Source organism: Ixodes scapularis, unplaced genomic scaffold (assembly GCF_016920785.2).
Source record: "Ixodes scapularis isolate PalLabHiFi unplaced genomic scaffold, ASM1692078v2 PGA_scaffold4__175_contigs__length_147842914, whole genome shotgun sequence".
In the NCBI taxonomy this organism is placed as follows: Eukaryota; Metazoa; Arthropoda; class Arachnida; order Ixodida; family Ixodidae; genus Ixodes; species Ixodes scapularis.
Genome location: NW_024609879.1, coordinates 84,657,521 through 84,723,316, shown reverse-complemented (window position 1 = coordinate 84,723,316; position 65,796 = coordinate 84,657,521). Strand labels below are relative to the sequence as shown.

The 65,796-nt window shown below is 47.5% G+C and overlaps 1 protein-coding gene and 2 pseudogenes across 1 annotated transcript; 2 read left to right on the top strand and 1 right to left on the bottom strand.

The window, feature by feature from the left end:
• Positions 1-20,716: 20,716 nt before the first annotated feature.
• Positions 20,717-22,225, top strand: LOC120844508 (annotated as a pseudogene).
• Positions 22,226-25,411: 3,186 nt separating this feature from the next.
• LOC120844509 lies at positions 25,412-26,370 on the bottom strand (annotated as a pseudogene).
• A 20,832-nt stretch (positions 26,371-47,202) lies between these two features.
• On the top strand, positions 47,203-48,169 carry LOC120844510 (sulfotransferase ssu-1-like). The gene has a single exon (XM_040216313.3). It carries the CDS (start codon positions 47,203-47,205, stop codon positions 48,166-48,168), a length of 966 nt encoding a protein of 321 aa, XP_040072247.1. The 3' UTR covers position 48,169.
• Positions 48,170-65,796: the final 17,627 nt, after the last annotated feature.

Below are 65,796 nucleotides of genomic sequence, written 5' to 3'. Positions count from 1 at the left end.
TTTAACAATAACGATCATATAGGAACAGAGGGCGACTTGAACATCGACGCCTTGAATCAAGGCAAGTAGGGAGTCTCGGAGTACCTGAACATATACTGTCCAGCTACGGGCTAGAAAATGTGATCCATAGTTACACTAGAGAAGAGCTCCTTGCAGATAAAATTACAAAAAGTAGCATTCATCATATAATAGTTCGAACACGCAATTTATTGTTTATAGGCGGTCTAATTAAACAAAAAGTAGCGGATAATTACTTCGTTACTCTAACGATACGGGCAGAAAAATATCGGCAGTGACACTTAAGACTGCTTACGTGTAGGAATGCGAAAGCATTCGTACACGCAGCGCATTCCTACAACCATCGCGCCCCGCTGTCCTCCGCTTCCCGCTCCGGCCTTGCGTAGGGCCGCGCGCGCGTCACCCGCTCCCTTTTACTGGCACGCGGGCCGCAGCGCCAGAAAGAGGGCTTCTCTGTGGGGTGGAGTTCCTTCCCACAGATTCCCAGTCAATGGGAATTTATTGCTTGTTTCGCTCAGCCGGAATTTAGGTGCCGTTTTTCGCGGTTACAGACAACGCCGTCTGTGCTCCATGGGACCGTCAACGCTTTCGCATTAAAATTGACTACAGAATTAAAAAGTTTAGGTGGAACTCACGATTACATCCTGAGCATACTTTATGAAGTGGTTGTCGAGAAACTTGGGACAATATACGAAGGTTCAAAAATATTATCAAATTAAAAATGAGGAATCATAATAACAAATGGATTGATACTGAAATAGTTTAGTTGAGCTTTGAAAAACAATATATTATGGAACAGATGTAAGCAAAGCTGGCAAAATACATCACTGAAGGGAGAATATAAATGACTAAGGAACAGGATAACATCAAAAATGAGGCTATTAAAAAAAATATTCGTACAACGCAGCTTGAACAGTGCGTGAAGAACGCCAGGGAAACGTGGAATACTGTAAAATTAAATCATAACCCCCCCCCCCCCCCCTCCAAAAAAAGGAAGGCCAAGGCATTGTAGTCTCGCGAGAGAAATGTTTTCGAGTAATGTTTGTACACGTGTTAAAGTTTAGGACGACGTATATAGGACGATGTCGATGACGTCTTCTTAGAGATCAACGCCAAGTACGGCGTCTAGGACGATCTTCACGATGACGTCAAGAACGACCTTAAGGACGACCTCTAGGACGACGTGAAGATTCACTTCTAGGACCACCTCTTGGACGACGTCAAGAAGGGCGTTTAGGACGACGTCGAGAACGACGCCTAGAGGACGACCTCTAGGGCGACGTCGAGAATGACGCTTAGAGGAGGACACTTAAGGAGGCCGTGGCGTATATTTGCGTGGGCGACCACGTTTGCCTGCTGAAGACGCCGTAGATGTAGACGCGGTCGCCTCACAGCCTTTCGCACGAAGCACACAACGAGCACAGTTGAAGTTCGAAGCCCACCTTTTGCACACGGCGCTCCTGCAGTGACATCACGCTGATGACGTATTTTTATGGCCTTCTTTCGGGCACAACGACGCCGACGCTGCTTGTTCTTCACGTAATGTGACAAGTGAGGTCGCGTCCTAGAGGTCCAGGACGACTGCAAGGACGACCTGTCAAGAGAAAGAGAGGTGACGTGAGAGAAGTAGGGGAGGTTGTTCTAGCGGGAATGCTGAACTGGTTCCAAATGATAGAAAGTAGAGAGAAAGCAAAGAAAGGGGAAAGAAGAAAGGGGGAAGGAAAATAGAGAAAAATAAAATAAAGATGTGAACCCGCTGAGAGTTAATGTCGAGTTATTTCACATGGGATTTGCGACACCGGATTCGTCGAGAAAGTCCAGTAGCAGGTGTTGGATTATTTGGCGGCGACGGGCTGAACCACTTGGATAAATGATGACCTCGTTGTCTGGATCACGAAGTTCAATTCTGGCGAGCTCAGTGACAAACCGGTCGGTGACGGGGATCGCTATCTTCTTCGCAGTTGAAGAGGATGTGGCAAATGTTTTCTTCATCGTTGCAGTTCGGACACTGGGAGCGCTTTGTTGAAGATATTTTAAAAAGAAATGCATTTTTAAAGGCACTTCTGCTGCGTATAATAATGAAGAAAGTGCTCGTCCTTATTGTGAGACCCTTTGTGACGAATGGCTGATGTTCGGAGTATGTGGTCGGTGCAAGTTCAGTTATGTAGTTCTTGATGAACTTTCGTGTCGCGTTGAAGTCTGTTGGACAGGGAATAGTGCGCTTCAGTCCATGTGCCGCTCCTGCGAGTTTATCGGCTTCGGAATTACCAAACAATCCTACATGTGAAGGCACCCATTGAAACGCAACGTTGAATCCAGAATTGCGTAACTGCTTTAACGTAAGTTGTATGGTGGACGTCGTTTCGTCCATGGAGTCAAAATTAGCTAGGCTCTGAAGGCCCGCTTTTGAATCGGTGACCAGCACTGTGGGGTATGCGAGGTCATGTAGTTAAGTGCATTCTCAATGGACTTAAGCTCTGCCGTGGTGGAGCTGACTACCGCTTGAAAACGGCCGCTTTCTGTCATGTTCTCCTTTGGTATAACAAGGGCCGCGGTAGCGCTGCACGTTCCAAAGTGGACGGAGCCATCGGTATCTGTAGAACTCCTGGGTATTTTGAGGAAAGGACCTCCTCAGTAATTTGCCACAGTACAATTCCTTGAGATGTAGATCGCACATTACTGATGGTTCGCGCCATGGCGGTTCTTCAACGCAGGTTAAAGGACGAGATTTCTGGAGCGATGATTCAACGTTGTGTAGCTCTTGTAAATCGTCAGGATAATGGGACGAGTAGGGTCGCTCACTGAGCAGCGGGTGCCGCTCAATCGTATTTTTATCGGCTGACACGACGCTTTTTCTCTGAATGGGACGAGTAAGGCTTCCGAATTAATCACGTGGACGAATCTTTAAGGAAAAACGTTGCTACAACGAATTTCGTTATTTTAAACAATAACTACAATAACACTTTTGTTGAGCAGGGGCAAAACTTGTGGCAAGCGAACAAAACTATACCGGAAAAATTAACCTATGGGGCAGTACACAAAACTGCGTATCTGCCACAAATAACAGAGGTACATCTACTGCGTATTATAGTCACAACTGAACAGGCAGGATATGACCGAATAAGGCCCAGAGATCTGCAGGTCTATTTCAACAGCTTAAAACACGTCCTTTTGGCAATATTAAATGGGATTTTCGAAACAGGAAATATACCTAATAAAATGAAAGTTTCGATCGTGCGGCCAATTTATATTTTTAAAAAAAGAAAGAAACAATTGACTGTTCCAACTATAGGCCCATTGCGTTGTTGCTAACCATTCATCAGATGATGGAAAAATGTATCTTAAGAATTATTACGTTGTTCTGGGACAGGTTCTCGTTAATAAATAACTGTCAGTATGGCTTCCGAAAACCAAACAAATATACGTTGCTATTACTCGTAGATGTAACGGATTTCCAGAAAATACACAACAGCCAAATTGTACTTGCCTTGTTTTCACAACTAACTAAAACTTTAGATGCAATATCATTATATGCTACTATAGATTACCTGGAAAGCCTAGGATTTAAAGGACCGTTCCTCACTTTTTTTTTTTAATACTTCACCAGCCGAACACAAAATGTTCTAATCGGCAAGAGTATAAGTGATGCCGCCAACCTCACCTGCGGTGTAACCCAAGGATCGATATTCGGCCTTATATGCTATTTAATATACACGGTGCTTTCCTTTGTAAGCTTAACAAATTTGTTTAAAAAATAAAAAAAAAACGTGAAAGCTACATTTATACGGTTTGCGCAGGTGAGTTATACGGCCAGGGGGACATCGCATAGAAGGCTAATCGTAATGATCAGTATGTTAATTAAGTAAAATCAGTAAATCAACATTTTAATTGATGAAAATATACACATGGTTCCAATTAGAAACTTGGAAAGCGTTATTTAAAACCACTAAATATGTATTTTTTACAAATAGTTTGAGCGCGTGGGAAGCGTAGTAGTGCGCTAAAGGTGCCACCCGTGCTACAGGTATACAAGGCTGGGGCTATAATAAGAGACGGAAAAATCGCGCGGGTACGTTAGCGCACCGGTACCCTGCTTACGGAAGTGATCGCTTAGACGTCACTATGGCCCCGGTCTAATGAAAGTTCTAACGAAACCAGCTGCGCCGACAGTGGAGCTCAAAGAAATCCGTGTGGCAGGGCCTTTTAAAAACCAGTCCTCTATACCGAACATACTAAAAGGCCAGAAACCATGGATAGATTTTGTGACTTAGCTAATCATATTGCCAGCTTTATTATTACTGGAGATTTCAGTGATATATCCAAGTATGGACGATACAGTGTCGGAAATCAGTTTCGCTTCAGTATCTTGTATCGGTATCGGAAAATTTTGAAAGTCATCGGGTATTGGTATCGAAGGTGCTTTCTTTCAAAGACCGACGACCAGTTCGCGCTTTCCACTTGTCCCCCGCTTCCTCCTCTCCCCCCTTCTACCCTGTTCACCGTTGCCTGTTTCCTCCCCCCCATGGTGAGGAGGATTTTCTGCCTTGCAGAATCTCGGAACTGGTCGCCGGTCTTTAAGTACCGTGCCCAGCACTGTAACAGCGGTGCTGATTTTTTATTATCGAAAATTTAATTATACTCACCAGCTAAGAATGGGGAGTTTTCGTAGATGGTTTTCGACGTCCCGCAACGCCCTCCGCAACCCCCTACGATACCCGGGACTCTACAGTCAAGGCCATCGGCGCGCAGGCGCAGTAGCGGCTTCTTCCTTGCCGAGGGCTTAGCGGAGGGGAAAACGCGGTCTACGAAAACACCCTAATTATCCGAAATACCGTTTACTGATTATACTTGGCGTCAACTCGTGTTACATTATAGAGGGAGGGGGGGGGGGGGTGTTATACCATTTTCCGTTTTTTGCCATGACCTCCGCAACGCAGTCGCCTCTACTGCGCACGCCCACTGGTAGCCTTGCCTGCAGGGTTCCGATTCAGGTTGTGGAAAGGTCACGGCAAAGGCTAATTAAACTTTAGGCTTTCTAAGACGTCACTTGCACCTGGCAACACGGGAAACAAAACTGGTTGCATACACATCTCTTCTTCGTCCCAAGCTGGAATACGCATCTCTCATCTGGAACCCGCATCAGTCATATCTCATTGACATGTTCCGTTCAAAATCGAGCCCCCCGCTTCGTTCTCCGAAATTATACCCGTACAAGTATAACAACTCTAAAACAACAAACTAATATATCCCTTCTTGCGGACCGACGTAAAATAACTCGACTAACTGCCCTTCATCACCTGTACTATCATTCACCCTCAAAGAAAAAAAATATATTGCTCAGCTGCAACCACGTCTCGGCACGCACAGACAACTCACAGAAACTTCAGGTCGCCCCTCCTAGAACTAACACCTTCAAATTTTCTCCGTTAGAGTTATTTATATCAGACTGGAATTCCCACTCCAACGACATCGTAACAGTAAAGGAGTCCATTATATTTCGCTCCCCAATCGCCACTCTTTACAATACGTAAAAAAAAGCGGAAAGAGGAAAGGATTCCGAACTATTGTTGATTTGTATGTGTATTGTTGTTTTTGCCCCCCCCCCCCCCCCCCTCTTATGTAAAGCCCCTACCGGGCTCTATAAGGGTATATTAAATGAAATGAAATGAGATTACGAAAGTTGCGCAGAGCCGTTGCGGGACGGACAAAACGATCTACGAAAACTCCCTGCTGTCAAGGCCAGCCTAGCATCCGCAGTACTCCAGCGCTGCCAAAGCTACTTGCGCGAGCGAGTGCAAATGAGGCGCAAGTCGTATAGCCTTGGCAACGGAGCGCGAGGCAGTGCGATGCGTAGTTTCAGCAGGAAAACGTTGTAGGGCTGGCGTACGGTAAACATCTGGTATTTGCTAAAACTGCACTGCGCAGCTTGATAAAACCCAGAACCGCCGAAAGACATACTGCGTTGGTATATATTGCACGAGAACGTGAAACAGCTGATAACACGTGATGAATTCCCGGAGAGCAATTTAGACAAAACCCTAACTCCACTGGCAATCTTCTTTTTTTTTTTCTTTTTTTAACGCGGAAAGTTGAGTTCTTGTTTGCGTTTCCAGCAGAGCAACTACATCCCAGCGGGCACTTAATGCCTTTCGAAACGGCGGCCATGAGAAAAGTAGTGGAGTTGCCACGTTGTACTAAAAAAAAAAAAAAAAAATGTAATTACCTTAAGCCTACGCAAAAAAAAAAAAAGAAAAAAAGCGCAGAATACGTTTTTTTGTTTTTTTCTTCCTCAGTTTGTGCGCGTGCGTGCATGTTTCTTGTTTTACCTAGAGCCACTAAATGAGCTGCGCTTAGAGTATCGGCACTCCGTTCCCCGACATTGTTGTGGGCGCCGCCATTTTTGTGCCTGTGCAGAGCAGACGCGACTGCCGATTCACATGATTCGAAAGTGCGACTTTTTCAGCATTAGATTCGGTGTTATACCCGTGCCACACGGGCAACTCGAATGCAATTTACAACGAATGACATTTGAGCGGACGGCCAATCAGCGCACGACACTCCGGGTGTAGCGCATTCCACGCGCGGCAGATTGCGAGCTGATTCGCCGATCACACAAATGTGATTCGTTGTAAATGGCATTCGAGTTGCCCGTGTGGCACGGGTACTAGGAAGGTCATGTAATACTGCTTTGCTCTGTCGCGAACTGCTCAAACATTTATGGAGGGCGGAAAAGCGTTTCCTGTGATTTCAGATAGAGCTTCAGATAACTGGCAACCATGATTTTAAGACACAATGTGGACAAGTGTCGTCACTCTGAAGCGTAGCTTATTTAGTGGCACTAGTTTTACTTTGGGTTGTTTGCACGCATATACACAGCGGGTTCAATTTTATTTCGAACGAATTTCTTTTTTTTTTTTTTTAGTCCGTGCAGGATAAAATAATGCGACCTGCGCAGCTGGGTTATACGACCAGGGTGGCATAATATGATAAAATGATCCTCACGATATTCAGTAAATTTTAGTCAGATTTTAAGCACGTAATAAGGGACCGGCTTGGGGGGGGGGGGGGGGGGGGGGCTAAAATTTCTATGTTCCAGGGTCACCGCATAGATGGCGCCAGAGTGTTCCCTCGTCCTAAGAAATTTGAAAAGGTTCCAACTGGTCTCGTCTCTCTCGGTCGTACTCGGTTGCAAGTGTGTGAACGGGCCTTAGAGGTCATGGAAGTCTCGTTGAACTCGTGATGGATTGACTGGAACCAAGGCAACAACCTACTTTGGTGAGGGCATGCACAATATTGTGTCACGTCCTCCTAACTACCTCTACCTCCGCGGTGATTATCTGGACAACAATATAGACAATGTACTACATTCTGTGTATATTAAAAAAGATAAAAAAAATAAATTCATCGCCCTTATTTTAGTTTTTAACCCAGTTCACCGAAAGCTGAAAAACAAAATAAAACAATAGACGTCGTATGCAGTCTTGGGTAGTAACGCGTTACTCTAACTTCGTTACTTTGTTGGTAACTTGTAACTGTAACGAGTTACTTTCTTAAAATGTAACTTGTAACTGTAGTTCTATTACTTTTTTCTGAAGTAGCGTTGAAAGTAACGACGATACTTTTGTCGTCACTTTCCAGTGTTTTATGAATAATATATCACTGATCGAGTACAATTTAGATTTTGCTTGCACCTTTCAGATCGTCCATTCCGACTTTTCGAGTGTGAAGTTGGCCTTGCACAAACTTGTGCATACGTTCTTTCTCACGAGTCACGACCCGAATATAGCCACGTGTAGATATCATGAAACAAATCTAGTTATCTTTACGCACACGCTTGTACTTTGTGACTGAACACTTACATCTTAGTGTCTTGAAACAATTTCTATTTTGTGGTTTTTATTTTTTCTGCGAAAACGCTTTTTAATCGGGTGAATCAACCATGAAACAACAATACATGCGGAGGGCACTGCGCATGTTTCGTATTTTGATTTGCGCCACTACTCTTGGCGTGGAAATTTTCAAACACTAATTCCGAGAAGCAACTTCTGCTAACTTACAATATGAAGTAAAAAGCGTACTGTTTAATTTTGTGCAATAAAACTTGGTGAGAGGCGTTTTATAGATTTTCTATTTTTTGTGTTATAGAAAAGTAACTGAAAAGTAACGTTGCTACTTTTTAAAAGTATCTGTAACTGTAACGAGTTACTCTTTTGTTGCGGTAACTGTAACGGTAACTTCGCTACTTTTTTTCTGAAAGTAACTGTAACTGTAACGAATTAGTTTTTAAAAGTAACTTACCCAAGACTGGTCGTATGCGGTTTGAGCATATATATTTTCTCGATAAATTTAGCGGAAAAAGCTTCCCGCCAAATTTAGTGATTTGTGTTTTTTGTCTGTAAGATATAGTGTTGTAGACGTAATTAAAAAAAGTAACAAAGTACGTTACTCGATACTTGCAAAAAAAATATTGACCCGTTACCGACCTACGTTACCTCAAAAGAATAGGAGCGAGTTACCGTTACCGATAAAAAGTAACGCACGTTACTCTGGCAATTTTTTTTTTAATTATGAATTAACACGTATTACTCTTCTCACGGTGCAGGTATGTAGAAGCGCCACATTTCAGGAAACATTATGTTCATGCAGAATCTGAACATAATTACTTTCTCTATATTATGGTGTCACCTAATAAATACTCGTGAGAAAAAACGCAAGAAACCCATAAATGTATGATATTGTAGTGAGTGCGCAGGCGAGCTGGTGGAAATTAACCATTCTGATGTTAGCCTGAGACTGAGGCAGGAAAAGAGGAAGTTTCGAAGTAGTAGTAGTAGTAAAGTAGTAAACAATATTTATTTGCCCAAGCATGTGTTAAAGGGGCACTCAAGTGGATTTTGAGATCGTCTATTTATTATCATAACTCAATCTGCGGGCTCTAAGCATCCTAGAAATCCCAAAATTACATTCAAGGGCGGCCGATTTCCCTATTAAAAATCCAATCAAAGATCGCTGTTCTGCGCCTAGGCGCACGCCGTCAGGGGCGCTGTCGGACGGGAAGGCAGCAGGGAAGGGCGTGCGCCATCCAATCACGAGTGACGGCTTCCCGGCGGATTGATCCTTCGAACCGGCGGAGTGATCTTCCGAATGTGCGCGTATTTGATGGATTCTCGTTGGGACTCATTTTGTTTACCTCGGGTTCTTGCATCGTGCGGAGATGGACCTGCCAAATCTAACACCGTTGGAGGTGGAAATTCTTCGGCGGATGGCAGATATCAGCTCAATCTCCTACGACGCCACTCCTACGCGCGACGCCGATGCCTTGAACGCGACGGACTCGGACGACAGTTCGCGATGCTCAATGTCGACACCGGAGGAAGACGACGAAACCGACGACGCAACCCAGCGGCTTGGGAACACCAACTGGTAGGTGATGAGCTGTTTATTATACCTCTCATATGTATAGCTGATGCTGGTTTTCTGTTTTAAGGTGCCTATATGCAGTTGCTGCGTGCCGATGGAAACCGTCGCAGAGTGTGTCTGCCGCCGTGACTACCCGGCCGCCGTTCGCAAGCAGCAGGGCCGGCAGAGCTGCGTGACAAGCCACCCGGATTTCGAGGGGCTGTGCCTCGATCCGGGTGTGCTACAGCTGGCCTGTAGCACACCCGGGAGTGATGTGCGTGGGCACATCACTCCCGCGTAACAAGGCGAGGAGAAAACGTAGTTCGCTCTTTTTCAAACAATAATAGCTGTATTACGTCCTCTACAGCCAAAGATTTGGCGTTGTTGTCAAAATATAATGTGCATGTGCCTAAAAAGAGCAATAATAATAACTTTAGCAATCTTTTCGGAGTTCGCTATTTCTATTGGTCGAATTCTATGGAGGTGGTGGAGACACGGGATGGACCCCGCAAGAGGATATAGTGCCTGTGTATTTCTATTGCTGTGAGTTTACTAGGGCGCCTTGCCATTTAGAACTGGTCATTTTTATTGACTGAAGCCCAACAAACAATATGCTTCGAAAAACAAGCTTCTCCAAAAAGCACTTGAGTGCCCCTTTAATGACTGAACGGGAGACCCCTAGGGTCGCTCCGCCAGCCACCCCTCAGACGGCGGCCTCAACCCTCTGGGTTTTGGCGGCGTCTTCGGCCAGCTGGACTAGTTGGTTCTGCACCGAGGGGTCGGAGCAGAGGAGTAGGGTTTCCCAGCTCTCCTGGTTGTCGATCTTCTCCAGTAGGGGGTGGGACTTACGGCCGATCTTGCTGCACTCCCACACCATGTGTCGGAGGTTGGCGTGGCCGCCGCAGAGCTTGCAGTTTGGCTTGTACTTGTCGGGGTACCATTTATTGAGTAGGGAGGGGCTCGGGAAGGAGCCCGTCTGGAGGCGGCGCCATGCCACCGACGTCCTCTTGTCCAGCGAGGGGTGCGCGGGTGGATAGCGTAACCTCTCGCCAGTGTAGTGATGGAGAATGTCCCTGAATGTGACCAGCCTGTCACCCCCCGAAAAAAAAGCCAGAGAAGGGTCCAGCGGTTCTCCGGCCCGGTGAGCGAGTTCTCGGGCCGCGCCGTGTGCCTTCTCGTTGCCGAGAGCGACGAGTGCGCCGGTGTCCAGATGAGCTGTACTTTTGTTGACGTCTTCTCGGGGTCGCCCAGGACCTTGAGCGCGGCTGTAGAGATTCTTCCTTTGGCGAACTGCCGGATGGCTTGCTGCGAGTCGCTGACGACGATGCGTGCCCCCCGGACTCGGATCGCGAGGGCAATGGCCACCTCCTCCGCGACTTCCGGTTCCGACGTCTTGATACTGCAGCTCGAGATCACTTCTCCTTGTTGGTTGACCGCTGTTGCGACCATGGCGCCCCCGCCAGCTCTAACAGCGTCCGTATAGAGGACGCCCTCCGCGATGCTTAGCCGTTTCTGCAGCGCCTTGACTCGCGCCGCTCTGCGTTCCGCGTGATGCGTCGGGTGCATGTGCTTTGGGATGTTTGGTATGACGAGGGCTTCCCTGACCCGCCTAGGAACGTCGGCCTTCTCCCCGTTTGCCTCTCGTAGCGGATTCCAAGGCTGGCCAAGATGTGGCGGCCCGTGGCACTCTTCGTCAGCCTCTCCAGCTGCGAAACACGCTGAGCTTCTATGATCTCCTCTACCGTGTTGTGCAGACCTAAAGCCGCGAGCTTCTCGTTCGAGGTGGTGTCCGGGATGCCGAGTGCTCTCTTGTAGGACTTTCTGATGAGTCAGTTGAGCTTGTTCGTTTCCGCTAGGCCGAGTTTTAGGAAAGGGAGGACGTACGCCAGCCTACTGACGACGAAAGCGCGTACCAGACGCACGAGGTTCTTCTCCTTCATGCCATAGTTTCTACCGGCGATTCTGGAGATGAGGCGCGTAATTTGGTACGCAGTTGCTTTTAGCGACGCTATCGTTTCGGAGTTGTTTCCGTCGGCTTGTATCCTAAGGCCTAGGACTCGTATGCTCCTGACTGTGGGGATTCTGTTACCCTGGGCGTACAGCTCGATGTCCGACGGTAGGTGGCGGGCACGGACCGGCTTGAGGAGGAGGAGTTCGGACTTCTGCGGGGAGCAGGCAAGGCCCCTTGGCTCGACGTAACTTTCCACCGCCCGAATCGCTTCTCGCAGCGTGTCTTGTATAAGACCGTCGCTGCCGCCGGTCACCCAGAGCGTGATATCGTCAGCGTAAATGCTGTGTTGTAATCCGCCGATCGCTTCTAGCTTCTTTGGAAGTCCGATCATGGCGATGTTGAAGAGGTACGGTGAAAGGACCGAGCCTTGGGGCGTCCCTCTTCCTCCTAGCATGATGTCGTCTGACGCGGCGCCTCCGATCGAGATTTGCGCCGTTCTGTCGTTGAGAAAATCCTGAATGTAGTCGTGCGTGCGAGCGCCGACTCCGAGCATTTCCAGGTTCTCGAGAACGGCGCCGTGCTTGACGTCATCAAAGGCCTTGGTTATGTCGAGCCCGAGTATCGCTCTCGTGTCTAGGCCCGAGCTTTGCTGGCCGTCTATGATCTCATGCTTGAGCCGGAGCATGATGTCTTGCGTTGATAGATGTGGTCGAAATCCGATCATGGTGTGTGGGAAGAGCTGTTTTCGTTCCGTGTAGTTGTTCAGTCTGTTTAGGATAACGTGCTCCATTAGTTTTCCCACACACGAGGTGAGGGAGATGGGGCGCAGCGCTTCGAGCTCGGGCCTCTTCCCCGGCTTGGGAATCATGACCACTTTCGCCGCTTTCCACTGCCTGGGTATTTTCCCTTTCTGCCAGCACTTGTTCAGAAATCGCGTTATTGCTGCGACCGCCTCCGTGTCCAGGTTTTGAAGCATCTTGTTCGTGACGCCATCGGGACCGGGGGCCGACTTGGTCTTGAGGCCGCGTATGACGTCCGCGACTTCATACTCTGTGATGTCTTCGTCGAGGAGGGCGTTCGACTCTCCACGATAGGTTGTTAGCTGTCTTCTCGGGTAGTTGCCGATGTATCGCTTACGGACGTCTTCTACCAAATCCACCTCTCCCCTTCGTGTCTCCTGATGATTTCGCACAACTTGTCTCTCTGCGCGCTCTTGTTACCCTCCGGGTCGAGCCTTTCAAAGTAGAAGAAAAGGGAACAGTCGAGGATACATCTCTAAATTTACATGGCGTAGCGCTTAAAAACACAAAAAAATTTTTTTTTTTTAAGTTTTGGGAAGTAACGTAACTTAGTAACCCGTTACTCGAAAGAAGTAACGTAAGTATGTTACTCGTTACCATTTTGAAAAAAAGTAACGAATACGTTGCTACGTCCGTGAAAAAAGTAAGGCGTTCCTTATAACGCTGTTACTTGGAACGCGTTACCGATAACACTGGCTAAGATAACGCTCAGATGCCAAAATCCGCGCCGAGAAAGTGAGAGAGAGGAGGAGGCAAGAGTGGACGTCAGAACGCCGAGCTCTGATTGGACCGAATAGTGGGTAGACGCAAAGCTATGGCTGCCATTGTCTCCACAGCACTCGTCGAACGCGCTCGTATGCGAAAGCCGGACGCCGGCTTTCCGCGTTCTAACGCTTTCGGCCAGTGGAGTGGAGACGATGGCAGCCATAGCTTTGCGTCTACCCCCTAATCCTTCCAATCAGAGCCTCCTCCTCTCTCTCACTTTCTCGGCGCATTTCCCCTATTGAATAAGTGGAACGTTTTGTAAACCATGCTGCCTTAGGAAAGGCTATACCAAACAAAGAAAACACAGTAGTTTATTAAAAAAAAACGTTTCTGTACTTTTTGGTGCTCTGTCAGTATAGCAAAGAATCAAAGGTAATGCAAGGGTTATCATGTTCGGACACCTTCATCCACGTAAAATATCAGCAAAAAAAAAATAAAACATAATAACCTGCGGATGTCTGAAATCATTCATTTAGATAGAAGACTAAAATAATCGCTTGCTAGTGAAAAGCGAGTGATTTTGTGTCACATATGAATTGCGAAATCTAATTTATGTGAGCTTTAAAAAAAAGCATACGGAGAGGCCGTGGTACGAGCTTTCGAGGTTCACCACTGTAACTATAATTACACTTGGTTAACTTCGAAAGCCCGTGTACGCGTACTCACCTTATTTTCTGAGTCAAATGGAAAAGGTTTTAGCTTTGTGATGGGGGGTATGCCATCTGACTCCTTTTATTTTATTTTGTTCGCTACATCCAACTAAAGATAAAACAATGAACCTAGGGGAAAAAATATGTTTTCTACCAGGTGAGGACAGGCAGGCTTCAAAATGAATGATCATCGAGAAGAATTTTTTTTGTTCAATGTTTATGTTACAATAGGAAATTTTCGATTTGCGGACGAAACCGAAACTGTACCCCTGTGGGATGATGATGATGGCGTTTGCACCCACCTATGCGGAGGGCAAGTTCGTCTGCTTCCTTTGCGGAGGTTGTGGTGACGTCAGAACACCAAGCTCTGATTGGTTCTGATTGCATAATGGGTAGAATTCAAAGCAAGCTGCCCTAGAGGTCTACCCACCATTCTTCGATAAGAGCCAATCGGAGCTCGGGCTTTCCGACGCCATTACAACCCCTGCAAAAGAAGCAGACGAACTTGCCCTCCGCACACTCCTCAGCTGAGACTGCGGTGGAGGCTACGTCCTCGTTAGACCAGCCATGCGCCTGCTTTTCTCCTCGTCATCACACTCTTACCCATACCCACGCGCAGAGAGTCTGGTCACGTGATAAGAGAGAGGTGGGTGATTGGTCCGGCGGGTACGCAGTTCCCTCTGCAGTCTCAGCTTAGGGATGCAATTTCACTTTCACCCGCAAGTAAAAAACAAAAATCGTGTTGTAGCATTAATATTGCGCTTTTTTTTTTTTTTTTGACGAACATTTATTTTGAGGCATGACTAGCCTAATCAGGTAGAAACGTTTTGTTTGTTTTCTTAAGTTCAGTGTCCCTTTAAAGGGACACTCACTGACAGGATATTTATGCTCGCCAAGGTTTTTATTTGTACATGACATATGAGAGCCCAAATACCCAGAACACAGTTTGCGGCTTGAAATTCGTCTTCTTTCCGCCCGAAAACCGCCGATAAAGAACTGGCCGGCTTGAGTCGCGCTCACTTTCTTCTCCATTGTCACGTGCCATTCTTTATGGTTTAGGCAGAACCATCGAGCATAGACGTAGACCACGGGGGGGCATCGAGGCTCGTGCAACCCCCCCCCCCCCCCCCCCCCCCCCCCGGGCCATGATCCTTACCGAGACGCTGTTTACGTGCCATGTAACGAGCCTCTAGTAGTGACATGTAAACAAAATAACGCACACAACGACGGACACATGGCGATATACATACGCTGCAAAATGTACCCCCTAAAATAAACTACTATTAATTGCCGGTGTAAAAAAAAAATTGCACGGAAAAGCACCCCCCTCCCCACCCCCGGACAACTTCTCAACCTGCCCCCCCTCCCTCCCCCCGGGAAAACGGAAAGTCTACGCCGCTGCCACCGAGTATAATCAAAGTCGTGGGTCATAAAAGGCACACACTTTATATTAAAAATAGAAGACAAATATGATAACCATCTTTGGTGGCTTTAAGGCCACGGTCCCACTGAATGTGGCAGTTTAGGTACTTTTTGGCAGGTCATTACTCAACCCCTTTTAAATACTGTTATGAGGGATTAATGTCATTCGAAAGGCAATGCAATCCTCTTTCATTTGATATTATGCATGTGTTGGTTTTTACTGTTCATGCGCGTTTGTAGCGTTGCGAATATGACGGCGCGGACCCTCACTTGCTCCGCTAGTTCATGTTTTATGAACGATCCATTAAAGATAACATGGTTCCAATGTAGCAGTTTTGTTAAGATGATGTCGGAGCAGAATGTAACGACACACTTTTTTGGTATTTGCACTACTTTGTTTTTTTTCATCCCTCCAAATATTGCCCTAAAATTGACATTTTTCAGCACAAATATGTTTTTAGTGATAAGCGCTAAAACAATGAAATTAACTACAGATGTAGTGCTTATAATTTGTAATATGCAAAAAAAAAATTTGAATGTTGCGTAAAATTTTTTTGTTTAGATATTTTATATCAAACGTAGCACTTTTTTGTGCTTCGAGTCATGGTACTTCGAATGCCGCTGAGGAAATAATTAAACTATGATAAAATCTTTTATAACATTTAGAGCTACAATGGTTGCCCAAGAGGTGGACGATGGCTTTTTTTCATTTTCAAAGTCATAACGCTCCAGGAGCCCTTCAAACTTACCTGTTTTTGATGCATATCTTTTTTGGACATCAAACAAATTTATTGGCATCCAATAGCAGTATTGTTAGGAATAGATATACACTGCGATGTATTAAATTTTCACAATGATCTTGCGTTGGTTTCTTAATAGGTGTAGAGCTTAGATAATTTTAAAAACAATTAAAAACTGTTTGGGTGTTTTGTTGTGCTACCTGGCGGATGGCAGACAAACTGCTGATATCTAGTGTTCAAAAAATTTCCGAGGGCGGCGTTGGCGTCTGTATCATCATCAATCTCCGTGTCTTTTTACCTTCGCATTTAAAAAATATATTGGAAGATTTACTATCGATAAATGAATGGTTTAAGTACTGGGTCCGATTAATAAATCTAAGACAAATAATTACACACGTGTAGCGTGATATAATGCGTTCATTATTCGATATGATTGAAATCAATAAACAATAAAGACGAAGAGGAAAATAATACACCCAAGTTCACTTTATGCCTAGAGTCACTAAATGAGCTTTAAAGTATCGGCACTCCGTTCCCCAAAATTGTTTTGGGCGCCGCCATTTTGGGTCTTGTTCAGAGCAAACGCAACTGCCGATCGTCATGATCCAAAAGTACGACTTCCTCAGCATTAGATGCGGTGCTAGGAAGCTGATGCAATATTGCAATGCTCTGTGGGGGGTTGTTTAAACATTTGTGGGGTACGGAAAAGCGTTTCCTGTGATTTTAGATAAAGCTTCAGGTAACTGGCAACCATGATTTTAAGCCACAATGTGGCCAAGTGTCGTTACTCTGAACCGTAGCTAATTTATACCCCTGTTACACGAGCACCCTTAACCGTGGTTAACTCAGCTTTAACTGCTGTTACGTGGCACCACAGTTACCGCACTATACTCTCGGACAGCTATTTCAGAAGAAGTGGAGAGCGCTCGTGCACTGCTTCGATGTGTGCTCAAGATGCTCTAGCGCACGTTCGCCCATAGCTTTGACTGCATAGTCGGAGAATGTTGTCGGCCAGTATTGTGCGCTAACTGTGGCTTAGCGTAACTGCAGTTAAATGCACCCGTGTAACAAGGGTATTACTGGCACAAGTGGGAACAATGAGGAAGAAGCCGGTGTCAAAAGGTAGTGGCTTGTGGAATCCACGGGGCTTACGTCATGGCCCCTCCAGGTGTTACAAGCCTCTTGAACAAGAGCATGAATAGTGTCATTAAATAAGCTACGCGTAAGAGTAGCGACACTTGGCCATATTGTGGCTTAAAATCATGGTTGCCAGTTATTTGAAGCTTTCATCTGAAATCACAAGAAACGCTTTTCCGTCCTCACATTTAAACAGTGTGCGACAAAGCAAAGCAACATTACATGAGCTTCCTAATGCTGAAAATGTCTCACTTTTAAATCATGACGATCGGCAGTTACGCCTGCTCTGCACAATCACCAGAATGGCGGCGTTCACAACACTGAGGGGGAAGAGAGTGCCGATACTCCAAGCGCAGCTCATTTATTTGCTCTAGTTCCCGCAAAACTCCTTCTCCCTGACTGAAACTGAAAGTAAATATGAATAATACACTATTATTATAGCTTATTTAGTTACAACCAACTACACATAATGAGAGGAGGAAGCGGCCGGGTAGGAGAAACGCGGGTTTTATATGCGACCGTTCTAACCGTCTCAAAAGAGAGAACGCGCGAGCTTGCGCTGGTTTAAAAAGAGGCATCCAAAAAAAAAAAAAGAGGCGGCACGCTCTGCTCTTTGTTATTATGCGTCTAATTGAACTCAGGGATCCTGGGTTCGAGCCCCACCCCTGCCTGTATCGATCTGGATGAGCATCGTACCGGCGTGCGGTCGTGTATCACTACTGCGTGATGCACGTTAAAGACCCCAGGCTAGCGGCTGTACCGCACTGGCTAAATTTCTCATCTACAGCTGGGAGACTCGTCGCCCCTGTGAGGCAGACCAAGTTCTAGGCTGTATAAAAACACACACAACCCAATTTTTTATGCGTCTAATTGCAAATTGTTTTGTGTATGTTTATACAGCCGGAAGTTAGTCCGCCTTAGTGGGCGTCTGACTCTCAGCTGTAGATGAGCAATTTAGCCAGTGCGGTACAACCGTAAACCTGGGGTCTTTAACGTGCATCACGCAGTAGTGATTCACACGACCGCAAGCCGGTACGCTGCTCTTCCAGATGGAAACGGGCAGGGGCGGGGTGGCTTCTGCAGCGCGAGCTTTTGCTCCAAGTGCTCGGAGCTGGTGTTAATCAACATAGAGCCTTTTCTACTCAAGTTTTACATGGAAGGCCCGACTTCCGCTGAAATTCCTTCCTTAGACGAGTTGTCCGACCGAATAAACTGCAATTACTCCCGATCTGGGAATCTCTCGATCTTTCTTTCGTAAGCCATGGTATCATGAGATCAAGGGGTGTGGCTCTTCGTCCGCTGAATATTGCTTCGGCGGGTGTTTTTACCGTTAAGATGAGACCGTCGCGTGCTGCTGGAAGAACAACCTGGCGATACTTCACTGAACTGCTTCTTTCGTAAGCTTCAAAACGGCTTTTTATTTTATTTCGCACACCATCTGTTCTGCATGCCCGTTAGTTGCAGGATGGTAAGGTACACTAATGTGATGCCTGATGCCGTTTTTTTTTTTCTTCAAAAACTTGTTTATTTTGTTTGAAGCAAAATTTGGCGGGTTATCAGAGAAAAGTATTTTCGGTAGTGCAAAAGTAGGTACAAGAGACCGTAGAACATCAATGACGTGTTTGGACGTCGTGGCAGGCATCGTGTAAACTTCCAGCCACTTAGAGTACGCATCGTCCATGACTCCGCAGATGCGGATACGTTTCGCCGCCCACCGATTGAATAGTGGATCGTTTTCAGTTACTGTTCATGATGGCGTTGGACTCAAGGAAGACTTCGAGTCTTTCCAGAAAGTTAGCCCAGGTGCCAGGACTTTTGTCGAAAGCGGTAAGTGTTCGAAACGTCGACAACGTCGGTAGCCACGTGTTGTGCTTGACACTGGACACTTACCATTCGCTGAGAAAAAACTTGCTTGATCGTCTGCCACGAGTCGTCCGATATCAGGTCATCACCGCGACACCACCTCCCGAGAAAAACGCATGTCCATAGTTAGCAATCACGTGAACCTATAAATTCCCGAACGCTCATAACTTGCCGTCGCTAAACGCCGTTCATTCATAGCGTCATCATTGCAAATAAACGTCTTCCTATTTCTTCTGAAGGTTTTTATCATATTCCTCCTAAGCTGTACTTACAACATTATGTGTGTCGGTACTTCCGAAAATATTGAAACGGCGTTTGTTTTCTGGGAACCTATAATGTAACAACCTTTACGACATCTTCCGGACCCCGTGAAACACAATATTTCGTGAGGTTATTTTAGTCGTCGTTAAAATGGTGAGGTAAGCACCGTAAATCGCGACTTCCCGTCCGCTTCCACTGGTGTCTTGGAACATTGAGTCTACTGAGCGTGCATTCCTGCAGAGGAAATTTTCATTGATAGAATATTGACACGTCAATCAACATTTGATTCCTTCTTGGTAAGATTTGTTGCGAAAGCCCGTTACAACCGCCCAACCGCATCTCCGCAAACATCCGTTTGCTGGGCCACGCTACTTGAGCTAGCTGAGCACAGCTGGCAGCGGCGCGAGCAAGGCCACGAGGGGAACGTGATGGTGCTCGAGCCATTCCACTGTGAACCAATGTTTCGGCCACCCCACGGGTGCGTGTCGCCATCTATTGGTTGAACTAACGCCTTGTTCAAGATGGCTGCCGTGGGACCGCAGCCTTAAACACTGCAAAAACGTTGATTAAAAAAAAAAAAGTTGCACAACCACGTGATTTTAAGTAACTCTCTTTCTCTTCTTCCTCTTCCTCCTCCCCAGTTCAGTTACGGTTTCGAGGAGTTGCGTCTTTTAACTTTATTAAAAACTTAAATGACGCTGTAGAAAAGTATTGATGGGTAGCCTTCTGACACCTTAATGCAAATTTCCAGTTTGCCATATTAACTAAGCAACGAAATTCTGATGAATCATTTGAATAAAGGTGAATTTTGACGCCAAAAATGCGAATAACAAACGCCGTAAAGGAGGGGTCGATATGCATGTGCACTCTGAAAAAAGTGTGTGCGTCTACTTTCCCGCACAGCACTCGGAGAGCAAATCAGCGCAACTTACGGGGGAAGTTTAGCGAATGACACTGCCGAAACATATGTTTAGACCAAAAAACGCAGTCTGGGTTGTGCCATTAAGCAATGCAAAACGTCACGCTTGCATTGCTTAATGTCACAACTCCGACTGCGGTTTTTGGTCTAAACATATGTTTCGGCATCGTCATTCGCTGAGTTGCCTCCGTAAGTTGCGGTGATTGGCTCTCCGAGTGTTGTGCGGGAAAGCAAACTCACCGTCTTTTTTTTTTTTGAGTGTATGTTTTTTACAAAACCGCCAATGTCGTAAATAAACAAAACCGCCAATGTCGTAAATAACTGCACGATTTTCGTTTAATTTTTGTTTTTGTTTCTACCCCGGTTGGTTGTGGCGAAAAAAAAATATCCTGTACACCACGACGGATACTTTTTTTTTTCTTGTTTTGCGCGCGCGGATCTGCATGTTAACGTTTTTTAGTTTTTGTGTTTTTTCTCTCCTAACAAGGGGAGGGTGTAATGATACCATGAAGTCTCGAACATTTGTTGGAAAACACTTGTTGTTTAAAACACTTGTTGGAAATCGTGCGCGCTTTAACGAAAAACTTGGGGGCGAGGGGAGTCTAGGTGTTTTCAGTGCTATTCCCTTAAAAAAAATAACCGAGCGTTTATATTTCTCTAGCTTGAGCGTGACGCAAACATGAGTCGTCACGCATGATATGACATCACGGACAATACACGCTCCGTGGTGACATTGACTTTACCATGTGCTCCACCTGCTCCCCCATACTGCGTCGCATTTCGCGTCTATCATGCAGGCGAAGCAGGTGCTAAAGTACCACCGCGTAGGAAGCTACCGCACGGGGAGTCATTTCCCCGCCGAAATCCTCCGATCGGCTCTTTCCTACAAACACAAACCGGGCGACCTGTTCATCGTTACATACCCGAAATCCGGCACCACCTGGATGCAGTGCATCCTCTACCAGATCTACACCAATGCTGCGCCCATAACCTCCATCAAGGACTTCGCAGAGCAGCTGCCTTTTCTGGAACGAACAGGTGCAGAGGGCCTACCCGATTTGCCGCGGCCAGGCAGCGCAATCAAGACCCATATGTTATACGACCAGGACCGCGTCTCCCAGAAGGCCAAATACATCTACATCGCCCGAAACCCGTACGACGTTTGCGTGTCCTTCTTCAACCACTACAAGCACCTTCCCGTGTACCAGTTCGAAGACGGTACGTTTGAGCAGTTCTTCGAGATGTTCATGCGAGGCGACGTCGACTTCGGGGACTACTTTGACCACCTGCTCTCCTGAGGCTGGTACGAACATCGCGACGACCCTAACGTCTTCTTTGTGACCTACGAAGACCTGAAGCAGGACACTCGCTTCTGGGTGCAGAAGGTTGCCGACTTTGTCGGGCATCAGTTCGGCGATAAGCTGCGGCGGAATCCGCATGTCATGGACAGGATTCTGGATGCGACCAGCCTCGCTAACGTCCGGGAGTTGGTCCGGCTCGAGAAGGACTACCAGCGCAAGGTCATCATGGAGACACCCAAGGATCGCATGCCAAGATGGGCAGCTCTTTACCTGGACATGGGCGGAGGTCTGCTGAAAAAGCCAGCGGCTGGGCAATTCGTGCGGAAAGGCATCGTCGGTGACTGGAAGAACTATTTCACGGACGCGCAGTTTCAAAGGTTGAAGCAAAAGTTCAGGGAGAGATGCTACGGGACGGACGCCATGAAGCTCTGGAAGAACTTAGATCTGTGCTGAAATTGACATGTCCTCTTTCTCTCATTTTTTTCTTTGACTTTTACTTATTGAATTACCTACTCGCGAGGTTTTTGCACGCTCTAATACGGTGTACAAGCTGCCGGTCAAAAACACCAATATCAATATTTTCTCGTTCTCGCAGATATGGCGTTAATGATAGAAACAACATAAAAGACGCCGATGACTGTCTAAAGTTTTCTTCTCTTCTTTTTCTTTTTCTTTGTATGATGCGTTGAAAGTTGTTTTACTCTGCTGGTTTTAGAAGCCAGAGTAGACGGAGGCGGGATCTGTCCAGCAAGCAACACAGGGATAAAATTATTTCAGTTGTCTGGCTTCTTGGGATATTGTGAGGTGAGCGACGGCCGTGGGTTGGCTGAGCTGAATCAGTCGGCAGGTTCTGTGACTTTCAAAGGTGTGAACGGGGAAGAGTTGTCCTTGAGTGCGGGCATTTTTAATGGTTGATGCAACGACGACTACCTTCATACGTCTGATGGTCGGGAGTGAATTGTCTTCGTAAACAAAGGGAAATAAACGACACAGCTGCTTGACACCTATGTGTGTGTCGTCCCCCTTCTTGTTCATGGGCCTCGGGTTTTCATTATGACGATTGTTCACATTATCTTCTTTTTTTTTTTAATCGCACTCATCCAATGTGCTGCGAAGTCCTTCGTAAATATGCTATACGCAGCGATTTTAACAAAGAGCTTGATGGTCAGCAAACGCGTGCAGTGTGTATCTGAGTGAACTTGCTGTTCCATAAGCCAACCATTAGACTTCACTCGAATGACCTCCTTATAGCTCATCTTTGCTACTTAAATATCGTGAAAGATAATAAATCAATCAATTCTATTAACGTCTAGAAATCACAAGGACACATGCCTGAAGCCCAACACATTCCCAGAAGTAAAAAGTAAACTGGTACATATGTAGCTCGATACAAGGAATGGACTACAATAACTAATGACCACGTGCCTTCGATCGAGCAGCCGGAGACACTCTGTAACACGGGCTCTCTAGTGAGAACATACTCGTTCGTAAGCCAACGCAAGTGTGTGAACGGGTCTTTGCGTTTTCGGCGTTACTTGATGACGACACGCGCTTCTGGCGCCCACTGCGCCCTGAGAGCATAAGCATTCCTCCTCCCTCCTCACCCGTGCACACACTTTCCACTATTTTTTTTTGTGCTGTTTTGAATTTGTGCATTGACGGTATAGCGCCACCTGGATCGCTTCAAGATACCTGGGGGCATTCTTTTGAAGATGGTCATGATGATAGAAACGTCCACTCTCCACAAGTGTCAATCGTCCGTACTAAGAGCAATAAGCAACGGAACGTCGTCGTCGTCTTCGTGGGCTCCCATAGGGCAGGACTTCACGGAATCTGCAGATTACGGCTATCGGATGCACCTGCCGCTGCTTCCTCGTGGAATGCGACTAAACGCCACAGACTTTCTACACGGAGACCCACGAGGTAACCCGTGCGAGGTTACCTCGTGGGTTACCTCGAGGTTACCCGTACCGAAACAAGGATTTCGCCGAGGAGCTGGAGGAGTCCATAGGAATGAAGCACGTGGTTGGGCTGAAAACACCGATAAGCATCCGTGGCATCGGAAATACAAAATTGGTTCGAACAAAAAACAACAACACTGATTTTCTGAAATATTTCTTTCAGCTCTTGTTGTCAGAGCTCTTCCGCCTTAGACTAGAATTGTTAGATTTTCATTGGCTATTCGTTTTAACCGATAATCACAGTTTTTATTGTCCGTCCGAAGAAGATAAGGGAAAAACAACCGCCGAATGCACATATAAATCCCGGAAAATTCACGATTTACGCATAAACGTTTAAACTGTTCAAACAAGGTTCACGCAGCAGCAAAATCGGTCTAAACTTGCGTGAGATAAGCTATGAAATATTATAAATTGCGGGTGGGGGAAACAAATATAGCACTCATCAGCTTTGTTCAGCAGCAGTCGTGTGCATTTGTCAATTCGCGGAACATCCTGTACTTTGTCGGAGACAGTTGAGGTTTCCTACTAGAAGCGCAAGTTCGTCTGCTTCATTTGCAGGGGTGGCAGTGACGTCAGAACGACGCAGAGTTTTGATTGGCTCTGAATGGAAGGATAGTTGGTAGACATCAAGGCAAGTTGCCTCGAGGTTTACCCACTATCTTTCAAGCAGAGCCCTTCAGAGCTCGGCGCCTTTCTGACGTCACCACAGCCCCTGCAAAAGAAGCAGACGAACTTGCACTCCGCATAAGCACCGACAACTTAAAAAACGCAGAACGTGGCGAGTCCCGCACGACTCATTATATCGTTCCGCAGCCAATCAGATTGAGGCGTTGACCGGTAAGACCGCCCAAGAACCAATCACAAAGCAAGGAGCATCAACACAATAAGCCACTCGCCTCGCGCTGTCGGTGACTGCAGTACCCATACCTTACACTCTGCTTCGTTCTTCGGCGGTTTTCCGCATAGCTCGTTAATGAGGTCACCAAACTACTACTACTACACTTCCCTTTATAACACTAATTACCTGAAGGCTATGTAAATATTTAAAAAAATAAGCGCGCAAGCGGTGGCGATTCTATTCTTTTCTCTATACTGCTAATTGCCTCGAGGGGGAGGCGCCCATTCGTCACATGCCCATTCGTCATAGGGCAACTGGAAACAGGCCCGTTCGTCGCAGCGGAACATTCGTCATAGGGCGATTCGTCACCCTGATGACCTGTCACACAATAGTTACAGGATAAACTTTTTGTCCGAACCGTTCCGACCGAACGGATTAGTTTATGACGAGTGGTAAAATTTCGATGAAGTATTTTATGACGAAGATACGAACGAGAGATTGCTTTAGCAGTGAATTAGTAACGGCCGTCCTAAAGTATTTTTCATGCTGGTAACGCTGGCAGTGCGATAATAGTTTGTCAATATAAAACGATCTGAGCGGTTTTGAATGGATGTAATAAGACCAATTAGCGATGAGTGAGCTGGGTCCCACACAGCAGCAGCATGTTCTAATTCTCTTGCCCTCCTTTCCTTCCTTCACCGCCCTCCCCCACCTGTTTACCGCCCTCCCCCGAGGGGACAACATGGAGAATGGATTAGGAGACGCCTCCGAGATGCTCTTCGGGACAATTTTTTTTATAATATTGAAGATAGGAGATTGCAATTTGCACAGTTAGTGCATGTTGAGGTCCTCTGGCCATATATGCAATCAGTTTTCTGATAACTACCTTGGTGCAATGGCTATGCTTTTATCATCCACATAAAATGCCTTTTTTGTGCACACAATTTTTTCTATACCATATATAAGACCTCATCTCGGAATAGCCTGCTTGGTTCCTTGTGAACTGTAGAATGTGCAACTCTAGATAAAAAAAAGAAAAAGCTTGTGCTTCGAGAAAAAAGAAATTAAAAAAATTTTGAGTCATTGCATTTCACGTTTCACTTTTCGTTTTATATTTTTTATACAAATTCTAAGATACAAATCGGACAACTAGCAAGATTTGCCCACTCTATAACCCATCAGGAGCATCTGTGCAAAATTTCGTTGTAATACAGTGCCTGCAAGTGGCAAAAATTGTGTGCACAAACTATGAAAACAGACAAAAATACCAATTAGAGAAAAACTGATTTGAAAGTTTAGTTTTATGTGATATACCTAAATTCTCACTCAAATATCACAAAACTTGGTGGCAATGTAGTTCCAAATGTCATTGTCTGGACCTCCAAACTAGAACTCCCCAGCTGCGTAGGTAGCACCCTCGCGTCCCTTGCGGCTGGAGTCCTCACCACGGGCACGCTTCGCCTGGCTGCGTCGGTGTGACCTAGCCTCAGCGGTTAGCTTGCTGGTCATCTTTCTGACCCTCCTCTGGTCGCACGTGTCACTCAGCCTGACTAGCTGCTTTGAAGGGAGAACTCCCAACTCCTCCAGCACTTGCTCTAAGCTGGAGTGGCCCCGGTTGTACCACAACACTGCGATGGCGGTGGCTGTCTCCACTGCAGTCCGGGACGCAAACCGAGTCTTTGGGCACAGCATCCATATCTTACTGTTCAATGACTCTGCAGCGTTCTGGGTCTTTCCCCGCAGGCAGCGAGCGAGGAGCTTGGCGTCTGCAAGGCGTTTGTAAATAGCCAGCACTGCTTTTCCTTGAGCCTTAGTCATGAGCGGGGTGTGGTTTGGTGCTGGCTCTTGCAAAGCCTGCGCTCTCTTGTGTTTACACCACGACTCTTCCCCGTCGGGGCAGAACTTGTGACTGCTAGCATCATTGGTTGAGCATGAATGCAGGTAGGAAGCCCATATTGCGCAGTACATTCCACGGATTCTCCCTCTGTTGTTGGTTATTGCCACCTGATAATAGGTCTGCAGCTTCTGAATGATCTTGTCATTCAGCTTTTCCCCACGTGGTAGTGGCACCTTGAGCTTCCTCAGCGCAGTACCAAGTCGTTTTGCGACGTGATTGGTGCAGTCCTCCTTCGTCACCATTGTGGAGCCATACACCTCTGCTTCAGACACTGCTGTGTACGCTTTACTGTCGCCGTCACTAAGGAATGTGGTGTAGTGCAGCTGCCTGTCACACGATTGCGTCCTTTTCCAGATCCGGAGTGCTGCCTCAGTTTCCATTGCATGAGACGAGCAGTTCACATTCTTTTCACACACTGGACCATGGAATGCTTGCCACACTTCCTCATCTTGTTCATCCAGAATCTGATGTCTGCTACAGCCGTGACAGTAGTTGGACAACACCTCAAAGTCCAGACAGAGGCCTGTGTCGATAGAAATGGCAGTGCCCACTCCGTTGTGGCTCTTGTGTCCACGCTTTTGCCAAGTGCCGTCGAACATCACAGCGACGTCGGTCTGACCCGCCTCAAGCGCAGTTACCCGCCTTGCTTCTACAAGGTTGTCTGAAACTGCTTTAGTGGCCGCGATATGCACTTTCTTTGATATGCCGTGGAAGGTCTTGTGATGAAGTGCTTTGGGCAATCCAAGAATGGCACAAAACCTTGAGAGTTGGTCATGTCCGACGCCTATCGTGCGCGCAGCAAGCACAGCTATGATGTTGATAGCGAAACTGTCGCGGGCACTTCCCTTGTGTTGTTCCGGGCCACGATTGTCGCGGCTGGCGGCGGAGGCGGCACGATGTGACGAGTATGCAGCAGAAACAACGTCCGCAGGGCATCCATCGTTCATGCACTTCAGCTCAAGAAGGGAAGCGAGACCCTTGCGCTGGTCCACGGCCTCCACAACAGCGAGTTCGGAAGTCCCACACGCCCCGCACACCGCGCCGCTTACGAGTTGCGTAAGAATTCCAACTTGGCAGATTACAGCGCTTGCGCCGCGTCCACTCCTCGCTGTATCATCTTGAAACGTTTGCAGCTTCTTTTCCGACGCACTAACAAAGTTAGAAGCGTCAGTGACGAAATCAGACGAGCTTGACTGGCCGGTGCTTGCGATGCTCGAAAGCGCGTCGCCATTCTGCTGGCGCAATGGGGCGGCCGTGCTTTTTGCGTTCTTTCGCTTCTGTTTGCGTTTCCCCTTGAATGCACGCATAGTCGTACTCTTGCGGCGACGAAAGTCGCGCTTTGCAACACCACTCATAATGGGAACCCTCGAATAGCGAACGGAAGAGATGGTTCTTGTTCGAGAAAATGGCGACGCGACGCGGCACCAAGCGATGTGCGGGCTTCACTGCACGACAGGTCCGGGCGGCGGCGAATGGCCGCTCCGCATTCACATCACGTGGCTTTTTAAAAGTCAACTGGAAGTGTCATAAGCAGGTGGAAATTGCTTTTTTTTATTATTTCTAGCTTGATTACGAAACTAAGGGAGGAGTCACCAGAAAGAAGAAGACTCGATTATCTTTATCGAAGCACCTGCAAAGGCGGCCGTTGCCGATGTTCGAAGGGGCGCGGGTTTGAAAACGGCTAGCATGCGCCAACATGTGCAATTTGTTTTGACGCGGCAGGGCGTTCAAATACATTTTTTTATAACTTCTAGACCGAATTTCTGAATAATTTTTTTTCTTTATGAAACTAAAAGGTACGCGGATTTATAAAACTAATGAAATAGAAAAATGAAAATTTCGGCAGAAACAACATATTTTCGACCCGCATCTCCCCTTAACCCGCCGAAAAGGGGGCCTGCTGCGTGACTAAAAATTATTTCGCTGCTAAAAAAAAAAAAAAAAACGCCGCGGGCAGCGATCGTATGCGCTTTGCCGGATGCGCAACGCTCCGTCCGCCTTGAACAAGCTTGTATGCATTGGACTAACATTTTTTGAAGTGCGGCAGGTTTAGTGTAGGTCCTATCATATGGTCCTGCAAGACTTCCCTGTCCGCCACAAGCTAGCCAATAATTCAAGAACATAACGACGGCAGCGTAGTCAAACAGTGTAAAATAAAATGTATATAATATTTCTTAGAACACCGTTGTCTTCACTGCTTGGCTTTCAAATTCTTAGCGCTGCCAATAATCGTAATCAAACTATTTTTATGATTGAAGACAACTCGTCGTGCATCGACCCCAAGATTACGCTTACGTGAAACATGATTCGGCGCGGGAGCGGCTCGAGTCACCGTAAACATTTTTTTTTTTTTTTTAACGTGGATTTTGCTTTTTTTAATTTAGCTGAGGCACCACTGGCAGAACACGAATCGCATACTTGGAAGGTATATACCGTCTGAAAACTCATATAGCTGGTTTAGTGAATGCAATACTATCGCATTCGTTGAAGCTTGATATGTTGATTCGAACTTCAACAAATCACACGCACCCATTCTCCCTATTCCTGTTTAGCCAGTCGTAGTCGTTCCCTCGCGATGCAATATGAGTACAAGTAACTGCAGTTTATGCATTGTTGACGTTAACTGGACAGCCGTGAGTGATCACACGGTTTTTAGAAGCGCTATAGAACGAGCACAAGCGTCGAATTCCGGTACACTGATTCATTTCTGTCTCACCGCCGTGACGCCACACGAGAAAAGCGATTTCGTTCTGTCTGTGAAATTAGGAACACAGAAATCAAGCTATAATCCCGGTAATAAAACAAAGCGAAATGGATCTCTGCAGCCAATACCCAACCGTTTGCGAGGTGACAGGCGAAAGCATATATTACCTCCATGCCTTTACCCTCTGCATACTGCCAGAGAGAGTCATACAAACTCCTTGGAGCTATTGTCAACACGATTGCGTTTGCAAGCCTCTAGTTTGACTCGGCTGGGATTCGTCCCTTTCATAGCTCTCTATGAAACGAGAAAGGTAGATACTTTTGGAGGCCCCGGGTGGGTTTGCCCGGGGCCTCCAGTTATTTACGGCCAAAATCACACTAGAGGCGCTTCAGCAATGTTCACTCTGGTCGACACACGTGCACACTAAAAATGCCAGTCGTCTGCCTTCCCAAAAGATAATTGAAGAGCCAATCATAGAGACCGACGGATAACGAGGCCGAAATTATGCTCATACCTCAAAAAAATTATAACACAAATTTGGCCTCGTCATTCCCAAACTGGTTGCCGGACGAAATTCTCTATGCGTGTTGTAAGCCAGGGTTGGTAATAGTAACATAAGATACGTACGGCAGAATTCCCTGCCATAAATAAAATGATTTGGCTAACGCTAATGTAACGCGAAATAGGTGCAAAGAGCTTTGCAAAAGGGAGCGTAAACCGAAAAAAAAAGGAAAAAAAAAGACAGAAGAAAAGGAGAAGTAATAATAATTAAAAAAATCTCTGTCGACGTGGCCAAAAAAAAATTCTGTTCATGTTATTTTTATTGTCACGTGACCGAACAAAAAAAAAATAAACGAAATAAAAAAAGAACACGAGAAAAAATCATCCCCTGCCCGGTTTCGAAGCTAGGCCCTCTTGATCGTGAAACTAGCGCGCTATTCGTTGCGCCTAGTTGCGCGGACATAACTTTTTTTTTTTCTTTCTTTATTGCAAGTTGCGCCAACATAACTCTGCCTGTAATGCTCGCGCATTTTCACATCATAGGAGAAAGCTTAGGTGCCTTCGTAGTTTTTCATGTATGTGTTATTTTTATTTGTGGCAAGAGTTCACGTTCCAGAATGCTTTTAGAGTTTTGGAGCAAAACGAGTTTTCTTCATCCGAGTCACCTTCTAGAGCCAGTAGACCGCACTGGGTCGTCCAGCTAATCAAGCAGCTATTTTCAAATTCTCTGACGTGTCCGTCCTCGCATCCGAGGTCGCCGTTTGACAAGCTTATCTTCCACCTTCTAGCCGGAACCCCAACGGCAGCTATGTTCCGTCCCCACTCCCTCTCGAGAGGATGGCTCGCCCCGAGGCTAATCCCATTCTCTAGACGCCCTTTCCACCCAACGCTGGCCCTTTCCCTCCCCGTCTCCAGCTTCGGGAGAGAAGGTTCTTCCCTGCAGAACGTCCCGTTTGTACAGCGGCCTTTAACTTTGCAGACTCCGCAAAATAGAGAAGGGGATCGCTAAGGTCACTGTCACGCCCTCTGGCCTTCCCTGGCAAAAAAAAAAAAGCAAGCTTTTTTTTTTTGTATTTGGGGGGGGGGGGGGGGGGGGTCTTAACGTTTCGGATTGTTCGGACAAAAAGACTTATCTTGTAACTATTGCGTTGCACCCAATGGACTTCTTCCAAAACCGACGCGCCCCATCGCGGCGAAATACCACGCAGTGCACTCTGCGAACTAGTTGGCCACTCAGTTTCGGTTTTGACTGAGCAGCTTCATCTCATGCTATCACGCCGCGACCGAACGCGCTGCTTGCGTTTTCGATTATCTGACTTTTCACGAACATACAATACACTCATTCTCGAGCGACACAAAACGAAGACCGGGGCACTTTCCTTGGTTCCCGAAACACCGGATATTGTGCGTGCGTATGCGAATGTAGTAAGTCGTGGCTTAGTCACCTCACCCCACGAGTGCATCTTTGAGCTCAATGTCAGTAATCCCGTCTAGTACCAGTGAACTACAACTGAAATTTGTTCGTCTGGAGCCTTACACGCATTTTGTTTGCCAAACGTCCGCTTCTTGTTACTTCACTGGGCAAAAAGCAAGCCGCATCCTCACAGGGTATCAAAGTTGAGGCCAGCGTTTACGCATGAACTTTTAAGGAAAGGCAATAAATTCGACCTCACTACTGCACAAAAGTTACTATGATGCCTTCCTCGTGTCATCATATATCTCCCACTCAAATTTAATGCTGATAGAAGGTTAACTTTTCGCAAACGCTGAGATCGGTTAGCTACGACGGAGGCCCTAACAAGCGTCCCCTACTCCTCGCTTAGCCTTTTTGGACGAGCTTTTACTGACGCCCGAGATCTGTGCCGGGAACGGTGTCTGAAATTATCTCGGCATACTCGGTCAGAGAGAAAGCAAACACATAACAAATATCATGGCCATTACCAACCGTCAAATGCGCTTTGAATTCGTTCGAGCACTTGTCTGAAGAATGTCGCACCGTGCGCCGGACGGGCATGAACCCCAATGCGGTGCGCATAGCGGTTCATGCCCGTCTGACGCACTTCCGGCGAACGGTGCGACATTCTTCACACAAGTGCTCGACTTTTGCATTCTTAAAACGGTCTGTATGCGCGAATGTGCCTATATGATTTCAGGATAACTTTATGCGCATACGCGATGTTGAATATTAGTGAAATGCAAGCGGGTGGGGACTTCACTTCGTGCAGTGCTGCGTGTCAGTACAGATAAGAGATAAGAAGTGTGTTAAAATTGAGCTTTTCAATGGCACCTCCGAGTTTTACCTCGCACAATCAGGCACATTAAGAAAAACAGTAATTGCAAAAAGAAATATTTCGTCTGTGGACGCACGAAGCAAACAAACTTCCTGATCAACAACACTAATGTAAAGGCGCGAGCTCGATATATGCATACTTATTATTTGCTACAGCTTGTTGATTCGTACACAAGCAAGATCCCCGAGCACCCGAGCTTCGCAGCGTCGAGACTCCCAGCACTGGCTCGTCCACATACCTCGATTGGAGCGCTAACAGGAAGGCTCAAGTACAAAAATACAACAAGCATGTGTTAAGACAAGCTATACTTCTCGGGCTTGTGCTAAAGCTTCGAGGTCTGGCCATTTAGGCTAGTTTAGAGACCACAAATGATGCTCTCGGGACCAGAAAACAATCTCTTGTCGACGTGTCGATCGAAACCGAAACCATGCCACCCTCCTCCTTGGCCAACTAGTTCCCAGAGTGCAACGCGCGCCGTGTTGCATGCAGGGCTTTATGGAAGTAGTCTATTCAGAGATTGCTAAACAGATCAGTGAGTGCTACGATTGTACGGCACTTTGGTCGCAGACTGACATTGTGCACAGAGAGCGCAACAACACTAGGAGGCTCATAAGAGAGACAGTTCTAATCAAATCCATGCTTCAATGCAAATCGGAAGTAGTTCCAAGAGTTTCTTAAAATGTAATGTTTTTGTCAATTTGTTTCTTTTTTTTTTTTTTTTTACACTTGTAAGTGAATGTGCAATGAGTCATTTTGCGGGCAAGGGTTCAGTTGGGGGGCATATCGGTTCTCGTTTAAATAAGGCACAGCCCTTTCAGACTCCGGCAGGAAACGAAGTGGGTCGGTGTGTTTGTTTTGTTGTGTTTGTTTTGTTTAAGGTCCCAAGTTCTCAGTTTGGGATTGAGGTCACCGTTTACGGTTGAGGTGAAGACCGGTGTGGGTAGGATTGTATAACAAAGGTTGGACCTTTTGACGTCCGTGGCCGGTGATTAGGTTGTGGAGCTGAGTTTGAGACGTTCTTTTCCCCTGTCTTTTTTCTTCCACCAAGTTTCCCAACTTTTACCACAGTCTCGGGTATTCTACATCATGATCAACTTCCACCAGCTGGCCTGCGCACTCATTCATTTTTCAACTATTGTGTGGTAGGTCGTCCGGGTGGCCCCATGGCGAATGTTCCGCTGTGATGAACGGGCCTGTTACCAGTTGCCCTATGACGAATGGGCCTACAACCTCACGTTACACGTGATAGGTACTGTGCGCGTTCCAGAAACCCGTCTACTGGCTTCGCTAAGCGAGCGAACACGCACGGCCGCAGCTGCAACTACTGCGGCTCAGAAAAACTAGGGTGCATTCGTACACGAAGCCGCCCTAAAAGAACAAAAGAAAAAAGAAAAACAAGTGCGGGTTCGAAATATGTGGGACTATTTATGGAACAGTTTTTACTGGGTTCTTGTTATTAACGTTGTAAAAGAGTGTTTCAGTCGATCGTTCCGACGACTCCGACAACGATACCCGATTTCGGCCGCCGCCTTTGCGGATAGATCGTACCGTTACCGGGGATCGGAGAAACGATCTGCTAAAACCCTCTGTTCTCAGGAGATCGGTGGCCTTTATTAGAGAATTTTCGTAGATCGTTCTGGCAGTCCCGCAACGCTCTTCGCAACCCTCTACGATACCCGGAACTCTACAGTGAAGACCATCGGCGCGCAGGGCTTAGCGGAAAGGGAAACGCGGTTCACGAAAACTCCCAAATATAGAGTTCTAAAATAGGGGGGGGGACAACGCTTCGGGTACCCCGACCAGCTTGGGGCGTCGCACTGGGCATGCGAGTTCGATGCCCGAAGCTGCTATGGGGAACCCATTGTGTTTCTACATGGAGGAGGCTATGGTTTCTACCGAATGTGTGAACGCACCGAAGCGCGGAGCGCGCGGAGCGGAAGCTCGCGCTGCAGAATCCTGGAATCCTTCATTCCCCACTCCTGCCCGTATCGAAACGGGCAGAGTGGCCAGGGCCGGATTAAGGTACGGGCTAAGGGGGCTGCAGCCCTAAGCCCATGCGTAAACCGGAAAAAAAAAAAGGTACAGTAATTTTTTTTAAAGCAATACTGAAATAAAAAAAAAAGATTTCGCATTAAAATATTTTGGGAAATATTTCAGCAGCATTCGGAGAGGCGTGGCAAAGATGATGGCACTGCAAGTGAAACCGAAGGCGCGCTCTAGCTAGGCTTGAGGATGCCACCGGGACCCAAGGGGTTTCGGGGCCGCTGTCTGAGGGACGGCTGCAAATAAAGATTGTTTACTCTTACTACTGCTTAGGCACCCTAAGTAAAACATTCGGGGTGAAGAGAGATCCGACTCTTCTGACGGGTGGCTGGCCGGCCCCCAGGGTGCTTTGCTTTCTTTTGAAAGCGGCATTTTTCTTCTTTTTTCTTTTCTTTTTTTTTTTGCATATAAAAGGGAATTTCCACCCCTTTTAAAATAAAAAGAGAGATAAAAAGTCGTGGTTTCGCTGAGACCTACACAGGCTGGTGCGTACCATTCTCCGTTCCCCCCTAAGCTGACAGTGCAGGGGGCAGCTACGCGCTGTCCGCACCAGTCAGCTGCCTCATATCACCTGGTCCCCCCTTTCTGCGCGTGGGCATGAGTGAGAGCTTGATCACGTGGCGTAAACACGACGTTTGACTGGTCCAACGCGCACGTAGTTCTCACCGCACTGTCAGGCTAGGGCTGGACGAAGTAGCGGAGAGTAATGCCTGCAAACACGTGTTTTTGAGAGGAAACGGGACGGGACCTCCAACGGTCCGTGGTGAAGGAGACAGACCTGTCGTCTCCTTGGTGGTCTTGTTGACGTCTATCCTAATTGAAACCAGACGGAAGATGAAAACGCTTTCTTCGTATGGAGGCCCTTTAGACGCGACAGTTTTACGAAGTCATTTTCGTCATCTTGTAAACCCTAAGATGGGAAACAATTTAAAAAAAAAACACAACAAAATTTTGATCCGCAACATTTTCACCACTCTTTACAAATAACTCAGAAACAGCCACCAAAGCTTTGTCATTAAAAATACCATCCGGGAGCACAGCAAACAAGCCACTCTTGTCAGTCTGGAGCAGGGTCAAAGAATTATCTCTCAACTCCCTTTTCAAAGCCGACAGTCTCCTGAAATTTCTTTGCTGAACCGGGAAGGACGAATCTACCAGAACACTCAGCTTGCTCAAGGATTGATTTACAAAAGTCGTTCTATCCTCCGGGGTAGGAATTTTTGGTACTAATAGCATGCACAAATCAAACCGTGAAGGTTTCACATTCAGGCAAAACTTGGGACCTTCAGTTAAAATTGCTTGAGAACTCTGAGACACTACAATTTCAGGATTGAAAAAAACGTTCCCCAAAAGCCGATAAAACTGACCTTTTCTTCGTCGAGTCTTATTTCTTCAAGACCTCTCTTTTCTTGGCAGCCCACAAGGAACGAAAGCTTGCGAGCCGAAGAGGATTGATTTACTTTTGTAAATCAATCCTTGAGCAAGCCGAGTGTCCTGGTAGATTCGTCCTTCCCGGTTGAGCAAAGAAATTTCAGGAGAGTGTCGGCTTTGAAAAGGGAGTTGAGAGATAATTCTTTGACCCTGCTCCAGACTGACAAGAATAGCTTGTTTGCTGTGCCCCCAGATGGTATTTTTAATGAGAAAGCTTTGGTGGCTGTTTCCGAGTTATCTGTAAAGAGTGATGAAAATGTTGCGATCGAGATTTTGTTGTGTTCGTCCGTTTTTTTATCGTTCCCCATCTCAGGATTTACAAGATGTCGATTAATTACCAGCTCGCCTGCACTCTATCACTGCTTACAAATCATTCTAGTGTTCTGCACATGGGAAAGGAGGCGCGAAGGCGGGAGAGGAAGTTAATGATGATTCCGACTAAGCTCTGCCCTCGCACATGTCGGGGGGAGGCTTGGGGTAAACAAACATCGGCGCCGGTAATGGCGGCCGTGCGGTGACCGTGAGTCGTTTGTTTATTGTAGCCCCGTTAAAATTTGCCCAGTTCAAGATCGAGCAGCTTTTTGCCCCTTACGATTCCTCCATCGTCTGCTCGAGGCATTTTGGAGATTCCAAGATAAAGACGAAGAAGAGCATCAAAAACAAGGCGCTTGCCCAACCTCGCGATTGAAATGCCGGTCGCGCCGGTCACTACGACACCGCCGTCCGATTGTGCCGGTAAGTTGTCTTTCATCTTGTGCTTCCTTTACAAACACAACAAATAGGCGCAGCAAGGCAGAGCCTTTCGCACCTGCTTTTCCCGCCAAGTCCCGGAAACCATCGCGCTGCCTCGGCAGTTGGCGTCGCTATGAAATATTGTTTAGTGATTTAGGCGTCGCGACCGCTTGCGCCATCTCTTGTCTCCCGTGCCAAACTACGCCCTTTTGTTGAAGTCCGGTGGCTTCTTTGCGTTTCCATGGAAGTTAAAGGGGTACTTTAGCGATCTTTTTGAGCTCCCTCAACTATCTATATTTTCTGACTCCCCGGACTTTAACCCTTTCTGGTGTGCTATTTAGTACCGCGAAATTCATGATAGTTATTGTGAAATCGGCAAATGAAAATGACGCAAAAAGCAACATTCAAATATACCCGCACTTTTCAGTGCCGTGACGTCAGTGGCGGGCAGGCTTGCCAGTCGAGCAAGCAGTCTAAAAAATAGAATATGCCAATCATTCGTTCCGTGCTGGAGCGCGGGGACTGGAGCGAGCTTCCAAAGCGTTCATTTGACACCATGAAACTGCTTCGAATCAGTTAGGAACAAGTTCTAGTCCAAAGAGCGAACCCCTGCCCTCCATGACGTCACTTTTTCATTGTTGCCCGTTCTCACCGTGCTTTTCAAACTGAAAGTTTGAAAAGCACGGTGAGGACCAAATTTGTAAATTCAATAACTTCGCGAGAAAAAAAATATTTCGACCTAATATTTGGGATACTATTTTAGCGATGTTCGTTGGTGTGTTTAGAAAATTTTCAGGCAAATCGGAGACCATAAAGATTTCGCAAGAGTACCCCTTAAAGCCTTTATTTTCTTTTATTACTTTTTCTTCAGGTAAGTTCGCTCTTTACAAACTTTATAGAAAAAAAAAAGCACCACCTGTGGCCAACGCTGCACAAAATCGTAGAGCGATAGGTAAAGAAACCGATTTTTGCGGTCGATTTAAAGAGTCTGGCCGCTATCTGAGACACTCTGTAGAATTGTCTCCACAGCCCCTCGAGCCCATCATTGTTGAAAGTGGTCCAGCTAAGTGGCCTGCCGCTGTACCCGACAAATTTTGAACCCTGTATATCGAGAAGTGACCGCAAGAGGCTTTCGAAATAGATCGGAAAATTATCCTTCCTCCGAGATACAGTAGACGAGCCAGAAACAATATCTATATCTCCTGAACTTTTCGTAAAAGAAAGGCTGTTAATGGGGAGATGTACAGCGACACTGGCCCATGTACTCCCAGTCGAAAAAGTCTGTGTTTTGTTTCACGTGCAAATTGTTCGCGGTTCCAAATAGTGTCAGTCCTTTTGCGACTGACGGGTTTTACGACTGGAAAAAGGGCGGAAGACAAAGCAAGACCTCATGAAAACAGCGTAGACCACCGGAATATGCCGTCGTTGCGTGGCTAGCTCGCTCTAGCGCTTGTGCCAGAATGAACAAAGAGTTAGTTCGGCATTTTGTAATCCAGACACCTTTTATTGGAAAGAAGTACTGAAGCAAGTCGTAGCAGTCATCAGACTGCTTGCTGAGCGAGGATAGCCATTGAGGGGAAACGAGGTGTTCTGACCCCTTTCTCAGAGATCACATTGCCCACCATGGCAACAAGGGTAGGGGTCACTGGTCGTATCTCTCGAAGTTCACTCGTGATAAGTTGGTTGGCTTGATGGCACAGACCGTACGAAAGCGAATTGTCGAGGAGATGCAACGTGCCGAATACTATACTCTTTGATTGTTGATTCTACCCTAACATTACCCATGTTGGCTAGCTGTCTGTTGTGCTTCGATACTGTTTAATGGGTATTGTTCATGAAAGGTTCATCGGGTGTGTTCCAATTAAACCGTACACGGGTCAGTACCTGTCTGCAGCAGTACTCTCTCTCCTTGACGCAGTGTCAGTCTTATAAGAGAGCCAGTAACATGTCGGGGAGGTACAACTCCAAGCCCAGATAAAAAAAAAAAGAACCCACTAGCTGTTCATGTTCCTTGCTCGGGTCATTGTAGTGTTGATTGCTTTGTAGAGGCAGTGAAGTTTTTCAGACTAACTTAGAAGCTGTACTTGCTATTTTCTACCTCGCCAAAGCTCTGGAGATATTTTATGAAGAGCCTTGAACAAGGACAGAAGCCCTTTGTCCTGAAATGCTTGTCTGACACTAGATGGTCAAGGCGTGCCGATTCCTGCAAAGAAATTGTAGGTATTTCGAACGAATCCGTAATTGTCTGTGTAGCATGACGAATGATGAAGATGAGACCTGTGATATTCGTATTGAAGCAGAGTCTCTTCTCAATAAGTTGTCTAAGCTTGAAACCGCGTTAATGGCAACACTGTGGATAGATATTCTGGAGCGGCTTGACGAGACCAGTGTCGTACTTCAAAGACCTGGTTTAGACCTCTCAGCAGCTCCTGACTTGTTGAACTCCACTTGACGGCTTCGTGAATTCCCTCCGGCCTAAATTTGAAGCTTTCGACGAGAGGGCTAGAGGACTGAGCGTAGAGCAGTGTTATCAATGTAAACAAACTCAAGACCCTTCAGGGCAATTCACAACAGTAGAGGCGGAGGACAGGACTCGCGGCAGCAAAAGGTTCAAGACAGATACGTTTTACATAATTCTTGACAATCTGAGCTCAGCATTGCATGCTCGGAAAGCTGCGTGCATTGACATTTGCCGAAAATTTCGCTTTTTAACGCTTCTTACGAACAATCGAAGCGACCACCTACTAATCAAGCAAGCTGATAGGCTAGCGGAGATTTACAGGAACGAGCTTGAGCCGATTTTTTCAACTGAAGTCCCTCAGTTCTCACATTATCTGCGGAGTTGCACTCGTGAAGACTAAAGTGCTCGAGGACTTTTGAAAATGTTGCCGGAGAGAGACATTGAAAGCGTTTTGCCCAACCTTTCCATTGCTCTTAGAATATACCTATCCCCGTATCGAACTGCGAGAGAGAACGATCCTTTTCAAAAATTGCTTTCGCTCCACTCTCGGCGAGGTAAAGATGAATTCTCTCGCCATCTTGTCCACCGAAAGGGACCTTTTGCGTGAGATATCTTTCGATGAAACACTATCTTAATTTTCAAGCTGGAAGAGTAGAAAGGTGCCGCTTTAACGAAATGTCTGTTTATATTTCTGTACTTTGTGCGTTGTTCCCATTTTGTTTGACTGCATTTGAAACGTCTGTGACAAACTTTCTCTCTACTCCCGCTTTTCCTCATTCGTAAAAGTGCCCGTGCGTTTACTTTCCCACAGAACACTGGGAAAGTCAATGGCTGCTATCTACGAGGGGAACTCGGTGAACCAAAAATGTAAAAATTATAAAATCAATGACGTGGGACTTGTAAGTATGTGGAACGTACGTCATGCTCCATGTCATATCAAAGACTCTATTCTTATGTCTCTATATTTTTGACCTCGTAAATTGCCGAGTTCTTCCCGCATACTGCGGGGGTTGGCTCAGCTCTGCAGGTTTCCCTATGGATTATAATTTCCTCGGAATGCATAAAAACAGTAAAATGGACACATAGAATGTATTCTGTATGATACAAATTGTATGCATATATTGTATAGTTAGAAATTTCATTGTAAATATTGTAAAAAGATATCGCGCTAACTTAGCACATTTCTAGGCATTCGAAGCGTGGACGTTTTAATAAAGTATCTTTTTCTTCTTTTACTGAAACTTTTCATTTTTGACCAACCTTATCATAATAATCATCACTGTCGTCATCATCATGATCATCATCATCATTATCGCTAATTTCGGGGCCCTGGCCAGCATTAGCCCAGGGTCAACGAAATCTCTTAATCCGGTCCTGGGGGTAGGGTACGGCACTGACTAAATTTTGCTACAACGGAGGCACCAGACGCCATATCGGGACTGGCGGACTTCCCGCTGCGCACACAAACGCGCAACGCAATCACTTTACAGCGGAATGACCAGCTGTGGGCTTGCCTCGGCTGGACACGTTTATTGGGGCCTCTATAAACGACGGAAAGAGGCCACGTGAGGCCAGTCGGTCAGACCTCGGATTTCATCGAGTCGGAGCGCCAGTCAAGGGCTCCAGCACATACAAGCACGGCCACGCGGTTTCCGCGCGGTGACAATGGACTTTTGATGCCAAGAAAGTAGCCGAGTAGAGGAGTAAGCGCTCAATATCTTTTGATCTTTCTAGCGCTCTCCGGCGACGCAGCTCAATAAATTTGCCAAGTCTACGAGTCCACGTTTGTTTGTTGTTGTTTTTCAGGAGGTAAAAACCAACGTCCGGGATAGGGTTTTATAATCCCGAGGTTGCGGCGTAGACTCGAGATGGCCATCGCTGCCTTCAAGGGCGCTGCGGAGATAGTTTCGCTTGCACAAGTCTGAGAGGCCGCCGAAAACACGAATTGGCGCATATAATCGGGCGCTCGCAGACGAAGCGTCGCACATCGTATACCGGACTGAGCGTCTGCTAACTCCTTTCTGCGCAACACACAGCAAAAAAAAAAAAAAAAAAAAAGTTTGACTTTTTAACAGAACTAACTCGGTATTTTAATTGATGCATAAACGTTGCAGCGAGCCTAGCATTCAATAGCTCAAAAAAAAATTATTGTACGGATACGCAAAAGCTCTTCAAGCATGAATGGCACTCAGGTAAGCTTGGTTCTTCTACCTCTGTCCGTATTGCAGGCATGTTCGATGATTTGAAAAAAAAAAAAAAAACTGAAACGAGCCGTAAAGTAACGGAAATGGGTTCTTCTAGAGGGTGTCAAACGCTGCTCTGACATCTTCATCGGACGAAAATGACTCTCTGTAGTCGCCGACATTTTAAGAATTGCAGGGCATGACGTTACCTGTCCCTTTCATCCGATTGTCACTCCGCAGCGAACGAAATGGCCAATCATCGTAAAGACTGATTCACATGGTGCGATTTTGCTCGCGAATTCGCAGCTGCGGCACCGTGCACCGCAACGTCCCCCAGGCTTTTTGTGCCACACGTGCGACATCGCAACTGTGAAATCGCAAGCGAAATCGCACAATGTGAATCAAGCCTAAAGGCCCGTTCTAGTGGGTAGCAGTGTAAACTTGGCGGTCCGGCATATTTTTTTTTATTTCTCTCGCGCATTATCCTTTTTTTCTTGGCTCGAAAAGCTTTTGTCAACGTTATAAACGAGCCTTTCTTAATAGGTATTACGCTCATTTGACCTCGGAAATCCCGCGAAGCTTTCGCTCTTGCGAAATGCAGTTCCAGGGTCACCGCATAGATGGCGTGAGAAAGCATGATTGCTCAGATAGGGGCATGGAAGAACAGACACCACAGAGCACTAACTTTCAACTGATTTAATTCGAAAGCCTCAGGACAGTAGAAGCAGCAAATAATGGTTTGCACCCGCAGTCATGACAATGACACACAGCGGCGTAGACTTTCCATTTTCCCGAAGGGGGGGGGGGGGAGGGGGGGGGGGGCGGGGGGGGGGGGTTTGCTTTACCGCGGAAGCCGCACAATATATTTTACACCGGCAATTATCAGTAGTTTATTTTAGTGGGTACATTTTACAGCGTGTGTATATCTTCTTCAGCTATCATTGTAACAGCAGTGCTCTTGGTCCATCACTTTTTTCTAATTTTTATTGAGGATTTGCAAACTACTATTTTCTCACGCATGCGGCTCTTCGCGGACGACTGCATCATCTATCGCTTCATTGGACGCCTTAAGTTGTGGCTCCACGACTCCGTCGGAGTCGCTACTAAACGGACTTTTGGAACGGCTCCGGATGAAGTAGGCTGCTGTGGAAGCAGACCAAGCGGGCGTAAAAGTGATCGATGCCGCGTTATCTTCTCGCCAGAACTGGAGATTGCTAACGAAAGCAGGCTGGGATTCCATTTTCCATGTATTTTACGACTCCTGCAAAAATCATCAACATTAAACCGTCCGGCAGTCGCCCATAGCATGTCTGTTCGGACAATCGCCTCCTCCACTTTTCTTTGACGTCGGATCTCGTCAGACTCGAGGTCCCACGCCGCCTGCCAATGGCGTGCCTCATGCCTGTCTTTGCTTGCTTCCTGCCTTGCCGTCACCTCGGTAGGAAGGCCAAAGAGGTCCGGCTTCAGGTGGATTTGGGAGATTCCAGCGTCGAAGCGCGCGTTTCGGCAGCCCCGGCTCAGCTTTCTTCGACAACATCCACGTTCGTGGATTATGAGAATATATCATTTATTTTATTAAACTCCAAACCAACCCGGTCTGTTTGTTTACACGAGGTACGTTGGGAACAAGAGCCACGGGAATCTGATCCAATCCACAGACCTCACACTCGAGTCTACCCTTTCCGGTTTTCGGGACTTCCAAAGCGGCGGAGACCCTTGAGCGATTGACCGACAGCCAACAGAGCGTGCGTGTGGCTCTACGGACCGATCTGATGAGCAGAGCAAGGCTGCCGTGGCGAGCGAGGGGCACATTTGACGGGGGGAAATTTCTCCCCGGCGACCGGAAGCGGAGCGCCGCACGATTTGTCGGAGTCGTGCGTTTTGTAGTATCCTGTTTGGACACCCCGTACTTTTAAACATCTGCCTGCCTGGCCGACATATAAATCTTGCCACACCACCAGCCCTTCCGTGCACGCGACAAACGGACTTCTGTGCTTGATTGGGCAGCCCGTCGGTACAGCTTGCACATACTTGCGAGCTTTTCGGGTGCAGAGTAAACAACTTTTACCTTGACCTGCCTCTGGGCGCGCGCTAACGTTCTTTCTTATTTTCTTAAGGACGCCTTTGCTACAGATACAATCACAGCCTTTGGAAACCCGGCACGCTGCAAGCGTTCGTTTTGCTCAATCAGTCTCGAGGACATTGCATGGTGGCAAGACCTTTTGAGGGCGTTCGTAGAACACAAATTAACTATTCCTCTTTTAACTAATTTCGAGTGGGATGAGAACCTTCTAGAATCGTGTACAGACCGAATGTAAACGCGGAGGTTGCCAACACGAGAAGGCACAGCACCCATTGTCAACTTTAAACTTTAGAAGCAGAGAGAACAAAAGAGAGAGCGGAATGCCAGATTCACCAGCTCTTCCTGAAGCAAAACACTGTCATTCCTTCAAGCGCGTCAGTAGAACGACTATAGCGTCGCCGGATATGTATGCTCAAGTAAGCGAGCAAACATAACCGACGAAAACTTGGAGAGGCAGCTCGACTACTGACAGAAAAACAATAAACCTCTAAACAAAAGTAGTTGTGCATTTGGTCGTCAAAGTAACGAGAAAAGTATATCGTTACATTCGAGGTAAAAAAGGCGTTCCTTATGAGAATCGATAACGAGTGACGTATTTAGTTCCTTTTTGAGAAAGTAACGAGTAATGATATTTAGTTACTTTTTTGGGTAACGTGTACGTGTCTGATAAAGACTGAGTTGTTTATGAACAAAGATTTGAATGCACAATTTCAATTCGAAATTTTGATTAAAACATTCGCAGTGGAAACGTTTCACAGCTGCCGCCTACAATGAAACTGTCATCTACTCCGGACGTGACGTTGCAGAAGTCATTTCGAGGTCGGCACGCGCGCGTGTGCATACCTCAGGAAAAAAAATTAAGTTCACGGTAAATTGCTCTCCGTCATGAACCGCGTTGAGCGGTAGAACGATAAAACTAAAAATAAAAAAAAAATAAAAAATCTACGTGACACTGGAGCATAAATAGACGTAGGATGGGACAAAACAAAAAAATAGTTCCCCTCGTACCACTTGAAGCAAGTGAAACTTACATGCACGCGACGGTCTCTACAATGTCATAAATGATGTCACGCGGTATACCTGTCCAGTTTACAAACAGGTCAGCGTTTGCCCATACCTGGGCACTGCGCGTGTGCCGGAGTCGGATTCCCGAGAAGTGAAACGTCTGTGCGCCTGGGCTATGCCGACAGCAAAGTCACCGCAGCTCAGCCGCGCTTTGGTATAGGGAGTTTTCACATGACGTCAAATCGCCATTTTGTTGCTCGTTTTTTTTTTTTTCAAACAAATTTACTAATATGATGGATTACATCGAAACCTGTTGAGGAGATGTCAGCGTGGTAGGACTTATAAACTTCTGTGCTTTACACATTTATAGGGTCATGTAAGTCACACGCCAAACAGCTCACAACAACAAAATGGAGGACAAAATTGCGTCAGTGAAAACACTCTATATAGTGGTACCGCACTATCCATATTACCTTTCACACATTAGTGAAGGTGTACTGGTTAGTTTGGCGAGACGGTTAATCTTAAAATGGGGAACGCCTTTAACGACATGTAGCCTGTCTCCATCCTTGTGTTCTTCGGCGTATTTTTTTTTTTTTACAGTATTTTGGTGAAGTAGCGTGTCGCATTACTTGGCGGACTGCCTCACGCTGAATAAATATTCGTGAATATCTGTGGCTCTATTGGAAGTATAAAGAACAGCACGTTTGTGCACGTTCGGCGTGCATTCTATCTACCCAATCAGGATGGCTCTTAGTAGCATACCTCGGCAAATTCATTCATGAACTCGCTCATTCACCTTCATTCACATTCACGGCGTGAATCTGAATGGCCCTGAATGAATTCTTGAAATTGAAAAAAATCATGATGTGATGGTGAATGACTTTGTGAATTTGAATGAATTCGTGATGTGATGGTGAATGACTTCGTGAATTTGAATGAATTCGTGATGTGATGGTGAATGAAGTCGTGATGTCGTGATGTGATGGTGAATGACTTCGTGAATTTGAATGAATTCGTGATGTGATGGTAAATGAAGTCGTGATGTGATGGTGAATGACTTCGTGAATTTGAATGAATTCCTGATGTGGTGTTGAATGAAGTCGTGATGTGATAATGAATGACTTCGTGAATTTGAATGAACTCATGATGAGTTGTGATTGCGAATGACTTCGTGAAGAATTCATTGTGATGTGAATGACTCAATGAATTCGTGACGTGATGGTGAATGGCTGGTGAACATGATGAATCTGTGAGGTGAGTGGCTCTTGAACTTGACAAGTTCGTGATGGGAAGTAATACCGTAAACTTAATTCTCGACGTCATAGTGAGTACGGTTATGAATTCAGAATAGGCGGAAAACATGTTACGCAGGCGCTTGCTTGCTTGCTGGTTGTTTTCATCCTTCACCGCAAACGACAGGGACCCATGTGACTTTAGCGGTTTGGGCATCAGCCTCGCTGCGTAGCCGTGCGCGCCTCAGCGCGGTGGCCTTTTGTCGAGTCAGGTCCTGGTTTTAAGTGGCTGACACAAAATGGCGCCACAGTCCTATTCTACGAGAACTGCGAACTCGTGAAGGGCTACCAGCCGTGAAGTCAAATTTAGTCAGGATGAACCTGAATGACTTCATGAGTCATGCGGAATTCATGATGTGATGGTGAATTCCGGTGAATTCGTGTTGACCGTGATGGTGAATAACTTCGTGAAGTGATGGTGAATTCAGATGACTTCGTGAAGTGATGGTGAATTCGGACTAATTCATGATGTGATGGTGAATTCACGATGGTGAATTCTGATGAATTCAGGGTGATGGTGAATTACTTCGTGAATTGGTGATGTGATGGTGAATGATTCAGTGAACTTGGAGGCGGCGGTGATGTGATGGGGATGAATTCTTGGCGCGGTTGAACGACATGATGTGAAGGGGATGAATTCTCGGCGGAGTTTGAAAGCCGTGATGTGAAGGGGATGAAGTTTTGGCGCGGTTCAACACCGCGATGTGAAGGGCTACGAATTTGGGAGGTCAGAGTACCTTGTGACGTGAATGCGAATGAATTTGGAGACGTGAGTTTGTTTGTGATGTGATGGTGAATGAAGGGGCTCTAAAATGCCGACCTATGCTTAGTAGACGATGAGCGGAAGCGGTGGTCACCCGAGCATCTCATTATTACTCCGCAGCCAATCAGAATCCGATATCGGCCGATAAGAACGCCGGAAGAACCAATCACGAAGCAGGAACATAATAAGCCAGGCCCTTCGTTTCTTCAGCTGTCTGTGACCATGGTTCTGAGCATGCGCTGTGGACAATGACCGCAACGGTGACGTGCGCGACCAAGAGCGCCGCTGCGGCCCACGATTGGCTAAACGCTCACTGTGACATCCTGAGTGCGATACACTCTAAAAAATGTCTGCGCGTCTACTTTCCCGCACAACACTCGGAGAACCAATCAGCGCAACTCACGGAGGCAGCTCAGCGAATTACGATGCCGAAACATCTGTTTAGACCAAAAAACGGAGTCTGAGTTGTGACATTAAGCAATGCAAAACGTCACGCTTGCATTGCTTTAAAGGGAAGCTACGGAGCTTCTTGAAAAAAATGAGTTAGAAGTGAATTCTAGTGTATTTTTACCTCGTGAACCCGAATACCAAAACCATTTGCCGCGTAAGTATTGTTAAACGGGAGAAAAACGCAAAAGACAGTCGCTGTCCGTGACGTCATCGACGGATCTTTTGGCTTGCCAAGGCTAGGGAGGCGGGGCTTCAGCCCTATTTTCAAATTGCTCTTATGGCTCTCCGGCGCGTCGCATTGAAATATAATTTTGATATCTGTTATTCTAAAGGCCAAATGAACGCAATTCAAGCGTTTTTTCTCAAATCTAGAAGTGCCCCATCTTCCCTTTAATGTCACAACTCAGAGTGCGTTTTTTTTTTTTTTTTTTTTTTTTTTTGTCTAAACATATGTTTCGGCATCGTCATTCGCTGAGCTGCCTCCGTAAGTCGCGCTGATTGGCTCTCCGAGTGTTGTGTGTGGAAGTAGACGTGCAGACTTTTTTTTAGGGTGTAGATTCTACTTTCATTCATGAAATAAAGAGGAACGTTAGACTGTCACCTTCGACGGCGTCGGTTTAGGACGCGTGATTATACGAGTTTCGCGGCCATGCCTTTTTTGCCCACCATCGAACTCCGCCGGCGATTGATAATCCCACTCGTGACGTCACAGCTAAAAGCCATAAGAGCGAGCCTCTGAAACATGTATGCTAAAAACACCGTTGAAAAGAGTTTGGATGCGCTTCGTTTATTATTATTATTTTTTTTAGTACATATATATACAAATTTTGTAACGCCAACATAGCGAAACACACTGAGAGTCATTGATCATTTGTCACAAAACTTTAACGTCATCATTATGTTGTTTTTTGGCTCACTTGTCTCGTGAGCACCGGCGTTATCATTGTAAAGTGTCCCCTCCATAGGTTTGGGTACAGGTGCATGAAGTTGTGCCTGTATGCGTGTCGCTCACATATATCCGGCGCACAAGTCTAGTTTTGTAATTGTGTAATTTTTTGTCAGCAGCTGCAATGAAACTCCGCTCGTTATGGCAATACGTTATTTGTTCACTCGACACGTTGACAAAAAAAGAACACTTGCCCTTTTTATTTTGACGCTTTCTTTTTTGCCGGCGTGCAAGAGTGTGCAGCGTTCCCCTCTAAACAGATGCACAGACATTTCATGCAGCGGACACTTACCTGACGTGAAGTACCAAAGACCTGTCCTTGAGTCGCAAAACTAAATGCTGGGTAGTAGATCCGCGTCTAGAGTAGTAATAATTATTTCCGCTCACACGCGATGTCCTGCGTGCAGGTAAAGTCAACGCTAAAGTACCGCAGCGTTGGAAGCTACTACACGGCAACCCACTTTCCGGACGAGATTCTTCGGGAGGCGCTCTCCTACAAACACCAGCCGGAAGACGTCTTCATCGTCACATACCCGAAATGCGGCACGACTTGGATGCAGTGCATCCTCTACCAGATCTACACCAACGGTGCACCCGTGGAGTCCATCGAGGATTTCGTGACCAGAATGCCCTTTCTGGAGAGGGTGGGTGTAGAAGGTCTTGCCGACCTGCCTCGGCCAGGCAGCGCCATCAAAACCCACATGCTGTACGACCAGGACCGCGTCTCCAAGCAGGCCAAGTACATTTACGTCGCTCGGAACCCGTACGACTGTTGCGTGTCCTTCTACAACCACTACAAGCTCTTCCCGCTCTACCAGTTCGAAGACGGAACGTTTGAACAGTTCTTCGAGCAGTTCATGCGTGGCGAAGTGGAATTCGGCGACTACTTCGACAATCTTCTCTCCTGGTACCCTCATCGGGACGAACCCAACGTCCTGTTCATGACTTACGAAGACCTGAAGCAGGACACCCGGTTTTGGGTGCAGAAGCTTGCCGACTTCTTGGGGAGTCGGTACGGAGATAACTTGCGGCAGGATCCCGATGCCATGGAGAGGATCCTTGACGCGACCAGTGTGGCCAACGTGCGGGAGTTGTTTCGGCGCGAGAGAGACCATCAGAGACAGGTGACGACGAAGATACCCGTCGATGAGATGCCCAGGTGGGCTGCCCTCTTCCAGGAGGCAGCGGGGGATCTATTGAAAAAGCCGCACGCCGGGGAGTTTGTGCGCAAAGGAATGGTCGGTGACTGGAAAAACTACTTCAAGCCCGAGCAACGCGAAAGAATGAAGCGTAAGGCGAGGGAAAGATGCAACGGGATTAACGCCATGGAACTGTGGAAGCATTTAGGCATCTGTTGAGTAGTTCCTTTGCCATTCACTCCGCCCACAAATGTGAGGAATTTATTCATTTGTACTTCGTTGGATGGCCGATTTGGTGGCAGTACCGCCATGGTAGCCATGCCGATGCGTTCTGTGTTGTTAGTTGTTAAAATCAGAAATCCACTGCTTTCAGTTTTTATTACTATTATATATATTTTTTTACATTACTGCAATTTCTTTTCATTCTACACAAGACATACAAATTGTATTTTGTTATCATTCAGCTCAGTGTATGTCGTGTATGGTTATATTCAGTTACTGTATACAGTGCATTGCTCTTCTGTATTTGTGTGTTTTATGTATTCATTTCCATCCAGTGTGCCAGTACCCAGACAGCAAGGTTGTTCCTAGGCACTATAATAAACATTGATTGATTCATTGATTATTATTATTTATTATTATTATTGTTGTTGTTTTTTGTCACCCCCTAAAAAAGAAGGCTGATATGGGTTGTGGCAGCACAATGAACACGCCACTGAGTTTCTTAATCTCTACCCTGCAGGTAGGGTTTATTTCTGAGCCTTATTCTTATAAGTCCGATTACCTGTTTTGTTGTTGGTATACCAAGCCCACTGGGAAGCATGACACCCTGTTCCTCCTTGTTAGCATGGTTTAGAGTTTCTTTGACTCTTCTGATTCGTAGTGCTGATGTCGAAATTAACTCCGGCCCTGATGAAGACACTCAGATTCTTCCTAAACAAATCCTTGAAGGGCAACCGCAAATAGCTGCCGATATAGGCCAAATAAAAAGTAACCATGCAGCTCTTCAAAATAAGCTTGTCGAATTTCGCCTTGCCGCTATTGGTTCCAGTTCATCTCAATTGTCTAGGCTTGAGAATGAAGTGAGATGTCTAGAAGAAAAAGTAGCCGCTCTTGAACTCGCCGTCATCCAACTAACTGATAAGCACGACGTCCTGGAAAATCGTTCTCGTAGGAACAATCAGGTTTTATATTTTTTAGAGGAAGTTGAAGACTGAGCTGTGTCATTGATCTGCTGCCTCCAAATACCTGCGATGGTATGGAGCGCTGTCATCGTCTTGGTTCTCACATTGAGGGTAAAATTAGACCTATGATTTGCAGGGTGCTTGACTACCGACACAAAATTATAATTTTTAAGAATGCTCAAAAATTAAAGGGCACCCACTTGTTCATGCATTAACGAGAACTTTTCCCTTCGTGTCCATAACATCCGTAGGCAGCTCTGGCATGGGTACGGCTGACCTCAGACGAAACGGCTCTAAAGTTATTTTACGTCATGACTACGCACTTGTTTATAACGTCCGGCACACATGGGGTGAATCTAACAACTGCATCGTAAGAGCTGCCCGCCCAGCCATTTTCTGCACCCTCAGATTGACTCGCGAAAAATAGCAACCTTTCCTTGCTAAATCTTAGTGCCAGAAGCCTTTCCCCAAAGTCTACTGAATTTACTCGCATTGCAGCGTCATATTCCCCGCATGTCATGCTTGTCACTGAAACTTGGCGGCACGATTCCATACTTGGCTGTGAATATACTCCCCCTAATTATAATGTGGTTTGTTGCGACCGGTCTTCTGGAAGTGGTGGTGGCGTTGCACTATTTTTAAGGTTTGATGTTCTTTTTTCTGAACTTTCTTGTTGACCAAATACAGCGTAATCGTGGCGGAAAGTGCATATGGATAAGTTCGCTCGGGGCTATTTACAGAGCTCCTAGTTATTCCGCTTAAGTGCTGTTTGATATTCATGATTCCATATTGCAACACAACCTTGGAAACTTCGAACTCATACTCATGGGTGATTTTAATGTTTCTGACATGAATTTGAGTACGCTAACGGTAGGATTCCGAGTCAGAACATCCAACGCGTCAAAACATCCATCGAGTCAAAACATCAATTTGTGGATGTTTTGAATTTTTGGACGTTTTGATGCGTTGGATGTTCTGACTCGGACGGATATTCCGACTCGTTGAACGTGTTGACGCGATCCAAGTTCCAATTCAAATACATAAAGTTTTTTTTTTTGTGCACATCTATTTTACCCGAAAGGGATCTTCTTTTGTGTAACCGACTTTTAAAAATATGATGAGCAAAGTCCGGATGTTCCTCAATAAACCTATATAAATGACAAAGAAACGAACAATGTTTTCACATTTTTGGGAACTATAGCCACGCGCAGAAAATGAGTGGAACATTTCTACTTTCTGTTTTGTCATTTTTAAGTGGACAATACACTGGGCAGTGACGCTGCACCCTGCCACTGCAGGGGCGGATCCAGAACTCCATTTCGGGGGGGGGGGGGGGGGGGCGGAAAATTTGTAAGGATACTGTTGAATATTAGAAGAAGAGGAGAGCCCGGCTACAGCGCGGGCTCGCGAGCCGGCGCACCGGCGATCGAGTTGTTCTTGTAGATAAAATGGACGCAAACGGTACGGAGCGGTTCTAGTCCTTTCTTTAACATCTGGTGCCGAAACCCGGGAAGGCTTTGAAGGACCGCTTCGGCCTCACCGCGAACACCGACGTTCATGGACCGCATGAAGAGGACACGCGCCGTCGTCCGTTCAGCCGTTACCCGTACCTAGGGTGCCTCAATGTCCTTCTGTTATGCCACCCTTTGTAGTACCCGATGCCGACAGCACGCGCTCACGGGTAAAATACAAAGAAATCGACGAAAACAAAATGTCGCCGTAGCACAGTCAGCGCCACGAGCGCGTGCAGGGACACGTTCCTTCACGCGCTTCTGAACAAAAAATAAAAATAAAAGTGTGAGACAAAAAGGCCAGATGTCTCCACCCTAAGCCAAGCGCACATGAAGGCACCCTACCCGTACCCCGAACATGCTCACCGATCTACTACGAGGCCCTGATCCCGACTCCACCGATCTGCAAGTACACCTCGATTTCCTCCTCCAAAAAGAAGCGCAGCTGATAGACCAGGACAAGCAGATCAGCGATCTGGATCGCTAGGTTGGACATTTGAGAAAAGGTACATGGAAGTGACGTAATGCAAAGGAGGAGCGTATCCTAGCAACACTCACGTGGCGGCTCTGCCCACTTTGACGCCGCTACGTCATCGCAAACTTGATGCCCGTCACCCGTTTCAGCGACGTCCGGAGCCAACCACCGACGAGCGGAAGTAGCTACGCATTCCCTGAGGCGTCCCTACGCGCAGGATACGGGGTAGGATTTACTACGACGCGGGGAGCAGTTCCTGCGTTTAGCGAAGGAACGGCAACCAATCCTGTGCGTCGCTGGCCGTCGCATCTGTTCTAGTACAGGTAAAAGTTAATGAAAAACAATCAAAACCTTTTGGGCGTTGTTAAAACAAACCGCTTTTTTGTACCCTTTTGCAATACATTTAACAAATAATTGGAGAGAAAGTTGTTCCAATATTATGCGGGATGAGCGCTACGCGCCTTCTTCAAACCAAAATGTCGAACCACGAGGAGCCGGGTGTGCCGGGGGTAGCGGAGGGGTCGGCGGAACCAACGGGGAGCGCGCGAGTGACGGCTGCTTTAGTCAGAAACAATTTTTTTATCTTTCGAGAACTTGCTATTGCTGTGCTCAAATAAGAATGTTTGGCGCAACATCTGTGATAATTCTTTCAAAGTGGTCCAGTGTTTATATGGTGGTATGCTAGTCAGAAAATATATATTTTTTTTTCCTTTCGAAATTTAACTATTGTGCTCAAATAAGACCAGAGTGTTCAACAAGATATCTGTGATATATACTTAAGATTGCCCAATTGCTTACATGGTTCCAGTCGATGCTCAGTTTTACTTCCAAGAATGAAATATTACATTCCATGTTATCACACTTTTATTCATGAAGTCACAGGTTTGTCTTTAAGAAATAAAGCAATTTTTAAAACAAACTACATGTGCACTGTCTTGAGATAACACAATCACCTAACTTTGATGAAGTACCATAAAAGAGATAATAAAATGGAGCAGAAGGCAAGACGCTTTGAAGCATTTGTAAAATGAAACATTGTCCATGACAACAATATCCCTGGTTCAATCAGCAACTAAGAAAGCAATCTCTGCAAAAGCAAGCATTTCTTTCTAGAGGTAGTCTAAATTACTTCTGAATTCTTTGCAGGGGCAATCCAGATGACCTGTTGGTTTGGCAACTAAACCTTCAAACCTTTTCTGTCACTGTCGACTGCGTCTCGTGCCTTCTGCTCATAAAAATAAAAAAAAGGCTGTATCTATTTCACCGCGATGCACTCTACACATATCCGGAGGCAGCACGCTGGCTGTGCGACGAACTTCACAAGGTGTAGGAGCTGAAGAGAGTATGTAGCTTGTGGACGGCCATGACTGTGGAGCAGGAAGCGAAGTGTGCACTTTACGGCTTCCACGGGGAGGGCTTCACTGAGGGCAAGGATGTGACGGGGTCCTTGGTGGTCAGGACCTCAGTCGTGGTGGCGAGAGGTTCCCTGTCGCTGGCGGCGTCCGTGCTGGGCACCACCGCAGCGAGGGCGCTGAGGGGCTTCCCGACGGTGTCCCTGGTGGTCGGGACTACCGTCGTGGCGGCGGACCCCTTGCGTGTGGCGCTCTGCACGGGCACGTCTGCGGCGGGTTCCGAACCGGGTGACAAGGCGCTGCCTCAGAGCCTTCCCCCTGTCCGAGAGGCCGACCGGAAGGCCGACCGGAGGGCCGGCAGGAGCCAGCCTCTCGGGAGCCGACGCTGACCTCTCCGAGCTCGGCTCAGAACCGTCCGAGCTCGGCTCAGACTCCAACTCTGACTCTTCAGGGTCGGAGTCTGACTCCGGTTCTGGCTCGCTCGATGCAAGGCAGATGTTGTGGAGCACTGCACATGCCGAAATAATGGCGGTGGCTGTTGAAGGGTGGTAATACAGAGCCCGGTGCCTTTGCAGACACCGGAATCTGTTTTTCAACAGCCCGATGCAGCGCTCCACAACAGACCTGATCGAGGAATGCGCCTTATTAAACCGGCCGCAAGCGGTGAGGTCGCGTGGTTCCCGGGGACAGGGGTGATGAGCCAAGGCTCCAAGGGGTAGCCGCTGTCACCTGCACATGTAGAGGATGGAACATATTACATTCTTTACTTTTTAAAATAAAAGGCAAGAAAACAGCTGTGTGCAACTATGTCAATTATAATGTAACTTAAGTGTGACTTAAAAGTGTGTTAATATTTCTGCACTACAGTATCAGTTTACATTATGATTAATTAGCACTAGCTTGCCTGCAAACTCCCTGTTATTTCATGTAACTATGTGTTTTCCTGGTGGGTTGTATGGGATGTGTGCACGATTCCTTAGGGGTGCTGTGTTGTATGCAAGTGCATTATTAGGCCCTTGCATCCGACAGATAAAAGCTCTGTTGCTTTTGGGAGTGTGGCCGTGACCTTAGGCACGGGCAGAGCAGAACACGCTGGCCTTGTCTTTGGCAAGCAAGGGGATAAGGCGCCAGTTCGACGAACCTCTTTCCTAATCCTCGGTTGAGTTGGAGATGGGGAAAAGAGAGGGGGTGGTTAGATTGGAAAGGAGTCAGGTCCTGTTGGGACACGGAGGGTCTAGTAGGAGGAGCTATATAGGCAGACCGAAGAAGAAGGGTCAGGGAAAAGAATCCAGTGTGTGGGACAGAGACGACACGAGGACAGATTTGGCGAGCCCCAAGTGGCCAAGGAGGAATTGATCCCATTCCGTACAAACTGACGACCGTCAAAGCGACCAGGCAAGCCCCCAGGTATCAGTGAAAGAGCTCCAACTTCATGCGGAAACCAACCAGCAAGAGGGTACAGGCAGACAGTAACAGTGAGTGGGCCGAACCGGACAGCGACTCGCACTGCGGTCGCATGCCTTGCATAGTCTATCACTGTCGTGAGATTGGTGTAGTGTGGCTTTCGTAGCCTGCAGAGTGTGAGAGTTATGTGGACATAAACAGAGATTAATGGCCAAACTTTGGGTGCTGTCTCACTTCAAGGAGTTCCAGCAACTGTGTCTGTGTGCCTCACAACAAGCACAGTACGTGTGGTACTGTGGCTTTCAAGCAGTGGGAGCCACCGTGTGCGTAAGGAATGAATTTAGTATGCTCACCAAGCAGGAACCGGCCGTCGCATGGCAGCTGCCCTTGCTCGAGTTGGTTTCGGAGCCAGGAAAATTGCCACACGAAGGAGTCGTGCACCGACCCGGGATACCGTGGGTCGATGCACATTATCCGGCAGTCGGCGTCACACACCTGAAAGTGAGAGAGATATTGACATGTAATTACCTGAATCCACATAGTAGATCGTACTTATGGTTCACAAAGCAGTCGCAATTTCAGAACCTTTAAGTTATTTTGTCTGACACATGCATGTCAACACACCTTCCTGGATGCAAGGTACAACTAACTACCTTGAAACAAAAATATATATATATATATTTTTTTTTTTACGGTAGCTTGCACGCTTTGAAACTAAAAATAAGTATTATTTTTGGGAGAAGAGTCTCACGGCTCACATGCTACGTAGAGCACACGCTCGCGCAGTCGTGAGACCCCACAGCCCGCAGTCATAAAACGGCATACTTAAACCGTATCCGCAATACGTTTTTTTTTTTTTTTCTACAGATTTGGGGCGCGTTTTGACAACGTAACATGAGTGTACTTACCACCATCACTTTGAGGGCGTAGAAGTACTTGCGGCACCAGTACGCCGCCTTCGTGACGGTGGGGTCGTTCTTGGACGGGCCGACGATGGAGACCATGGTATGGACGACGCACGATAGCGACGGACACGGCGCGGACCGCAACGCTGACTGTCTTTTGGTCCCGCGCTACGTGTTCGTCGCTCGCCACCATGCCTTGGAAGCTCCCCGTGCCGTAGAAGCGCAGTGCACACAACACTTGAAGCTCCACAGTCATGACCGTCCACGAGGTACGCACTCTCCTCACCTCCGGTTCCTCGCGAAGTTCGTCGCACAACCACCGCACCACGATCTTGGGCAGGCGGTATTGCTTCCGAAAGATCTCCTCCGGGAGCTCGAATGCATCGCGGTGTTCCCGATACAGCCTTTCGGGCGAAAAAAAAAGCTCTATTAAAGAAAAAGTCGAAGTGACGAGACGACGACGCCTCGCCGCCGAAAACATGCTGCCAATGACACCTAGTTCCGAGCAAGTACCTTTTGAAACGTACTCGGTACAAAACGAAACGTCATTTTGCTGTCACGTCCGGTAGCCGACTCCGCCCAGTTTTGCCGACTCCGCCGACATTTTTCTAGGGAAATTACGTCACTTTAGTTTCCAACCAATCAGACGTGATGACGTCACTTCCGTGTACTAAAAAAAGGTACATGTACAATGTCGAACCTAGCTATCCTGGTGGACGACGACGGCCTGGAGAACGAGGTTGCCGGCACGCTAGAGTACAACATGAACATCAGTCACACCGTCACCCGAGTTCGTTGTGCTCTAGCTCGAAACCATATCGCCAGCGATCCATCCCAAGTCACGGACAACGCTACCGTCATCGGCGACCAGGGTCAAGTTTCTGCCGGAGCAGGAGGCCCCTCTCACACACCCGTTCAACGAACACCGCGTACCGTCGCTCTACCGAAGCTGCAAATACCTCCTTTTTCGGGGAACCTCCGGGACTGGCAAGGGTTTTGGGATCATTTTCGAGCGACAATTCACGACAACGTCGACCTTCCACGCATAGAAAAATTCAAATATTTACAGACTTATCTGACTGGGCCAGCAAAACAGGCAATTGAATGGGTGAGGCTATCGGAAGAAGGGTACGAGCTCGCTATCAAAAGCCTTTTTGAAAGATTTGGACGGAACAGCATTCTGGTAGACGAGCATATCGACCAACTGCTAGCGTTGGCACCCGTCCACAGCTCCAACAACATCGCGCAGCTGCGACATCTGTATGACTCTGTACAGTTCCGCACAAGCTGTCTTGAAGGCTTAGGCGTCCCATCTACTCAGTACGCAGTCGTCCTCAAGCGCGTTCTTATGAGATCGCTCCCCAATGACCTCGCTATTTTCTTTAGACTGAACCTGAAGGAAAGGGAGTCACCGAACGACTCGGGCAATTACCAGACCGGTATCAGCATCCCAGATACAACCGAAGTTGCCACGATTTTGAAGTTTCTTCGAATACAAATAGAAAGTCGCGAGGAGAGTCAAGGAGGGAGTCAGTGGTCTTCGTCTGTGCCACCACAAGAAGAACGAAGGGGGACACGACCTTCAATCGCCCATCCCAGTTCTCCATCGGCTCTCGCCCTGCCGACTGCGTCGATAACGCCAGGGCCTGGGTCGTGCTTACTTTGTGGCAACCTGGGACACCAACTCCAGGACTGCGATTCTAATATATCGCCAGATATGAAACGGAACCGACTGAGGGCTGCAAGGTGTTGCTTCAAATGCGGCAAGATTAACCACGTAGCCCGTAACTGCCGTACATCGACACGACTGGTTTGCGGTACTTGCAACGGACGTCATATAACTATCCTCTGCGACATATGGCGCTTCCCTCAAGACGAGTCCAGACCAAACCTCGCTGCACCGCTCAGCGAATCACGTAGAGACGAGAACAGAGGAGACTCCGATAACCACGTGACCAGCGCTCCCACTAGCAGCACGGGAGCTTCATCGGTTTTGCTCCAAACCGCAAAGGCATGGGCTACGGGTACCACTGACAGTACCCTGGTAAGAGTTCTCCTGGACACCGGAAGCCAACGGACATTCATAAAGCGAGACACCGCCGAGAGGCTTCAATGCGAAGTGCTCGGTACCGAAGAGCTCACAGTCTACACATTTGGAAACACTAGACACCCGACAAATTATCGTTGCCGCCGTGTGAGCTTGACGCTACAGGGTCAGTACAGTACGAGCAAGGTTACCATGGAGGCGCTCGAAGTACCCGACCTCTGTACCGTACGAACACCTCGCCTCGACAATGATATCTTGAATCAGCTACATTCCGAAGGGCTGATTGTGGGTGACGTCGCTCCCCCGAGTTTACAGGCCGACACAGAGATGAGTGTACTTGTCGGCTCCGACCTCTACTGGAAGGTAGTAACTGGACAAATCCGTCGTCTAACCGAACAACTGACAGCAGTCCATACCCTTTTTGGGTGGATGGTACAAGGTCGCTACAATTGCTCAACTGATTGCCGGAGTAACACAACAGCCCTTTCATTAATCAGCTACGAAATAGCGAACACCGGACCGTTTCCTGATCCATCCGAGATGTGGCGACTGGATGCAATCGGAATCTCTGACCTTCCCTCCACTGACCCGGCAACTCACCCAGCGTTGCTTCAATTCAGAGAACAGATCATTAAAAAGGGGGACCGCTATGAAGTACCTCTGATGTTCAAGCACCCAGAACTTGGTATCAGTGACAACAATCGCCTGACAGCTGTCACTCGATTACATGCTCAACTTCGGCGATTTCAGCACAATCCAGAACTTCTGATACAGTACGACGACGCTATCCGACAGTATTTTCGCGAAGGGCACGCTGAGCGAATTCCAGCCTCTTCCACTCCTTCTGAAAGTGTATACTACTTACCCCATCACGCCGTGGTGCGCAAGGGGGCAGTCACAACTAAGCTTCGCGTAGTCTTTGACGCTTCGTCCCACGCTCCGAACATGCCGTCATTGAATAGTGTTCTGGACAAAGGCCCCAAACTGGACACGGACCTGGTACAACTCCTCCTCACGTTCCGCAGCAGTCCAGTCATCCTGACCGCTGACATTCACAAGGCCTTTCTTCAAATCGGCATCCGAGCACAAGACCGTGACGCCCTTAGATTTCTTTGGATCGAACACTTGCCACCAGAAGATGGGCTTCCACCTCCCATTGTCGAATGGCGGATGACTCGTGTTCCAATTGGAGCGTCATCGAGTCCGTTCCTTCTGGCAGCAACGCTCCGTTATCACCTTGAATCAATGAAGAATCACTACCCCTCAGTCGTTTCCGAGCTACAGGACTCATTCTACGTCGACGACCTCGTTGTGGGTGCTGCGTCAGAAACGGAGGCCCTTCACATTTACCGCGATGCCACGTCCATCCTGGCGAAGGCTGGGATGAAACTCTGTAAGTGGTCATCGAATTCTTCTCGCCTCCAGAGTTTGTTCCTGCAGGATGGTGTTTCGTACGACAATGCGACAACGGAAACAGACACGATAAAGGTGCTAGGTCTGGAATGGGACCGCACAGCTGACGAGGTCCTTATCAGCACAAATGGAGCCTCCTTCCCACCGCATCGAGCGACAAAACGCACACTCCTTCAGGCATTTTCGCGAATTTTCGATCCTCTAGGATACCTCGCGCCATTCGTGATCCGTGCACGACTTCTGTTTCAAACACTTTGGATTATCAACCACGCATGGGACAAGATCCTTACCCCCAAGGAACAAGGGGAATGGGAATCTTGGTATTCCGAGCTTCCGTCGCTCTCCTCTCTGCGTCTACCACGAAACGCCCTACCCTTAGCAATCGAGAGAGATACGCCGGTGGAGATGCACATCTTTGTCGATGCTAGCCCCCGCGCTTACGGTGCAGCAATCTATCTGCGAACACCCGTCAAGCAGGGCTCATTCACGACAAACATCCTAATCAGCCGCTCCCGCATCGCGCCCATTAAACCAGTGACGCTACCCCGCTTGGAATTGTTAGCTTGCTTGTTAGGAGCTCGCCTCTTCGACTCCGTAAAGAAGACAACAAGAATTGTCCACCTGCAAGTCCAATTTTGGACGGACTCCGAGATTGCTTTATGCTGGATCGCCGGTGACGCAGCAAGATGGCAACAGTTCGTCCGCAACCGCGTGACTGAAATCCAGCGTCTCACCGAAGGATTCCCTTGGTCCCACTGCCCGAGTCACGATAACCCCGCAGATCTACTCACACGAGGGGTATCAGCTACCTTTCTACTCAAAAGTCAGAAATGGTGGAATGGACCCCTCTGGTTAACCCAGTCGTCGACAGATTGGCCCGTCAAAGAAACTCGCAACCAACTCACCATTCTTCCAGAGACGGTAGCATCATCGAGCACGATCGCTCCGGTCACGACGTCAAACAACACGAGCCCGTTACTCGAGTTGTCTAATTACGGATCGCTATCTCGCGTCATCCGTCTCACTGCGTGGATTCGGCGCTTCATGAACAATGCGTCGCCCAGTCGTATTTCTGTCTCGGGACCCTTAACTTCGACAGAACTGATATCTGCTGAGACTTACTGGATTCGCGTCGTCCAAATCGAAGCCTTTCCACTTGAAGTCGCAGCGCTACAAGAGAATCGACCCCTGCCTTCCAGCTCAGGCATCTGCCGTCTACTTCCGTTCATAGGACCACAAGGTACAATGCGTGTTGGAGGCCGCCTACAGGAGCTGAATGCATCACAAGATTTGAAGCACCCTTATTTGTTACCGCCCAAGCACAGATTTACACACCTATTAGTGTTGGACGCACACAACCGACTGCTTCATGGTGGAATACAAGATACCCTGACTGAGGTAAGGGAAAGATTTTGGGTACCGAGGGGACGGCAGATCGTAAAAAGGGTCTTGCACACCTGCTTACCATGCAAGCGCCGGAGGCTCGTACCAGAAACTGCACCCATGGCTCCTCTCCCGCGTGAGCGAATCACAGAAACAGGTCCGTTTAATGTCGTCGGCATCGATTTCTGTGGACCCCTATATGTTCGTAACACCGCGGTTGATACGAAGGCCTACATCGCAGTTTTTTCTTGCGCGGTCACCCGAGCCATACACCTCGAACTTACTTCGCGCACGACGTCTCAAGCCTTTTTGTTCGCCTTTCGTCGTTTTGTCTCTCGCAGAGGTCTGCCATCTATAGTCTACTCGGACAACGCTCGAACATTCCACCAATCCGCGAAACTCCTCAACCTCGCCTCCTCTCCTGAAGTACAAGACTACACAAGCGGACTCCGAATTCAATGGCGCTTCAACGTGGAGCGAGCCCCTTGGTGGGGAGGATGGTGGGAGCGCGTCATCCGCTCTGTAAAGGACTGCTTGAAACGATGTCTGGGTCGCAACAGTCTGTCATACGAGGAACTGACCACCGTGCTCCTTGAAGTTGAAGCCGTTTTAAATTCCCGCCCACTGACTTATCTAAGTTCCGAACCCGACGATCTTCAGGCATTGACAACTTCGCACTTCCTCCTAGGAAAACGCGCTATCAGTCTACCGTTGGAAGTAGAGCCTACATCGCTGAGCTCGACACCTGTGGACCTTCGCCGCCGTGCTCAAGTGTGGAAGCGGACGTTGGAACACCTTTGGAAGCGGTGGAGAAAAGAATATCTGCTGCAGTTACGCTCCGCCCACATCAGCACCACAACATCACCGCCTCGACTACAGATCGGGGACGTGGTCATCGTAGAGGACGACAACACACCTCCTCTCCTATGGAAACTTGGTCGGGTGACGACTACGTTCCCGGGCAGGGACGGCGTAACTCGAGCATGCGCGCTACGCCTTTCTAACGGCTCGCAACTGCGCCGCCCTGTTCAGCGCCTCTATCTCCTCGAGGCGGGAACACCATCCGCAACGCCGCCGGGGGGAGGATGTTGAATATTAGAAGAGGAGAGCCCGGCTACACCGCGGGCTCGCGAGCCGGCGCACCGGCGATCGAGTTGTTCTTGTAGATAAAATGGACGCCAACGGTACGGAGCGGTTCTAGTCCTTTCTTTAACAGATACTATTCTCCCATTCTTTCTAGTGGACCGGGGGGGGGGGGGGGGTCCACAATGGCAAATTGCTTTCCGAGAAGGGGGGAGGGTGAGGGGGGTCGACTTTGTTTGGGGGGGGGGGGGCGGCCGCCCCCGTCGCTCCCCCCCCCCCCCGCCTCTTGGATCTGCCACTGTGCCACTGTCGTATCTTATCAGGGCTCGTCAAAAACCGCTTTTCGTGTTCCGCTCTGTATTCAACACAGGAGGAACAGGCATAAGCAGCGGGGACGCGTCGCCATAATGCGGTGAGCGGATTGCATGCTTGGAAACTCTATAATGAAACTTACTGCGCATAAAATATTCTTTAGTATGCAGGTATGCGAATGGTATGTTTCACGGGAAGGTTTAAAATGAACATGTTTTAGAATACGGGGAAATGAATTTTAGCAATTTATGTGAACTGAACGCCAAATTAAGAATGAGAAAAATTTTAAATGTGTATATTTTCCTTCACCGGTTCGAGCATAGTACATGTCACATGCGGAGGACCAGCAAGGCGGGCAATGGGCTCTGAGTAGTGTCCGTGAAAGCACGAGATAAGACGCCATAAGCGGAGCAAACAAGGAGAACGGTGAAAATCAAGCTGGGGAACGGGCTCTACGTGCCTATTAATGTCGCGCCTAAAGCCGAGCAAATGGTCCGGAATCGTGCAGCAGCAGCGTAAGCTCGGGAAGCCAGAGCAATGGCTCACGAAAGCCAGACGCTTGAGAAACAGGCGCACGGAAAGCCGAAAACATTTTATTCTTCAGGCCATATCTGGAGACCGATGGAGGGCTGCTATTACAAATTTAGGCGCATATGCCTAGTCGTGGTTCATCACACTGCACTCCCTTCGCCCCGAAGCTGACAGTCCAGAATAAACTGCACGCTCGTTAGACCTGTCGGCGTCACACCACAGGATCGCCCCTATCTCAGTATATGCCCACACGTGGATAACGATGTCAAGCTAGAAGAAGCATGCCATCGGTTGCACTTGCGAAAACATGACTTCCACAGCGCATTCACCGCACTGCGGGCCAAGGGGTTATCGGAGTTTGTGCCCCGACTTTCACTCTGAGATGCGACGTTATGATATTTTACGAAAGGTCGTTGAGTAAAACGCCAGTATTGCCCAAGGCATTCAAAATGATTTATTGCGTGCACAAGCATGCATTAATAAAAATTACAACTTTTCAGGCAAGCCCGCTCACGTACTGTGGCCAGTTCGTTCTATGGAAGAATTCCAGTCATTGAAATCCTATCAACGTATAGTTGAGCACGCCTTGAAATGTCGAAACTGCAGTCGCCAAGTAGCACGAAAACGTAGCCATCTCCTCCAGCAGCCGCTTGGTACGTCTGGTCACTTGAACCGCCGGTGCAGACGCCACCACGAGGGGATCCAAGAGCAGTGCCTGGATCCTGTTTTGTGAAGAATGCTGAATAAATTGCAGGAGCTGTATGAATTCAGCCAAGTCTAGATGATGACTCGTCAGCCGGCTCTACAGTGCGTTATGTCACCCTTCCACCGAGGTGGTGCGTGGTCCGTTGTTCTAATAATAATAATTGGGGTTGTGGGGATATTTAACAAGCGTGTAGTTGGTCTGCCATTAAAGTTGCGACGAGTCACACGCTGTAGATGAGCAATTTAGCCAGTGCAGTACAACCGCTAGCCTGGGGTCTTTTACGTGCAGCACGCAGTAGTGATACACGACCGCACGCCGGTACGATGCTCATCCAGATCGAAACGGGCAGGGGTGGGGCTCGAGCCCAGGATCCCTGGGTTCTGCAGCGCGAGCTTTCGCTCCGCGCACGTCGAGCTGGGTGTGCGCTCCAGCCCACTCGACCACCGATCCTCCTCCGTTGTTCTCAAGTCTTTGACGACTGTGTTTGAAAGCCAGAAGCTGTCAAAATACTTGGCAAATTACCGGAGCCGAGCAGCGTCCAGTGGAGATAACTGTGGCCGAGCAGCAGGGGCGGCGCCAGAATTTTTTTTCTGGGGGGGGCGCTGCATGAATATACTGAATTCGGGGGGGGGGGGGGGGGGGGGGAGTCTTGTTTTCGTTGTTTATGTTTACTTTCATAACTCTTTCTGCTGACGAGCAGAAATCTCACCTAGAGTGCACTTACGGAATTGTGGAAGGCTTAGCGCTGAATATAGGCATCATCCAATAGAAATTTAGATCGAACGTTTTTATTGGATATAATTTAATTCATATTCTCTCTCTTGTGTACTTAAAATGTCCCTCTTTTGTTTCTTCTGTAATAATTCCCATTGAGTATAATAGGAACCTCATTATTTTTATGGCGTTTTGTCTGTCGCAGTGAATATCCAATTTATTTAAAAAACATTGCAAACTCTAAACGAATGTGTCCTTTAAAAAAAAATGTTATCTCGGACGTGCGCAAGTTCGTCAGCGGAAAAACCACGAGGAGGATCGCACTGCGTTTTCAAAACTCAAACTTGTTCGATTCACTCGCCTGGTCCTCTCGACTTCATTTATATGTAGTAAACCCACGAATCTTGACATGACTTATGCGTGACTGAGGTTTCGTGCTTTCTAAAGCCAGATTCTTTGTCCAGAGCTTCACAGCTGCCAAACGTGGATTTCTCCTTCGCTTTGGTAGAGAACATTTTACAGGGATATCCAAAAACGGAATTAACTTGGATGCTGTATTCTAGCCAAGGAAATAACCTATACCAGTCAGACTGAAAGCTTACAGCCTTTTTTCTTTACTTTTTCGGTGCGAAAGAGTGCACTATCGGCTGCCGCGGCGACTCCGTCTTATACTTGGAAATGTCCAACCGACCTGAAAAATCGTCGTTTCCTTCCGATGCGGTGCAAATTCGTCTCGTCTCTCGCACGAAGAAGAAAACTCGTCACTTTCACTGTTCCTTGTTCCGACGAAGCATGACGGACGTCGCTAGAAGCGCTCGGAAGGCCATCAGGAAGACTGTACGGCTGGGGATGACCCTTCCGCTGCTGGTCGATCTCCGTCCTGCTTCTTGACGCGCTTGTTAGAAGACGAAAAAAAAATCTGCGGTTTATCTTCTTTGCGATTTTGTGTCTCCTTTGGAGTCTTGAAATCGGGCTCAGCTGCACATGTTCGGTTCAGCAGCATAATTGTTGGGGCACTTTTTTCGTGTCCGTCATCCTAGCTGGTAACATTTGGCACCGAGGCTGAAAACGTAGCAGAGCAAGAAAGGCCCTTGAAAATAGATCGTTGTGTTGAGACCCGCAGGGCCAGTTTGGTCCAGGTGATAGTTTATGGCCCCGCCCCTTGGGACTCTCTTTGTATCCTTCTCAATACTCTCCTAAGATTCTACTGGGGAATCCCAACAGACAAATAGACAAACCGGCGTTGTTTCCAACGGCCTCGCTTAGAGTCCCGCTCACCTCTTTCCCCTTTGCTTTTGGCCTTTCGTGTTTTGAGCAGCATTGCACTCGAGGCCGCCGCAAGGCAAGCGGTCCGTTCCGCGAGCACTACGGCGGCCGTGTCGCCTCCGATAGGTCGCGCGGCAATGGCACACACCCAGAAGAGGAAGAACCTTCACGTTTCCTAGAACAGATTACATTCCCCAGGAAGTGAGCGGAACGATCGAGGGCCCACTTACACCAAGACAATCCAATTGAAGGAAACAAATTACGTTGGACGGTAGGATGATACCTACAAGGTTGAACTCCTGGATCCCGCAGAAAAATCTTTCCAGACGAACAGTCGAACCGGCATCGTCTATAATACCAAGCGAGGTGTCTCACCTCTTTCCACCCTGCTTTCGGCTTTTTCCTGCACATGGTGCCGCCGCGGGGCGGTGTAATCCGCGAGCAACATCAGCGCCGTGCCGCTGCTGAAGGTCAAGCGGCTATGGCACGCACCCAAAAGAGGGAGACGCGTCCGGATTTCGGGAATTCTTCGCAAAAACCAGAAAGCTTATTCTCGACGAAGGGGTCCTGCAGGGCCCGCTTCCACCGAAAGAAGTCAAAGAAAGAAAAGTACGCTAGACGGGAGTGGTATGTCTCTTGTAAAGCTGTTTCTTCTAAAAATAGTGTCTAGCTTCTTTATTCTTATATTTTATTTGCCTGCTTTGGCTTCCAAGGACGAATGGCTGGCTTGAAAGTACGGATGCTCCGCGTCCATTGCTAAAGTGCCCGTAATGTGCGACGTTAACTTTCCTTTTGGGAAACCACGACCTTTGCTTTGCGGACTGAACTCCCCCCCCCCCCCCCCCCCCCGACAGCTTTTTTGGGGGGGGCAGGCAGAAATTTAAAGGGCAACTCCGGTCGATACTTTCGATTTTGGGATTATGGCTCGCAACGACACCTGCGGACATCGTGTCAGTTTTAATCGCACAAACTTCCATAAAGCGAAAGGCACGTCCCGAAGAAATATCGGAAAACGATCGCGTTCATGTGCAGCCCTAAGAGCAGCTTCATGACTGGAGCGGCCGTCGACGTCACTGGATAATTGAAAAAGAATATTAATTTACACAATCCGCGGTATGTGTTTTAATCTATAGAGTAAAAACAAATAAACGAGAGAGCTTATTATTACGCGAATGCGGTCTTCGCTGTCTGCTTCTCTCGACCAGCGGATATCAGACGGAAGGATTCGTCACGATCAGTAGGGTACTTAACAAACAAATGCTAATTTCATGAACGCCGCCACTCGGTCTCCCAAACATCGAGTTGTTACAGACTGCTCATAAATAGATTTGACACCCGACCGGCTGGGACGTTTTCCAGGGGCGATGGTGACCGAAATTCAAGGTGTCACCATTGTAGTTCGACCATAAGCCGCATGAAAAGCAGCAGAAATGCGCAAAACTAGACATTTGGGGGGGGGGGGGGGGGGGGGGGGGGGGCACTGCACATTTGCGATTCCGCAGCGAGCACGAGAACAGTCAAATAAAATGTCACGCATAAAAGTAGTCGTTTCGTTCAATGT

What these genes read in the sequence shown, in the direction of transcription:
- LOC120844510 (XM_040216313.3), top strand. Translation starts at nt 47,203, where the DNA reads ATGTCCTGCGTGCAGGTAAAGTCAACGCTAAAGTACCGCAGCGTTGGA.